The sequence below is a fragment of the Arvicola amphibius genome, chromosome X (genome assembly GCF_903992535.2).
Source record: "Arvicola amphibius chromosome X, mArvAmp1.2, whole genome shotgun sequence".
Lineage (NCBI taxonomy): Eukaryota > Metazoa > Chordata > Mammalia > Rodentia > Cricetidae > Arvicola > Arvicola amphibius.
In genome coordinates, this window is record NC_052065.1 from 93941075 (window position 1) to 94013163 (window position 72089).

A 72089-nucleotide genomic window follows, 5' to 3' on the forward strand; every position below is an offset into this window, starting at 1 on the left:
CAGCTACCAGGTTCTTGGCCTTTCTGTTGGGAGAAAGCCATTGTTGAACAAGCCTGACCAATTGACTAGCCTATGAATTAAAATTGTGAAAAGACAGCAGTCTAAAAATAAGAAGAAGATGTCATGTATCAGAGCAGCTCTCTTGCAGGTCCTCTACTGGAGCCTGCCTCAGGTTGCTAGCAGATGGGTGAACTGGAATTGGATTGTCCTATTCTTTTGAGGATTGTGAGAGTGGATCTTCAAGGATCAGATTCCAAGAGGGCTCCACGTTTTTAGGAGCTTCCAGTCTTTGAGTCTCAGAAGCCTCTGCTGTGCATAAGTACTCTGCTGTCTGTGTGATGGACAGGGTTTACCTGTGTTCAGAAACTGTGGGGTGGCTCACGTCTATGCCAAAGTGTGTCTCCCAAGCGCATTTTAGAATGAAAGAAGAAATAGCGCTGAGATTTGGGTTGGATGATCAGTCTCTACACATTCATATCCTATCCTACAGGGCTGATGTATGATGGGGAAGGGACTGCAGAATCCTGCGGCTGTGCTGGGCCTAACATTCAGAGTTCTTATTCTCACCAGTCATGAATTGTATGTCAGACAGATGCCGCTAGATCTCAAACTGATTGCTGATCCCAAGTATGATATATCAGCATCCTCAACCATCCTTAGGTTATGAGGTATGCTTCCTGTCATGGGTGCTGGAATCTCCTCCCATTGTGCCGTTCACTGCAGTACCTGCCAATTGAACTCGAAATGTCTGTGTCTGATCTTCAGTGTCCGTCTAGAGAGACTCACTAGCAGTGTGTCCCTAGTCATGATTTTGTGATGTCTTTTTTCTTCTTTTATAAGACCAGAGTAAGTCTGTCTCAAACAGCAAGCCCTTCTCAAGATGTCAGCCATCTACAACGCTTCCATACAAAGAGGGCTGAAACGGATGTCTTCTCTCATGCGAGTGGAGTCACCCCAGTCTCCCCAACTTGACTTAAGGTGGGTGACAACTGTGCCCTGGCCTTTGGGTAGTGCTGCTTTCAGGCTCTTATCCAGGATCACTTAGCTTCCCTTTATGATGAGGCTTTGCCTTCCTCTTCCTGGTCAGGGGACAGCTGCTGGAACCTTAGCTACTTGCTCCTTTTGGCGGCATAGCCCCGTCTCTGTGCTTCTCACCTTCCTGTGACTTATTTTCTTATTTTTATACGATTATCCTAATCTCTCTTTGTGTTCCAGAGTCTGTCCTTTCTTACCTGGACTTTTCCTCATTCACTATGTGCCACCATAGGCAGATTCTAATTTGGCATCATCTTCTAGAATTTAATGTTTTCTTCTGACTCGATTGAAAGTGTGCATCTGTGAAAAAATACATGTTTTACTCTTTCCCCACTCATATTAGTGGTATGCAGGGCATTCCCACCAGAATGCTTTGGGAACGGCTAAGTGTAACTGACATTAGACAGATTAAATAAATACACAAAAGCTAATGAGCAACACTTAAAGTCTAGGAGAGAAGCACACTGTGTTGTGGGTAGAACTATACAGTGTCACACTCTGGAAGAAAGTGTACAAAAAAGGGCTGTGGAACAGTCTTGGTAGTATCAAGAGAAGGGAATGACCTTCACTTCATGGGGGAAGGATTGTTCTGCATGATACTGTGGATGACAGTCTGCTGCTCGGGAAATAAACAGGTAGTGTGCTTTGAGCCACTACCTACAAAGGAGAGCAACAGGGTACTTAGACTAGGGGATTTCTTCTCATGGGAACATAATAGGAAGGGTCACTTACTATTAGGCTAAAATCTGCTTAGTTTCCCCCAGATGTCAAAGTACACATATTTTTGTTTTAATTTTCTGGTTCAGATCACATTACCAGAAGAGATCTTGTATTAGTGATAATGCTTACCGTAATTACTTGGATCAGTCATGGTGAGGGTGTTGCTCCACTGTAATGCTTGCTACCTTTTGTCCTTTGTTAATAGCAAATACGGTGCAAGAAACAATTTACGTTTGAAAGAAATACTATTCTTGCCAGAACTTGAATCTCTTTTAGGAACTAGCCTGCTACAAATGTACCTAATCATGGCCTTCTGGTTTCTGTGGGCATATTACTATTGCCTGTTGGAATTTCTCTTTAGGAGAGGTTACTATCTGTATTTGATTAATTTATTTGTACCAGTGTGGTTTTAGGAATAAATGTGATACTATATGTTATAATCATCTTACAAGATATTTTGTTCCTTGAATTATTCTGGGATCTCCTTTTAGTTAGTCAGTTGCTTTCTCAATATAATGATGTACTGCTTTGTCCACTAGAAGTGTCTGACACTAGGAATGTCAGATTCATCTTGTGAATTTTTTTCCATCCTGGCCTTGATTTAGAACCTCTTGTCCAAGAATTTCTGAATCCACTTCTTAGTGAGTTGCATTTAGATAGTCTTTACTAATGGGCTTTTACTGTTGGTAAGTCCTTTCCAAGTGCAGAAGTAAGATATAGTATGCATGTAGCAATATTTATAGAATCACACATGCACACACACACACACACACACACACACACACACACATAACAGAATCTCACGATGCTGCTTCTGATTCCAATCCTTGCTAGCTTTTCCTCTAAATTTTTTCCTTCACCTGCCTTTTATATCAATGATATATTTACTTATTCTTTCCTAGTCAGTATACATATGCATTAGTTTCAGAATTACTAACTATACTTGATAGAAACATTTGTTTACTTGTATCTGTGTGCTGTTATTTCTGTCTTTACCTTGTTCAATAAAATTAAAGCTTTCTAGGCACAAATATTTTGTTATCCCTCCAGTATGGTTACAATATTTTTGTGACTATTTACAAAATCTATGTAAATTGTAATTTGTTTAATTTATTGTTTTTAGGGCATCCTCCTGTCCACATGATGGGTAATTTCAACTTTTTACCCTGTACTCTTGCTATCCATAATGTATTGACTTCAAGACATCCATTGTCAATTTTCATTCATGCTCTGTGAATACTCAAGTTTCTTATATGCCGTGTTGTATTTTCATAAGGGTCACATAAATTCTACCATATACTTAAAATTAATTCTAGATTGGTCATACCTAATGCAATGTAAATTCAAGTAATTTTTCCTATATTGTATAGGGAATAATGGCATAAAGAAATCCTATACATGTTCAGTACTGGCACATTTTAATGGATATTTTATTGCAGTGCTGTTCGAATCTGTACACACAGACCAAATATTTCACATTCAAAAATATGATTTTTGAGACTATAGAAAAGCTTTTCCAAAGTGTATTTTTATATAAATGTCACTCCTATTCTCATCTCTTCTGCCGTGTTTTTATTTCCCATCCTTTCCCCGTAAGTTTCTGGCCCAGTTCATCCTGTAGTATATTTTGTATGAAGAAAGTCATTTTTTTATTGCTTTCATACATGAAAGACAGCATGGTCTATATTTTTCTTTGTACTTGGTATGATTTTATAACTTTTAATCAGTTTGTTCTCTGACAATTTTGTACGTGCATGTAGTGCATTCTGGCTACTGTCACACCCCATCCTATCTGAATGCTTCTAGCATCCTTTAACCCTCCTCCTACAAGTCCTTCCCACCATTCATAGCTTTACTGTAAATTATCAATGGGCATTATTGCTCCATTTCTATACCAAAGTTTTGATCCTTAGTCCCTAAATTCTAGAGTTAGATATATAGTTTATTAACCAAATGTGTCAAATATGTGGAACCAATACATCATCCCATTTTGTTAACTACTTTCTGATTTAATTATGATTCATAGTTTGAGATGCTTTTATTTTTATGTGGTCAGATTGATTGTCATTCATTTTCAATTGCCCCGAAGTTTAAGTTATATAGTTACAAAGCCTCTTCCTTATGATCCTGTTAAAATTTTGTATGCTTTCTTCAAAACATTATATGGCTTCATAGTTATGACTTTATCTTTAACTATTCTGTATGTGGCATGTCTCTTGGATTATTTTTTCCCTAATGGTCTCATTTGCTCTAGCACCACACAGTACGTGTCCATTCTTGTTCTAGTGGTTCACCATACTACGTTTAAAATGCACTGTTTTCCCTTGGTATTGGATTCTGTTTCCAAGCTTTCTAAGCTATTCCCATGGGCTGTTTGTCTATTTTTGCATCACTACCATGATGCTGTAATTAGAGTTTTGTAGTATGCTCTCTTGTCTGGTACCGTAACTCCCTTCTCAGGTGTCTTTTTATTTTTCTTAACTGTCTTGCATAGTCTTTATTATGTGAACTTTATCATTAACTTGCAAAATGTTTGCAGATTTTTTAAAATTACAATAACTAGATATATTAGCTTAGGAGAAGTGATATCTTCTTAATTTTAAATTTGTCTGGAAGAAAATCAATTTATATTACTATTGCTTTGGAATCCTTAAAGTGGAACCTGTGAGCCATTCTTAAACCAGACATTAAGCTTACCCAAAACTTAGCTTTGAGCAAAATTCTTTGAATATTCATATATGCACCCAGGAACATGCAAACTTGTAAACTCTGCAAATTCTGGAACAAATTTTACTAGCATTTGTAACAGTTTGAAAGCACCCTTTGCTTCTGGAGTCTGGGAAAGTCTCTCCTTTTTTGTAAGATCGTTTTGACTTTTGCTGGACATAAAAGAATCACAGTTCTTTTGACTGATGGGATGGAATCAGCAGCCCCTCTTGTTCTTTTAAGCTACAAAAGGAAACTATTTTTTTAACCTGCGATATATTCTCAGGACTTCTTAGATATTATATATGCTGGAATTACAATTCTGAGAGGCTTCAAGTAAATGCAATTCTTTGCATTTGACTAGGATGATTTTTGTGTCACTCAGCAAGTTACTCTAGGTTGTACAGGTTGCTATGATGCAGCATCATAGGCTATGTAAGTGATAAACAGAAATGTTATTTACTGGTAATTTTAATGTTTGTTCTTGTATTTTCTCTTAAGTTTTCTTATTTGTTTGATATCACATTGCTTTATAATATATCTGTTTTAATTGTGCTGCTTGCTGTCCGCCAATTTTTTCTGTCTTTTAAACTATTTGTTTGTTTGTATGTTCCAATTTCATTGTTTCTTCTATTTTTCCATATTTTTAATTTCATTTCTTTCATTGTCCATATTTTCCAAAGTGCCTGGCAATAAATCTCTGATCCTCGTTTGATTTACTCTTCCCCAGAAGCCTTGTGTTTCAACGACTGCAGTGTTAAATCATAATAGTCCTTATTTGATGTCATGTATTATTTGTTAACACACATACATTTTAATAGAACCAGCTCACATCTTTTTACCCCTACATATATCCCATGTTGATCATATCCAGCTATTCTTTTTTCACTTTCAGTACTCAAATTGCCGACCTTCCCTGACCCTCAGAGTCACTATTCTGTTTCCAGATTCCCAGATTTTTAAGTTCTCTGTGTTAGAGACAGCAAGAGGATTTAAATCAGAGATTTTTTTTAGTCTACTCCCTAAAAATGTGTGCCTTCCTTGACCTTAAAGACATAGTATTCTTAATTTCGGCTTGTTCCGGGTATAATCTTTCTGCCTGTTGTTTCAGAATAACTTGAAGCCGCAAATCATCAGCTTTTATGTGTATCTTTTGAAATTTTGATCTCTCTTCACCTGCCAGAAAGTCTGGTTATGGTGATGTCCTGGGGTTTCATTCTCTTTTACTTACAACTATTTTTATGACTTAGTATTTTCCATTTCCAGAAAAATGAAGACACTACCTTTGTGTATATTTACATTTCTCCTTCTTGTTGATTTTGTATTCTTTGCAGAGGAAATATTAGCAGGTAGGTAGCTACCTAATGTTGACTTCTAACATACTGCTAATTTCAAAGGTCATTTTATTATATGTATATTACATATTCATATACATAATTATATAACCAGATCAATATCTAACCTGTGCCTATAATAAAGATCTCTAGAAATCATTATCTGACTCACCATATATTTAGTCTATAAATGTTTTCCTAAATTTCTGGCAGTGGGTCAGCACTGCTAAGTGTTTCTCGCCTTATACAGGTTCATGAAGATGGACCACAAGGACCCAGCCAGACTGTTAGACCTTGCTATGCAGAGTCTGCTCAGTACTGAGACTGTAATAATCCAATCCCTTGAGGAGATTCCAAGGGAACTCTTTATTCCATTGTTCACTGCTGCCCTCTTGGGTGGGCATAAGAAGACACTGACAGCAATGGTGAAGGTTTGGCCCTTTTTCTGTCTCCACATCGGAACATTAAGAGGACATGAAATACACGGTGAACTCTTAAAAGCCATGGTGGATGGTCTTCATGTGCTTCCTGCTGTAAACTCTGCTTCCCGGTAAGACTCTTATGATAGTGACATGGAGAGACAGCCAGAGGTTATTCTTCACCCTGTGACAGGAGAGGAAAAAGATACAGCAAAGATAGTTAGTGGTAAATTCTGTCGATGGATGGGAGGTGTTTGGTCCAACTGTTGAGATCTTATTATTTTTAATTTTTCCTTTTTTAAAAATATTTTTCTCATATATCTTGATTATGATTTTGCTTACCTCTGTTCCTCCTAGTTTCTTTCCTTTCCCATATAAACCCAGTACCTTTTGTCTCTCATTCAAAACAAACAGGCTTCTAAGGAATAAAAATAAAATAAAATGAGATAGAACAGAAACTAACACATCAGAATAGGACAAAACTAATAAAGAGAAGGAAAAGTGCCCGAGAAAAGGCACGGGAACATATATAGAGGTAGAAACCCACTGAATTGCAGCCAGGAATCCCATAAACCCATGACACTAGAACCCACAATAAAACGCAAAAGACCTATAGGGTAAGAAGAGAGAAAAATTAAATATATAAATAAAATTAAAACATAAGATATTTTTTTAAACAGCTCAGACATAACATTTGACATAATGAACCTCCAAAAATGCCACTGAGTTGGTTTTCTGTTGGCCATCTGCTGCTGGTCGTGCAGTCTTCCATTAAGAGTCTCTTTTTCCCCCGGTGAGAGTCCATTAGAAGAAACTATATTTTCATTTGCAGGTGGTTATCAGTTGGAGATAGGTTCTGGGTTAGGGATGAGGGCATATGTCCACGTCTTTCAGCTCTAGGACCCATCTGGTTCAGGCCCATACAGGCCCTGTTCATGCTGCCTCAGTCTCTGTGACTTCATATGTGTGTGTGTCATCTTGATTTAGAGGGCCTTGTTTTCTTGGCGTCCTTCACCCCCTCCAGATGTTACACTCTTTCCACCTTCTCAGTTGAGGTTATTTAAAAGAATCTGATATCTTCTAGAGGGTTTTAATTTTGTAAGAGATGTGACTGAGGATGCTATTGGTTGGTGCACATGATGAGCATATTACTTAGAAGACAGAAGCACTGAAAAGGGTGAGCATTGATGGAGACTCTAGGACAGAGGTAATGCTGGAAAGTGCTGCGTTTAGTTGCTGTATGGAGTTGAGCACCAGACGAGTTTTATCTTCACTTGTTATCATTAGTTCTGTTAGACTGTATTAAAATATGCCACCTCTCTTACGTGCTATCTCCTCCTTTCCCTACAGAAGCTCCAAACTGAAGATCATAGATTTGAGGCATGATGCTGACTGCAGGACCACATGTTTTCAAACCAGGGCAACATTTCCTTTCTGTTTTCAGTCTTGTTTTTACTCTCAGATCCCTGCCCCGAAGAGAGAAGGCCAACATAACACTGTAAATGTAGTGCCTGAGGTTGAGTTGTCCAGCTACCCCACTGAATTACTAGTGGACCTTTCCCTGGATGGCTCCTTGAGAGCAAGGGAGTGTTTGTCTTTGCTTCTGAGTAAAGTTGAAGAGAGTTCCGGGTCCTTGCACCTCTGCTGTCGAGATTTGCAGATCTATAAACTGTCTGAGTATAAAAATACCCTGAAACTTGTGGATCTGTTGTGTGTTGAACACCTGGCAGTTGATCAGGCTTCTCTTGGTGATATTACAACCCTTTTGTCTCACATGGTCCACCTGGACAGTCTTAGCCTGTCTAAGATCACCCTTAAATCTTTGAATGGGAAAACATTCAAAAGTTTCCTTACCCAACTTGAGCGGATGAAGAACCTTCAGGAGCTCAGCTTGTCTTTCTTCTGCCTCACAAATCGCCTACACAAATTGCTCAGGTGAGAGTCTGAGGGGAGGTACCTGGTTTCCTTGACATTCTGTTGTTAAGACAAGAAAGAAACTAGACTATGGCATTCCTAAGCCTCGATGGAATCTCTTTTTCCCTTCTCCTCAGCAGTAACACTACAGGAACTTTGAGACTGTTCACTAGAGCACTTCATTTATAGTGAAGAAAAAGTCAGGATTACAAAAATAAACTGTAGCTATTCATTTATTCAGACAACTATACTCATACAATATAGGACCTCACATATCCTAATGAAAAGAAAAGGTCTTTCTCTAGGTATCTAGAGATGAAGTACAAGCATTGAGGTAGAAGGAGGTAAAGATTTCATGCTGTAGTGTTGACATATGTACTCATCAAAAATCCCCATAGTTTAATTGTCAGGTCATTTTTGCTCCTGTGTTGTGCTGAAGGATCAGGCCCAGAATCTAGTGATTGTCATTTAGGAACATTCAGTTGGCTGTTATCCCTGACTCATTCCATCAAATAGTAGAATTAGATCTGTGTGGATTATAATTTCCAACTAGGTTAAATTTTTCCACTCATTATTTCTCAGAACCAAGCATAATAATATCTTGTACATGTTCTGTAGATGGAAAATCTGTGTCTAAGAGTGGAAAAGTCTTTCCTAGAGCCACAAGCCTATTAAGTTACTTAAAGTCCACATGGTTTGCTGCTGCAGCACTATATGTACAAAGAAGTTTGTTCTAGGTTCTTAGATATATTACCACCACCAGTTCCTCATTCTTCAGCATTAATTTTCTGTTTTCTCCCTACAGAGTCCTACCACCTGGTTTGGATTTCTTGAATCTGCCTTTCTGTGAGCTTTCTTACAAAGACTTCAGATTTCTTTCCCAGTGTCCTCAGGCAACCCAACTCAAGCTGCTGAATCTCAGTAACAATCCAATATCTTGGGAAGATTGTGAGCCTTTCCAAACCCTTATGGAAAATGTTTCTGGTACCTTGCAGTATCTAGAGATAAATCATTGTCTTATAACAGATTCTACCATAACTTCTCTTATCCCAGCTCTAAGCCACTGTTCCCACCTCCGTGTGCTTAGTTTTGCTTCTAACCCCATTACAATGTCTATGCTCGTGAGGATCCTGCAAAACTTAATACCGCTTATGGAGCTGAAATACGTGGTTTACCCCATCCCTGTGCATTGCTATGAGCGGTGGTATTTTCGGGGCAGTTTAGATCGACAGAAGCTTGCTGATGTGCATGCACAATTGAAGATGATGCTACAGGCAGCACAGCGGACTGACATGACCTTGATCACTTTATCAGAGTGAATTTCACAGTTCAACCAATTTTCAGTAATGATACTTGCCATTCAAGCACCCAGTGTTCTTTCCTGAGGGCCATAGGCTCCATATGTCAGATTTATATATTGTAGGAAATGTAGTCAGGAAATAGAGAGAGGAACTGTCCTTATGAAGAATACCTCTGACAAGAAAATGGAAGAGTTTAAAGTTCCCGAGGCTGAGTTGTCCATTATTCTTCTTACCAGTATGATATAGATCAGGAAGTCATGATAAATCGTACCTCTGTCCTCAATGAAATTTACTTCTAGCTACTGGACACCAGTCATGACACTCTAACCTTTCCTGGATATGTTTCTGTAGGCCAGGTAGTTATTGAAACCAACACATTTATCCTCTAAGTTGTATTGAGCATCTCAATTTAAGGCTGTCTTCAGTCTCTTATAGGAAACCATCTGGATTTAACAGTGAGAGAAAGAATGTGTAAGCATTACAAATTGAGTGACTCAGTTTTTCTTTATTTCATACTCCTTTTCCAAGGATTGGTTTGGGATAGTATTGTAGTCAGCCAAAATGAACAGACAGACACGACAAGGTTCCTGCCTGTAGCCACTCAGAGGCTCAGTGTTTCTGTAGCTTATCTGTTTCTCCACAGACTGTTAGTGCATAGAAGAAAGGTGTTTTACCTCCTTGGGCCCCGTTTTATTTCCCTTGTTCTTGTTACATGTTCTGTTCAGTCTCTTCTCAGCAGAATTCATGGGTTCAATTTTACCATCTTGGAGGCTTTCTCTCACATCTGTTTGATGTTTGCCTTCTGTCGTTGTGTAAAATGCCTGACATAGTAGACTAGTAAGGAAGGGAAGCTTGCTTTCCTCCTTTAGACTTTTCACCATGCTTGTTTAATTGCACTGCTTTGGAACTTCAGCAAGGCAGAGCACGGTGACAGAGGGAGATCCTTCCAATGCGTGAGGCCAGGAAACAGAGAGAGCAAGAGCCCTAGTCCCTATACGGCCTGCAGGAGTGGGAGGGACTATGTTTCAGAGTGGGACTGCTTGTTTTTCCTGGTCACCCAGCTAGCTTAGCCCTGAAATAACCACACAGAAACTGTATTTATTAAAGCACTGCTTGGCTCATTAGCTCTAGTTTCTTATTGGCTAACTCTTACATCTAAATTTAACCCATTTCTATTAATCTGTGTATTGCCACGTGGCAGTGGTTTACCAGGTAAAATTCTATCTGAAGTCCGTCTCAGGTGGGGGAATCATGGCTTCTCCCCTACTCTGCCTTTCTTCCTCCCAGAATTCAGTTTTCTTCCCTGCCTACTTAGGTCCTGCCCTATCAACTAGGCCAAGGCAGTTTTTTTTATTCATTAACCAATGAAAGCAACACACAAACAGAAGGAACTCCCATACCAGGACTACACTGATCTGCCTCCTTGAACTAGCCTGCTTTAAGATTCTACCACTTTCCCTGGAGCCATTCTTGAACTAGCTAACAAATTCAAAATTTCAACCACATGCCATTAGCCATGAGCTTGAGACCACCTTTTATCATGTTAGCTCAGGAAGACATTTAGGACACATGGCATAATTCTTACTGTTATTCCTTTGGATACTTTACTTACACCTAATCATTTTGTCTTATTGCACCATGTGCATTTCCTTCATTGTATACATGATTCTGTTTGAATTTCTTGTTGCTCCTTTTCCACTATAGTTGCTTCATTTGTTGTACTTTCTTTTAGCCAAATCCGTATATTAATTCCAAATATTTGATCATTCCACAATGTGATTGATAAAAATACCACATTGCACATCCAAAAAAAATGGTAAGAAACAAAGGGCACAAAGTCAATAATTAATAATTGTAATGTTGGTATATTGAAATGGTAACTAACATACTGAATTTCTTTGAAAGTAGCTCAGTTGCAGTCACATGTTGATACGGTAACATTTCTGTCACTCAACAACGTAGTAACTAAAGAACTGAAATTGAATAATTATATGTGCTTAGTGTTTTCTTGTTGCAATGAAATGGACTGCATTTTAAAGGTGTAATAAGAAAGAAAAGTGAGCATAGTGTATTTTCATACTGTTTCTATTTTTAGAAGTTAGCATACTGGATTTCGGAGCAACTCAGTAAAAGCACTGTTAAAATTAATTGGATTTTAAGTCATCGGGATGGTACAGTAAGTACAGTCATTGAAGTTGACCACTTGATTGCCACGGTGGAAAAAGTGAATGGATTTCTAAGGGTTGTCCTCTGTCTTTCACATGCATTCCATGGAATTGATACCTCTATACTCACACACATCACACACACACACACACACACACACACACACACACACTGCACACAGATACAGGTAATAGTAATAAATCAACCTTAAATCAAATTTGGTTCATTTTATCTGTTGAAATAACAAACAAGGACCACCAGTAAAAAAAATTAACTTAGAAAGTATTTAAAGCCATTTCTATTAATTCTGGTTTTGGTGAAAAAGAATTACCTTTACTTCTCAGGAAGAAAAATTATAATAACATAATTCATATATACAGTTTCTCTTTAACACATTATTTCATACTTTGAAGAAAAATGAAAATTTAATGACTTAGTTATACCTTTCATGTTACTTATATAGACTGTAAAAACTATTAAAATGTCAATATAATAAGAAATTGTTTTGTATTTCTTTCTTGTTAACATTACATTATTTTGGCACTTTATATTAGATAAAATGTCATTAAAACTTAAGTTTACCTTTTTCTTCTATGTCCTTTGGGTTTTCTCCTCATCCCAATGTTGCATTTAGTACATTCTCTGCATATGAAAAGACTTGTCACAAACACTCACCAATGTATGACCTAGTGGCAGAGGCGTGGTGTATTAGTGACAGACAACCTCAAGACAAAAGTGAGGAAAAGAAAGGGACAGAAAGAGACAAATGTTACAAGCGTCTGCCAATCTTGAGTCCAACCAGACAGAGCCAGTTAAATTTGAACGTCTGTGGTGATCATGTGTATTGAAGATTTTCTTCTATTTTTCTATTTTTAAGGTGCTAGTCTTTAGGTCTAAGACTGTCTTCAGAGTCATTCTTCCATTTTCTTTAAGAATAGTAGACATTAAAAGTGGAATTTTTCTATCAAATCATCTGGTATCAATTGATTTTTGTAGGTGATTTATGAAGTTAGAATCCTGATAAAATTATATGCTTATGGGAAGTGGGGATGATGATTGAAAAAAATAGCTGAAGAATTTGAAAGAGTAAGAAGGGATATTTGAGAGGGTTGGAGGGAGGAAAAGGCAGGGGGGATTGTAATTATAATTGTTGTGGGGTGTCCACCAGAGAGCACTGCTCAAACACAAATTTAAGCCAATAGAAACTATTTATTAGCTAGCCTATGACTACACTAGGCATTCAGGATCCCAGTGTAGCCCACATCCTTTCTCAAGGTGAACATTTAAGCAGAAAAATCCAGTCTTGGGTTGGCTTACCCAAGTTAACAAGAACAGTTAGCCAAAAGCAGAGCTATAGAAGCCAAAAGGCAAGGTTTGTACTTTTAGAGATGTTCTCAGAACTATGGATCTTGCTGGATTAGGTCTTTCTTCTAGTGTTGGCAGATGGTGCTGTGACCTGCTGAGTTTCACAGCTTGAATATACTTCCACCATGGAGTCAGTTGTGCTAAGGACTGGGGGCATGCTACATTCTGGGGCCCTGTTATGTTCCCCACTGCTCTTAGTGAATGAGTCAAGTCATGGACTCACCCTGCTATAAAGAGGTAGTTAGACCCAAGGATCATTAATTTTACTGAACTGATACATAAGTGGCCATATAGTTTAAGATGGAGGGCCCACAATTCATCCAATAGAATGAGAATTAAAGGCCCAGTCGGTGCTGATAACAGAGTAGTTAACCAGGGGGACCAAAAGAGCAGAGATTATGTCTTCATAATTATGTCTTCATCTCTTTCTTTTTGGGATTTTCTCCAACCATGGCAAGGATTTCTCCAATTACTCCTAATCAAATAACATAGAAACAACATGTTTCTTCTCCCAAAGTCATACATAGTTTCCCTTTGCAGGAGTATTTCTGTAAGGGAATCTAACTGTTTTTTTTAATTCAGAAATGGAAACTTTTAATACCTCCAGGTCCTAACCAACCTGTCTTTTAGCTTGGAAAGTATCAGAAGAGGCATGTTTAGTCAAACCATTAGTACATGCATACATCAAGTAGTCTCAGGGGCTCAGTACTAGCATTGTTATCCAGATGCAGTATTAACCCATAAGGCAGACTAGCAGGCATCAGGATAAGGGAAGTGCGCAGTTTAAGTCCTCTAATGCTTTCTTGGGGTACCCCAGTCCCAGTGAGTTTTGTCTGTCAATGGCTGACAGTCTGGTTAGTTCCTATCTCTATGTAGTACAGGGAACAGGTGTTTAAGCATAACCAGCAATTAAGGCCTATTTCTGGCTGGAAATGAGTAACTAAGTGAGAGACATTGTCAAGAGTAGAAAAGAGAGATGGGATCACTCAGCTAGTAGGACAGTGGGGGTGGTTTTCCTGGGCAGTGGCTCTGGGTGTGTTAACTGCTTTGCAGGGGCAAGTCGGCCTGGGCCTGGCATGGAAAGATCTTTGTCAGGACCCAAAGTTCTGGGGACCTCGAGGAGAAGTTTAAATGTATTCATAGGTCCCTTCCTGAGGCATAAAGTCGGGCCCCCTCAGATTATCCCTGTTTCCCAAAGACCCAGAATCGTTTTTAAAGGAATGTTTTAGGAATCTTCTGTTTCACAATGACATTTTTTGCGATGGAAACTCCCTTATTCCTGGCCACTAAGGGCTCCAGCTGTCCAGCATGAAGAGAATTATAACTCTGTATCCCTATCTCAAAAGACAAACTCCCACATATCTCCCCAATACAACGAGACCTTTGAAGTGGGTATCAGTGAGCAATGGTCAAGATGGAATATGGGTTGCTGGTCTGTGGCCACATTAGCTATCTCCTACCTGTATCTATCTTCTTCAGTTCCCAGGTCTACGTCTGTGGGTGGTGGGTTTGGATCACGACCCTATATTCATACCCATAGGACAAAACATAAGACTCAGGAAGAGTTAGAGAGGCAGGGAGTGGAAAGGCCTGTGGCCTGATGAAACCTTAATTTTAATGGGTCCATAGTCCAGGAGGCAGTCCATTTGACAGTGACATCCGTGGCTTCCACATTTTGACCTGGGTGTGGTGGATCCTTGGTGTAATACCAGCTACCTTCATAGCTATAGCAGTGGAGAGAACCACTATGTATAGATTTCAGTGCTTCTTTGGATACCTGCTTGACCCAGACTGTCTCACCAGAATCAAGGGGAAACAGGTCATGGATCTGAGTTTGCCTGAGTCTCTCTCTCAGGTAGTCCAGTGAATAGCCTTTCCTTTATGGAGGACTGGAGGGCCTGTAGTGACTTAAGGAAGGAGTGGTTAGAGAGTTCTAGTTCTGCCAACTGCTGATCTCTGAGCCTAGGAAGCAGTGTGGGAGGTCTTCCTAACATTATCTCATGGGAGCAAATCTCTCCTATATGGGCTGCAGTGGCCCAAATCAAAGCAAAGGAAGGAGGGCTATCCATCCTTTGCTGGACTCTAATGAGAGATTTGTTAGTTTATTTTGACACCCTGTTTATTCTTTTTACCTGACCATAAATCTGTAGTCAATATACACAATCAGTTTTTAGCTTTAGCTATTAACTGAGGTTTTGGCTATAATATCCAGACCAACCCCATGGCTAGGGGTAGGGCATATCAGGGGGCCAGTTCCTGGAAGAACTTTTTAAGCTACGATTTGAAAAGTTTCAGTCCAGGTGGGGAATGCTTCTATCCACTTGGAAAAAGTACATATAAGATTAGGAAGTACTTGTATCCTCCCCTGGAAGGCCAGATCTTGGTGAACTTAGTTTTCCCATTTCTTGGGTGTTGATCTCTCATTCAGACCCCTTTGTACATATGGGCTCTCTGTTTTGGATTTACTTGAACGCAAACCTGGCATCTGGCTAAGACATCCCACACTAGACTAATAAGTATAATATAATATACTTATATTATACTTATTACATTATGCTTAAGTATATATATTAAGTATATATTATACTTAAGTATAATATAATATATGTATATTATACTTATATATAATATAATATAGTATAAGTATATATAATATAATATATAAAATATAATGTATAATATGTAATATGTGAAATGTATGTAATATTTGATATATAATATTACATATATTATATGTCATGTATCCCATACATTATATGTTATATGTTATATATTATATATCATATTATATGTTGTCTGTTATAGATTATATGCTGTATATTATATATTATATGCTACATAACATGTAATATATAAGTATATATGTTGCATTAATATATAATGTAATATATAATATGTAATATGTGTAATATATTATATATTTTATATATTACATATATTATATTATGTATTATATATCATATTATATATTATATGATATGCCTTGGTCTGAACAACGCAGAAAGTTCTGTGGACCCCAGATGAGTATCCTGGTGAAGGTCAGTTCCCAGAGTCCTGCCCGCTGTTTCTGGGAGAATGATCTTTCCCTCGGGTGTCCTCCACAAACCTATGGATTCAAGCTGTGTAATTTTACAGTTTGCATCTCTATTTTCTCTGGGATATACTGTGGAATCTCCAGCAACACCAGGTCAGGGTATGTTCTCAGAGGACCAATAGGCCCCACTGGTCTTAGGGCCATTTGTGAGGAAGCCAGGACAGTGGTCAAGTTTTAGCTTGCCTCTGGATAGCCATCATTTTGATGTCCTCAGAGTGGAGCAGGGGAGGTAGCAATTTGTAGGGGAAGCCAGATGAACTTTGGAAGGGCCAATATTTTTGTTTTGTTTTTAATGCCCTGTTCCCCAGTGGTCAGAGGCCCCCTTTCTCTATCAATCACACCGTGGACATCTACTGTGGAAAAAGCACAGTGACTCTCCATGTAACGTTGGTGAACTTTCCTTTTCCCCATCTGAGATCAATCACTCGTGATCACCTGGGCCAGATCTGCTTTCTGAGCTGAGGAACCTGGCTTAGGCCCAAAGCATAGAGCTAAAGTAACTACTGCAGCTCCCAGGTACCTGACTTCACTTTCATCCCATGATGGCTGTGGATGAGCACCTGCAGGTCATCACCAGGCAAGAAGATAACAGGATGGAAAGCAGCGGGTTTCTAAAGACAGACTTGAGGGTGGTCAAAGAGTAGGGCCTAGTACTGGGTGACACAGACATTAGAGAAACATCTAGCATTTTGGTGTTATTTTGAGGATCTCAGCTGCACCATGAGCTGCTAGGAGTATAAGATCCTGGTCCAGAGTCTACTTGTTTTGTTTTGTTTTTCCATTAAACTAGCAGTAGCCACCACAGATCTTAAGTAGGTGGGCCATCCTGTGGCTGTAGGGCTCAATCGTTTGGAAAGGTATAACACAGGTCTTTCTATAGCCCCAAAGTTTGGGCCAAAACCCCTTTTGTAGAGTCTTTTCTTTTGTGGACAAACAGATGAAAAGGTTTTGAGGCATCTGAATGTTTCTAGGGCTAGAGCCAAATGAGAACAATTTGAAAAGCCTCAAATGTCTTTTGTTTAGTCTCAGTCAAGATTAGGGACTCAGTGTACCTTTAAGCTGGTATATAGAGGCCTTGCTATTTCCACAAATTCTGGAATCCAGATGCAGCAATACCTAGATGAACCTAGAAACCCTTGAACCTATCTCTTAATCTTCGGAGTTGGAATCTGAGGAATGGCAGCAATCCCACTCTGAGCCAGGCTTCTTTTGCCTCCCCTCAGCTGGTAACCAAGATAGGTAGCCTCTGATATGCAAAAGCGGGCTTTCTCAACTGTTGTTCTGTATCCCAAGGTCTGCAACTCTTTAAGCAGCCCCTCAGTGGCTCTTTTATAATCTATTTTCCTGGGAAACCTCTCATGGAATGGCAGGAGGTCATCTTTTATTGTCTCATCAAACAGGGTTGGAGAACTTTTAAATCTTTGAGGCAACCTGGTTAGGTAAGTTGCCCACTGTAACCTCCCCCTGGGTTCATCCATTTAAAAATGAAGATGGGTTGCCACACTTCTGCAAATGGGAGGCTGAAGAATGCATCTTTCACGTCCAAGATACCTATTTCTCTGGAGGAATTAGTTTCATGAGCATGAAAGGTCCCAGATTTCATTACAAGCAGGAAAAGTGTATTCCAGTGTGACTGGAGGGCACCATGATTCCTGTTTCTCTAAGCCATGGACTGCAATTTTTCCCTGGTTAATTGAGTATTATTTAATCTGAATGGGAGTAGCTGAACTAGTTAGTTGAGTAAGCAATCTGAGAGATAATTCAAGTATATCTTTGGTTCAAGGCAGTACTCTCAGCTAGGTGATATTCTCGCAGAGGGTAAGATACAATATTCTGTGAGGTGTCTAAGCATGTCTTGATGGAGACGGGTCTTCTATCAATCTGTTGATTTCATTGGTTAGTTAATAAAGAAAATTGCTTGGCCTAATCTTGGTATCTAGGTTAGAACATAGATAGGTGGAGTAGACAGAACAGGAAAAAGGAAGTGAGGTAGATGGCTCAGACAATTGCCCCGCCTCGCCTCTCTGAGCAGACCACCGTGCCTCTCCTCAGGGAAACAGATGCAATGAAGCTAATACATAGAAAAACACGCAGTGAGACACACAGTAAAGACAATGTAAAACAGAGAGGATAAATCTGATGCCTGGATCAGCAGCTACATCTGACTTCTCCAATGTATCCAAACAGAAGGAAACTTAACCAGACTTATCTCCAGAGGTGACAGACCAGGTGATTTTATAATGTGTTTCCCTTTTGGGTGTCATATCAAACTCCTCTGAATCATGAGGCAGCAATTGATTAAAGGGAGTTCTGGGGGCTGGAACATGCCAGGTTGTATAACACCTAGGAGTCCTTTAACTGCCACAGTCTTCCCTGCTGTGAGGGGCTCTGAGACCCCCTGTGTCTCAAGCTCTGCTCTCTAGGCATCTCAGTGGAACCTCCAAAAATGTTGTGGTGTAGCCACCAGAGAAGACTGCTCATAAATGGGTTTAAGCTAATAAAAAGTCTTTATTAGCTTGCTAGAGACTGCACTGGGTATTTAGGATCCCAGTGTAGTCCGAAGATTTACTCAGGGGAGCTTTAAAGCACAAAAACCATGTTCTGGATCGACACACTTCAATTAACAAGAACAGTAATCAGAAGTGGAAGTACAGAAGCAAGAAACAATTACATTTAGAGACTTTACCCTAACTATGGACTCTGATGGATTAGGTCTTTGTTTTAATTTTCTCTGGTGGTGCTGTCTATGTGCTGAGTTTTAGAGTCTGAATGGTATTTCCATCATGGAGTCAGTTGTGCTAAGGTCTGGGAGCCTACTAAGGTCTGGGGGGCTGTTGCAGAACCAACTGAAAGTTTAATAACACTTTTTTGGCTACTCACCAGAACCTGAAAGCACTAAAGTGAAATGAAAGGGGAACCCTACCTGGCACGCACCCTATCTTCTCCCCATGCCTCAGTTACAACGGCAGAGATCTGCAAAAGTCAGCACTCACGACTTCCTCATCCATTCTTGGGACTCTGTGGGTGGAGTTTTGTATACCAGTGGAGAAACTTTTGAAACTGAAGGGTGCAATTATTTAACAAATAGCATTTACTTGACGCCAACAATATTCCAGGCATGAAACATAACAATGCCATTAGCAATATCTCAATGTTTTGACAACTAGTCATTGCTCCATTTTCTTTTTTTCTGACAAATGAAAACATAGATTAAAAATGAGGTTTGTTGACCCTCAGTCCTTCTTCAGTCACCTCTTTTTGTGTCCTCAGCATCCTATACTGAACGTGCTGTATATCCGTTTACCAGATTACTTCTCAAACACCAGCTTTGCACAGGTATCCTTCTGTCTCTTCTTCTGTGAAGTGCCTTCTTCACATCCTTTAGCCATGTTTGTTTTAAGTTACTGTCTTTTTAGATTTGTTCTCCAGGGTTTTTTGAAACATATTTGTGTGTATTAATTATTGACCAGCAATACATTCTGTAAAATGCTTCTCTGATTCTGTTGCTGATATTCTGTTGATGATGAATTCATATGTTGTTGGTTTGCATTAAGTATAAGTGAAGAAATCTTGTCTGAGGAAAACGAGTTTTTGTGTGCAAATATTAGAAAGTGTCCTGTTTGTCAAGTTTCCAAATGTTTGCTATGTTTATTGTGATGGTTAGTATTAGTTCTCTAAAATCACTTGGGATTTTAATTTATCTTCTGAATGTGCATCTGCATGATTGTCCTGTTGGTGCCAATTGAATGGGGGGGGGGGAGAAACTCACCCACTATAGGTTGAAAGACCCCCGAAGAGGATCTTCCCTCAGGAGGAGACCCCGGGACCCAAGGATCAAGCCGAGACCATGGATGCAAACTGCAAGAGGTTTATTAGGTAGTCACGGGTACCTGCGGGCAGCAAAGTCACTTGGGATACTTGCGCGCCACTAGGCAAGGTGACTCCCCTTTTTATAGGGTAGGAGAAACAAAAGCACGCGAACAGAAGCAGATGCCTGGTTACAGGGTTGTCATTGGTGGATTCAAATAGGGTGGTGGGTTCACCTTGGAGACATGCAGGGGACTCAGATAATAGCTAACTTGGCCCTATCTAGGGTGTGGAACGGGTCCCAGGGACTTTATATTCCCCATTGGGGCCAGATGTCTGACCACAGATATCTTTTTGGTGCCTAAGGGCCCTAACCTTTTCATCTGCCCTGTTTGTGCAAGCCCTGCAAAATGGCGTTACTGCTGCTAGCTTATTGTCTTTGGGTAGAGGTTTCAGGGGTCTTTCATTCCCCCATTTTCTTTTATCATTGAGTTAAATCTTTTACTCATAGTTGTTATGAAATCTCAGTTTCTTGTTGCTGTAACCTTTGGTATTGATGGGTCAGTACTAGGGCCTGAATAACAGACAGCATGTCTTTTATAAACTGGACCAAGCGGTTTAAGATGCAAGGCCCAAACAGGAGTATCAGAAGGAGAATAATTAAGGGACCCATCAGAGAAGACACTAGAGTTGTAAACCAGGGAGACTTGTTAAACCATCCTTCAAACCATCCTTGTTGTAATACAAACAGCTTTTGCCTCTGACTCAATCTCTCTCTAAGTTTTGCCATGTTGTCCCTTACTAATCCAGTATGGTCTGCATAGAAACAGCATTCTTCCTTTAAGGCTGCACATAACCCTCCTTCTTTTAGGAACAGCATGTCCAGTCCCCTTCTGTTTTGTAGAACTACCTCAGAGAGGGAGGTTAGTGATTTTTCAAGGGCGCTGACCGATTCCTCTAGTGTCTTAATGTCTATCTGCATGGCTGCTTGTAGTTGGCGAAACTGACTGGTATCTATGAGGGCTTTGGTCCCAGTGGCTATTCCGGCTGTGATCCCTCCCATGGTGACGCCCCCCAGGAGTAGGGCCAGGGTTAGGGAGATGGGCTCTCTCCTGAATCGAGGTCTCCCTTCAAAGTGGCTGTAGACATATTCAGGATCATGATATGTAACCTTGGGCCATAATTCTATTAAAACACAGTAATCAGAGATTATATTTAGTACTGTGGCTGAAACACAGGGAGTTAATCCAGTGTTACATGCCCAATAAGTCCCATTGGGGGCAGATAGGTAATAGGATCCACTGGGTACCTCTCGAATGGAATTACACAGTCTGGTGGGTTTTGGGAACAGCTCCTATACAAAGCCCCTTCCCAGATACCTCTGACAGAGTCATCTTATGTTGAGGGATGGAAGAGCAGCTAGGGGATACGGAGGTCTGATTAGAGTAGTTACCTAGAACGGCCACTCCTTCATAGTAAGGGGGTCCCGAAACCAGGCATAGCCAACAATCCTGAGTTTTGTTAGGATCGGTGAGGTTGAGAGCCAAGTAGGCTCCTTGTACTAGATTAAGTAGTCTGTCTCCCGTACCCGGGCGGTGGGTAGGCGAGGTGGTGATCGGAGTGGGGCTAATATTTGGGGGGGCCGAGGAGGAGTTGAGGGGCGCTGCTGGGGGTAGAGAGGCTGCTCCTGGCTGAGAAGGCGTCTTTTGGTCTGTTAAGACTGTATTGGGTCCTACTGGCTGAGGTCAAGTCACACTAGTGACTTGTCTGGTTATTGAGAATAAGGTAATGGGATCATATCCCTGGGGGCGGTATAGGCGTAGCCCCCATGACTTGGGTCCATCCCATGCAGCTTTCTTCCCTGCTGGGGTAAAGCTCAAAATCAAGGGATTACATCGGCCCCCACTGGTTGAGCCCTGGACATTGGAGGTAGTCAGGGAGTCATAGCAAGGGCCACAGTCTTTTCCTCCACAGGTCCAAGGTCCTCCCCCTGAGTATCCAGGAGTAATTCCTCGTCTAAGGGTGATCAGATCCCAGGAGGAGGAGGGCTTCCAGTAAGCATCCCCCGTTGTCTCGCATCCCCATTGAACACAATATCCGTCCCCTGGCCCCCTACAATTTTTTTCTTTGCCTTGACCGGGGCAGACATAGAATCCCTTGATCCGGGTCCCAATTCGTCCCCCTGTGTGATGACAACCATAGCCAGGAAAAGGTTCCTGGTCCGAGGGGTCCCAGGTTGAGCCGACTTGGTCACAGAAGTCAAAGTAGAGGTTTGGAAAGGCGTCTGTCAATGTGCCTATCATGGAAGTGGAATCTCATGATTCCTATCATGAGATTAGTAATCCTCCAGGTCACATTGTAAACCTGATGAGGGCTATTCTGTCCCAGGGCGACTGCCCCTATTCCCAGTAAGACCCCCATAAGGAGGATTAAGAGTCTCCCCGAACAAGTCTTATCTTTAAGGGGTTTTGGGTGTGCTGGATCTTCTATGATGAGGTCGCAGTTGGCTCGGCCTCCTCGGTGGTGTGGGCTGCCTTGACGTGGGAGGCGTGGATCCAGGCTGTGATGCCGTCAACTTTCAGTGCCGTTGGGGTTGTCAGGAGGACGGTGTAAGGGCCTTTCCACCGAGGTTCCAAATTCCTGGACTGGTGTTGGCGGACCCACACGGTATCTCCTATTTGAAAAGGGTGTGGCACCACCGGCTTGTCCAGTTGTTCCCAGTAGGCTGCAGCGAGTGGTTTCCAGACCTCTGTACGATCTGTAATGCCTGCAAATGAGCTTCCAGAGAGGGGCTGTTAGCGAAACCAGCAATGTTTGAATCAAAGAAGTTTATAAACGGGGGCGGTGCCCCATACAGTATCTCAAAGGGAGTCAATCCATGGGGACCTGGGGTATTGCGGGCCCTGTATAAGGCCAGCGGCAGGAGGAGCACCCAGTCTTTAGAGCCAGTTGCAAGCTCCAATTTGGATAAAGTTTCCTTAATTGTCCTGTTCATACGCTCTACCTGCCCTGAACTTTGGGGTCTGTATGCACAATGTGATTTCCATTTAATCCCCAAAAGCTTAGCCACCAACTGACTTACCTGGGAAACGAAGGCGGGCCCGTTGTCGGTACCCAGGACCTGAGGCGTTCCATACCTGGGAAAGATTTCTTCCAGGAGTTTCTTTGTCACCACCGTTGCTGTTTCATGTTTGGTGGGGAGAGCTTCTACCCATCCTGAGAAGGTGTCCATGAACACCAGGAGGTATTTATAGCCATAGAGGCCGGGCTTAACTTCAGTGAAGTCAGTTTCCCAGTGCACACCGGGACGATGTCTCCGTACCTGGATCCCTGGTCCGAGCTTGGACTTGCCTGCATTTACTTGAGCACAGGCTTTACATTTATCAGTCACCTCTTGTAGGGCCTCATCTCGGTTCAGTAGGTAGGAGCCAATCTCCTGTCGCTCCAAGAGAGTTCTCATCTTTTTTTTTTTTTTTTTTTTGGTTTTTTTTCGAGACAGGGTTTCTCTGCAGCTTTTTTAGAGCCTGTCCTGGAACTAGCTCTTGTAGACCAGGCTGGCCTCGAACTCACAGAGATCCGCCTGCCTCTGCTTCCTTCTCATCTTTTTGGTTCCTAGATGGGTCAATTTATGTAGGTGTTCTAACAGTTCATGGGTGAGCCTCATGGGCATAACAGCCTTTCCTTAAAAAATCCAGTGTTGTTCTTTGGGGTCATAGGTGGCCCCCATTTTCTTTAGGAGATCAATGTCCTCCTGACTATAGGGCCATGTGCACCGGGGTAGTTGTGTGTCTCCCTTGTCAGTCAGGGGAAAAGCTCGGGAGATGTTGGTGGTTTTTAGGGCAACTTCCCTGGCGGCTGTATCTGCCAATCGATTTCCCTTTGCCTCTGGGCTATGGCCCTTTTGGTGGCCAGGACAGTGCATGATGCTTAATTTGAGAGGCAAAAATAAGGCTCTAAGCAGCCCCAATATCTCAGTCTTGTTTTTAATTTCTTTTCCCTCTGAGATCAGCAACCCTCGCCGTCGGTAAATTTCCCCATGTATGTGAGCAGTGGCAAAGGCGTATCGACTGTCCGTATAGACATTAAGCTTCTTACCTTCTGCCATCTGGAGCGCCTGGGTCAATGCGATGAGTTCTTCTCTCTGGGCTGAGGTACCCGCTGGTAGGGCTTCAGCCCAAATTACCTCTGTTTCCGTAGTTACTGCTGCCCCCGCTCTCCTCTCCCCGTTTTCCAGGAAGCTGCTACCATCGGTGTACCAGGTGTAGTCAGCGTCCTGGAGAGGGCGATCCGTCAGATCCTGTCTGGTCCCGTGCATTTCCGCAAGGATCTGGAGGCAATCATGTTGCTCTGCCTCTTCAGGCAAGGGGAGCAGGGTAGCGGGGTTGAGAGCAACCACAGGTCCGAATTGCACTCGGTCGGCGTCCAGGAGCATGGCTTGGTAGTGATTCATGCGTACATTAGAAAGCCAGCGATCTGGAGGCTGTTTGACTAAGGCCTCCACTGCATGGGGTGCCAGGATGGTCAATGGCTGACCCAGAGTCAATTTACCCACATCCTTGGTAAGGACGGCAATGGCTGCTACCATTCGCAGACAGGGCGGCCATCCAGATGCGACAGGGTCGAGTTTCTTGGATAGGTAGGCTACAGGGTGCCTCCAGGGGCCTAGTTTCTGAGTTAGGACCCCTTTCACATAGCCCTGTCTCTCATCTATGGGAGGCCTAATGCTGGGGAGGTCAGCAGGGCCTGTTTAATGTTCTCAAAAGCCACCTGTTGTTCTCCCTCCCATTTGAACATTGTCCCCTGTTTGGTGAGAGGATACAGAGGTGCAGCCATTTCTGCGAACCCTGGAATCCAAAGGCGGCAAAATCCCGCTGTCCCCAGGAATTCCCTCAATTGGCAAGGTGTCTGAGGGACATGGATGTGGGTGATAGTCTCTTTGTGCACCTCAGTCAGCCATCGTTGTCCGTCCCTCAGTTGGTATCCCAGAAAGATGACTTGCTGCTGGCATATTTGGGCCTTTTTAGCTGAAGCCCGATATCCTAACTGCCCCAATGTCCGTAGGAGGGCTCTCGTGCCCTCCTGACATTCCTTCTCGGAATCGGCTACCAGGAGGAGGTCATCAACATATTGGAGGAGGATCAGAGCGGGGTATTGAACCCTAAAATCTGCCAAGTCCCGGTGTAAAGCCTCATCAAAGAGGGTAGGACTATTTTTGAATCCCTGGGGGAGTCTGGTCCAGGTTGACTGACCCGAAAGTCCAAGATCTGGGTCCTTCCATTCAAAGGCAAAAAGGTGCTGACTTTTAGGGTGTAAGCGCAAGCAGAAGAAGACATCCTTTAAGTCTAACACTGTGTACCAGATGTGGGATGGCAGCAGAGTACTCAACAGATTATAAGGGTTAGGGACCGTAGGGTGTATGTCTTCCACCCTATTGTTACCCTCCCTCAGGTCCTATACGGGCCGATAATCCCCAGTTCCTGGCTTTTTCACGGGCAGGAGTGGGGTGTTCCATGGCGACCGGCAGGGAGTAAGAATGCCCTGGTCCAATAGTCTTTTTATGTGGTGTCTTATACCCTGATATGCCTCATGAGACATGGGATACTGTTTAATTGAGACAGACGGGGGTAGCTGTAGCCTTTAGCTGAATGACGATTGGGGACTGTTGCAAGGCTAGCCCCATCCCCCCCCCCCCCCCCCCCCGTCTCGGCCCATGCCAGTGGAAAGTCATTGAGCCAAGGGGTCATGTCAATTGTCTGGTGCCCTGGGGGCTCATAAAGTCTATATTCATCCTCCAGCTGGAGAGTTAAGATTTGAAGAGGACCGCCACTTGGGCCTGTTACCTTGGCCTCTTTTTCCTCAAAATGAATTTGGGCTTTTAGTTTGGTGAGGAGGTCCCTACCCAATAGGGGATAGGGACAGTCCGGAACATGCAGAAAGGCGTGCGTCACCTTACCGGTAGCCAGCTGAACCTTCCGGTCGGTCGTCCATCGGTATCTTTTGCCACCGGTGGCCCCTTGGACCCAAGCGGATCGCTTGCTGAGCAGCCCCGGTGTCTGGGTCAAGACTGAGTGCTGGGCTCCGGTGTCCACTAGGAAAGTGACTGGTTGCCCCCCCGAAGATAAGAGTTACCCTGGGCTCGGGGGGGGGGGGCTCCTGGCCCTGAATTACCTAATCCTCCAATGTCAAGAGAGAGGTCTGAGTTCTAGGTTTCCGGGGTCCCTTGGGCTTCTTGGGGCAATCTCTGACCCAATGTCCTCGTTCCTTGCAGTAGGCACATTGGTCTTTGTCCACCTTGGCCCCCTTTTGGTCTCCCAGCCTACCTCCCTCTCTATTTTGTCCCTGAACTACGGTGGCAAGCAGCCTACTTAGTTCCTTATTTTTCTTTTTGTCCCTTTCCTCCTGGGCCTCTTTTATTCTCTGCCATAGTCTCTCTTCCTTTTCTTCTGGAGTCTCTCTTTTATTAAAAGTCCTTTCTGCCTCCTTTAATAAATTCTGTAAAGTATATCCCTGTAGACCCTCTAGTCTCTGTAACTTGCTTCTAATGTCTGGACTGGACTGCCAAATGAAGGACATTGATACGCTAGTGGCTTGTCCAGGGTCCTCGGGGTCATAGGGAGTATACATTCTGTATGCTTCCTTAAGTCTCTCTAGAAATGCTGAGGGTGTCTCCTCATTTCCTTGTATTACCTGCTTTACCTGAGCCAAATTGGTGGGACAGTGTGCTGACCCCCGGAGACCGGCTATGAGCAACTGGCGGTAAAGACGTAGATGTCCCCCACCTGCAGGGGTGGTGAAGTCCCATTCTGGGCGTGTTAAGGGGAAGGCCGCATGGATTTCATTTGGTAGCTGGGTCAGGCGTCCGTTGTCACCCGGGACGTTTTTCCGTGCTTCCAGAAAAACTCTCTGTTTCTCCTCTGAGGTCAACAGAGCCTGTAAGAGCTGCTGACAATCATCCCAAGTGGGCTGGTGCGTGACTAAAATAGACTCAATTAGATTAGTTAGCGCCATCGGATCTTTGGAAAAGGGAGGGTTGTGCTGTTTCCAATTGTAAAGATCAGAGGCTGAAAATGGTCAGTACTGTTGTTGGCCATTTGGACCCCCTCTCAGGGGAAGGGCATGAGAGGTAGAATCTGGGGGCAGTTCACGTCTGCCCCTCAGTCGTCCGCCCATAGGTGAGGGAGCCGGAGATTCCTGAGGGGGCAATCCGCCTGCCGCCACCGCCACTGCTTCTGGCCCCTCTGGGGTTTCCGGAGCTACATAGGGAGGGGGATCTTCTGACAGGAGGTCGATGAGGAGAGAATCAGGGTTCGAGGGAAGAACAGGAGGTGCTGCAGAGGGTTTTGAAGGTTTCTCTTTCCTAAGGAGGGTTGGGTATAGGGAGGAAGAGGCGGAGTTGGGGAGGGGGGAGGGAGAAGGGGAGTGAGCAGCTGTTTTCTTGGAGGAGGGCGTGCCGTGGGGGCAAGAGGAGTAAGGGGTGGTTGGGGTTTGCTGGAAATGACAAATGGCTTGACCCAGGACGGGGGATCGTATGCCAGGCTTTCCCAAGTGACAATGTAGGCAACTTGGTCTGGGTGTCCGTGGGGTTCTGGATTGAACACTCGTGCTTTTACCTGTGAAATAATTTCAAGATTAAAGGTGCCATCTCGTGGCCATCCCACTTCGAAAGTGGGCCATTCGGATGAGCAAAAAGCCACCCATTTCTTCTTTCGAACTTCGACCAATTGGTTGTCGGCTCGGTCCCGGACATCAGCCCAGTGATCTAGAGTGAGACTCCAGGGGGTCATTAATGATTGTCCCATAATTTCAAAAGAGAGGTAGGTTAGAATTAGACACAAAAATCCAACAATTAGACACAGACCAAACAGACACGCCGCACGGCTTCTGCGTAAAGCCGAAAGCAAAATTTCAGATGGAGACTCCGAGGGTCCGGATCCCTCTTCTCCAACCAGGACCACGTATCCTTCTGATACGGGCTGAGCCCCGAAAAATCGGGCTCCAGACACCCTTGTAACATCTTCCAGGGCTGCGGGGGGAGAAGTCCGAGCTCGTCAGCTCCTTCCCCGGCCCGCCAGATACTGATAGATCCGATCGAATCTTACTGAGTAACAGAATGACAAAAGACTCAGACTGACAGAGACACAGACAGGGCGCTGGCCAGCTTACCTCCCGATGGTGGGTCAGTGGTCCCTGGGTGGGGGTCTCTAATCCCGGACGAGCCCCCACATGAAAGACCCCCGAAGAGGACCTTCCCTCAGAAGGAGACCCTGGGACCCAAGGATCAAGCCGAGACCACGGATGCAAACTGCAAGAGGTTTATTAGGTAGTCACAGGTACCTGCGGGCGGCAAAGTCACTCAGGAGACTTGTGCGCTGCTAGGCAAGGTGACCCCCCTTATATAGGGTAGGAGAAGCAAAAGCGTGTGAACAGAAGCAGATGCCTGGTTACAGGGTTGTCACTGGTGGATTCAAATAGGGTGGTGGGTTCACCTTGGAGACATGCAGGGGACTCAGATAATAGCTAACTTGGCCCTATCTAGGGTGTGGAACTGGTCCCAGGGACTTTCTATTCCCCTTTTGGGGCCAGATGTCTGACCACAGATATCTTTTTGGTGCCTAAGGGCCCTAACCTTTTCATCTGCCCTGTTTGTGCAAGCCCTGCAAAATGGCGTTACTGCTGCTAGCTTATTGTCTTTGGGTAGAGGTTTTAGGGGTCTTTCAAGGTGACACCATTCTCTGGACAAAGGATAAAGGATTCAAGATTGTATAAATGGAAAAAAATGAGCAGTGGCATGCATTCATTTCTCTCTTCTGACTGCAGATGTAACATGACCTTCCAGCAGCATCATGCTCCTTCTGCCTTGATTTCCCTGCCACAGTGTGCTATAGCCTTGAACTGTGAGCAAGCAAACAAACAATAACAACAAAACAAACAAAAATTCCTTTCTCTCTTTTCTCTATTAAGTTGTTTTATTCATAGTATTTTATCAAACAGAAAAAAATAATATATATAAATACAGATGAATGGACCTACCTTAAAAAACATCTTAATGAATGTTTAAACTAAAGATTTTTATCTAACTATTCCATGGATCAAATAACCCACCCTCAAGAGGCCTCCCGTATGCTCCCTTCTAATCACTATACTGAACGGTGATAGCCTCCTTCCTCCTGACTTGCCCTTGACTCCTTTCCCCTTCTCCATCTGTACTTCCTCTCCTCTCTTCTCCCTCCCCATTCGCCTAACCCTATTCTCTCTCTCTGCTTCATGTCCACCCATCCTCCTTCCCACTCTTCCTCTTCCTCTCTCTTTTACCAAAATGCTAGAAATGAAACCCAGGCTATCAGACACTTTAGGTAAGCACTCTGAACTTCACCACCCCCTGTTAGGGACCACTATAAATAATGGCATTATGTACATATTTAATATGTCTTTCAGTTGTCAACTGAAATCTCCAGGGGAAAAGTTCACCCGTGATAAAGATTTTAAAAGGATGGCTCACTGATTGGAAGTTCTCTGATCTTGAATGCTGGCATGTGGCATATGCAGAGCTGAATTATCTTCGGGTATCTTTATACCTTAAAGATACCCATTTATCTTCTGCCTCTGGGTTTAACCTAACATCCTTATAATTATTGGGATAAATACTTTTTCTACTGTATAAACAGACTCACAGCTTTCACCAACCCAACACCTAATAATGATGTCACCGCATAGGCTCTAAGGAAGGCCTGTAACAGAGCCTCTTCACTTTTCTGAAGCCACCTACGGGACTTCCCACTAATGCATTTTGAAAATACCTTGATCTTTGTTTAGTTACCTTTAAAAAATCGTAGACCTGTTACCAGGTTGAAACATGCCTTTTCTAATTACCTGAATCTGTGTTCCCAGGCCATATTTGCTAATACTTCACTCTAGAATAAAATATCTTATACCCTGTGAGGTTAGATCTCTGTTTTTGTGAAATAGAAAACTAGAGTGGATTGAGAAGCAAATCTATAAAAGAGAAGAGGACACTTGGCCTTTGTGTTTCTGCTTCTGGAAACATGGTGGCTACTGGAAATTCTCCCTCGTGCTCTTTTACTAAACTAAAAAACTGAACCTACTCACGCCAGAAAATGTCAGAAACGACTCGAAATCAACTGTAATTGCTGGAAGAAACCCATGAATGGGGTTCTGGCTTCAAAGGCTCCCGTCACAAGTCTTTGCTGGCTGGAATAGTTTTAATTCTCCACTCAGTCTCTAGTGTCTGCTCTGAACATAACAATTCCTGTTCTTGTTTTTCCATAACATTGACCAGGAAACCATATTGTACTCTAAGATAGAGTTAGCCCTGTTTTGTAAATTGTTCTTTTTAAAAAAGTGTCTTCATACATTTTTATTAATCAATATATCTTGATCATATCTTCTCCCTCCCCCAACTCCTCCATAATTCTTTTACCTTCCTATCTACCCAAGTCCATGTTCTTTCTCTCTCTCTCTCTCTCTCTCTCTCTCTCTCTCTCTCTCTCTCTCTCTCTCTCTCTCTCTCTCTCTCTCCTTTCTCTTCCTTTCTGTCTCTTGACTTTTCTGAGAATTTTATATATTCTGAAGTGTATGTGTGTATGAGTGTGTATTATGTGTGTATGTATGATTTATCTGTATGAATATAAGTGCAGGTGTATACATGCACAGCACACCTATGGAACTCAGAGTCTCCTTTTAAAAAAATCTTATTTATTTGTTATTTGGGGATTTGGCTTTTGTGGGCCATGAATACTATGGCTCACATGTGGAGGTCAAAAGACATTTGAAAGTTAGTTCACTTTTTCCATTGTGAATTCCAGGGATAAAATTAAATTCATCAGGCTTACATGGGAAGTGCTTTTAACTGCTGAGCCATCTCACTGGCTCCAGGTCTCTTTTTTTGTTGTTCACCTCTGTGTATGCTAGGCTAACTGGCCAGAAAGCTCCTGGGATCTCCTGTCTTCACCTTCCATTCCAACATAGGACCATAGCTTTTGCCCTGTGGGCTACAACACCCAGCTTTATTTGGGTTCTGGGGTTTCAAATGAATGTCTTCAGGCTTGCAGAGCAAGCACTTTTCCCACTGAGCCACCTCCCTAGCTCCCTACTGTGTAGTTTTCTTTTTCAAGGATGCCAAGCAGTACAGCATTATGGACTGGTATTTGGGTAGCCTGTCTGGTTCTTTGGCAGTCCTTTTGCTCAAGACAATCAGGGCAGCAAGAAAGAGTCCAATAGCTGCCAGTTCCGAAGTCAAGATACCATATCCCTCAAGACTTTTGCTTAAGTTAAGGAAAATGAATATCAGTTGGAATGCTTACAGTAACAATCTAAATAGCTTGTCATTAACAGTCAGGGATTCTGACAGATTCAACAATGCTTAAATAAATGGTATACTCCCCTTTCTTTTTGCCTCACTTCTAGATCTGATCAAAATCTTCACAAGGCAGAAACACAGAGAAAAAAATAAGGGTGCTTATGTAAATGTTAAGAATTCTTAAACATCTGCCAAGTTTAAAACTAATTCCTTACAATATTTAGATGCTAGAGGTATTCTTAATGTTAGTGTGGGTGAAAAGAGCAATTGGGGAAAACTAAAACCAATCTAATTCTCCATGAAACATTCTTAGAGAAAGTCAATCAAGTTAATGGGAAATATTTTCAAATTAAAAGCCTATCCTTCAAACATGTATAATGAGCAATACATTTTAAATAATTGTAAAGAACATGTAAGTAACCCAAGCATGTGACACATGTCTGTACTTCTTCCACTCAGAAGACTGAATCATGACAATTATGAGTCTGAGGCCAACCCGGGCAATGAAATGAATACATAGCTAGTGTGTTGGCCACACAGGGACCCTATCTCTACAGGTGGTTATGCATGTCTGTGTCTGTATCTGTGTGTGTGTGTGTGTGTGTGTGTGTGTGTGTGTGTGTATGTATGTGAGTCTGTATGTGTGTGTGTGTGTGTGTGTGTGTGTGTGTGTGTGTGAAAATGTCATGATTAAACCCAAAATGTATGTGCTACTTTTAAAAAAATGATAATGGCATAACAGGAGAATAGAATTTGGAACATAGAGGATTTAGAGATTAAGAATAATAAACTTTACTTGGTAAAGTTTAGTGATCTGAAACTAACTGGACAGATGGAGGCATCCAGTGAGAGCAGCCAAAATTCCAATCTCCACTGACTTACCAAAGAAGGACCATCAGCCCCCAGGCATCACAATCCCTGACTTCAAACACTACTACAAAGCCACAGTACTGAAAACAGCCTGGTATAGGCATAAGAGCAGACAGGAGGACCAATGGAAGCAAATAGAGGACCCGGATATCAATCCAAACATCTTTGAACACCTAATCTTTGACAAAGAAGCAAAAATATCAAATGAAAAAAAGAAAGCATGTTGAACAAGTAGTGTGGGCATAACTGGATTTCAACATGTAGAAAAATAAAAATATACCCATATCTATCACCATGCACAAAACTCAAATCCAAATGCCTCCTAAAGATCCTTCTGTAGGGCATGTTCTTGACTACTGATTGATGGGGGAGGCCCCAGCCCATTGTGAATGGTACCATCCCTAGGCTGGTGGTCCTGGGGTATATAAGAAAGCAGGCTAAGCAAGTCCTGATGAGCAAGCCAGTAAGAAACACTCCTACATGCATCCTGCTTCAGTTCCTGCTTCCAGGTTTCTGCCCTGTTTTCAGTTCTTCCCCTGACTTCCTTCAGGGATGGAGTATATGTGGAAGTTTAAGTCAAATAAACCCATTCCTTCCCAACCTGCTTTTCGTCACAGTGTTTCACCATAGCAATAAAAACCCTATCTAAGACAGGAAGAAACTACTTCCAAACTCATTTAGCATGATTGCTAGGAGAATTTAGGGACTTTCTGTTGTTTGATTGTTTGCTGTTTTGTTTCTTTATGGCTGTTGACAAGAAACATCAGTTCCTCACTATACGGGGTTCTCTATGGCAGAGGGAAATCACATTTCAGAAGGTAGAAATTTTAAATAGCAAAACCTATCTCCCAAATTATCGTAACAGAGTTAATAAGCTCACAAGTTAAGGCTTTCTCAGATAACCCCTACAACCAAAATATTTCTTCTTTTCTGTGCCCCACTAAAACCATCCATCTTCTGTGTTGAGCACTTGATGGGTGCAGGGAATTACTTACTGGGACAATATGCTATTGTGTTTACTTGTCAGATATGCAGAAGATCATGTTATTCGAGGTTTTGGGCAATGTGGCAGGTGTAGCGGAGATAGCATAGCCAGAATTGCCCAACAAAGAGAAAGGGAAATCAGGCATGTTTGGGAGTATATCACAGAGCCAAGCCTAGAAAGGTGAGGCCCTTCCTAGAAGCTCTGCAACCATGGAAACTGGTGTTATTTAGTCACATTTTCTTAAATACACTATTTAGTGATGATGTTAGTTAAAAGGCTGTGGCGAGGGAGACACTCTGGAAGCCCAAGATCTGACTCCCAATCCTATGAGATAAGGCTGAATTGGTTTGAAAATTTGGAGAAATGGAGTGGCCCTCAGTACAGTCACAGTTACTAAGAAGGTAAATTGAAAACAGAAGAAGTACAGAAATACATGAAGCAATATAAACACAATGTAACAAAAATTTGATTACTTTCTGATTAAATATTTAATAGAAGGTTTATTCCAACAATTACTTAAGCCACCAAGATGAGAAATGTTCTTTCCATTTCCCCAGACCAGATGTTGCCTAGTGATCCAAATGAGATTTGTGATTATCTTTCAATTAAAATGTGTTTGCCTTGCTCTTTATAAAATCTTGCTGGAGCAGGCATTTAGAGTCATTCAAATTGTCTTTGCTTTAAAAGAAAACATGAACACAATTTGCTGCCTAATTAATACAGCTTTGAAGGACTTTGCACAGAAATTCACACTAGAAAATATTTTCTGGATCAAAGTCACCGCTGAAGCACCAGTGCCAGTCCGCACCTCAAGTGTTTTCTTCAGCTTTGCTTGGTTCCTAATTGATCTGGCTTTGCCTTCCCTAACATAATAAGCTCTGGGGCACTGTTGACTTACTAAAAGGAGAGACTCCTGTGCTGTTATCTAGACAACCAATCTAATACAGCCACTATTTTCTCTCAGGGCTTTAACAACCCCTCCATTGTGTGTGTGTGAGGTGGGGGCATGCAAGTGTGTGCCATCTGAACAGAGTTTTAAGGACAAGTGCAGCTGAAAGAAATCCTGAACTATAGTTTAATGATCTGTCTCTTGCTTCAGATTTAGAACATGCATACTTCATGATAGTTTTCAAAACCTCAGAAAGAAATGTGAGCAAATTTAATATGTTTTGCCACCAGCAGGGGCCAGATATACACGGAGAAACTGCAAGCATATCCAATCCGTCCCAGGATAAGTATGAATATTGTCCACAAAGTTAGAGATGACATCATGTACAATGTTTATACATGTATATATACTAATGTATGTATATATCATATGTGTTTAATAATACATATTAACATGTGTACATTTGTATATTACCATACCAATATACACACTCATAAATATATATTATTGATTTATACAATACAAAGGTATAAATGTATACACGTTTGTATGTACACATATATAAATATACACACAGAGATAAAGTTAAGGAATTTAAAAAAGCAGCTTTCCTTTTGCAAGTGTGATAAAAATACTAATTTTTACTAATGTTGGGCTTCTTTTTATATTTTGTATTTTCTGGTTTGGATTATAACAAAGAGTTTGAATTTTATTGGGCATTTTTATACTAGTACCTCAGGTAGGAAGGAACTACTTTACTTCATAGAGAAGTAAGAAGAATAAGGACAACGATTCATCGCTCTCCTATGTTTACTGTGCACCAGACACTGTGCAATGTGACAAATTTCTCATCTCATTTAGCCCTCAGACAATATTTTTAGAAGGTCCCCACTATTTTTCTTTTACCATTTAACCAATAAAAATACTCAGTCATAGCGGTTAGGTAGTGTGCCAAAGGAGATTGTAAGCGAGAGAAGAGACACCCCAAATAAGCATTATTTGTACAGAGTCTGGAGTTAAATGGGCTACCACATCACATTATAAAATTTCCCCATCCTACAAAATCTCTACTGCACTCAAGAATCAGAAAGATACAGGTGGTGGTGGTGCACACCTTTAGTCTCAGCACTTGGGAGAGAGGCGGGCAGATGTCTGTGACTTTGAGGCCAGCCTGGTCTACAGAGTGAGTGCTAGGACAGCCAAGAAACCCTGTCTTGAAAAAACAACAACAACAAAACAAACAACAGAAAACAAAAGTGAAGAATCAGAAAGATGGCCTGGACTGTGCATGACTAGGCTTTAGATTACAATCAGACTGGTCCTATGCACGATTCTTGTTTGTAACTCCAGCTTGCAATTAAATGGGACAAAAAAAATCCAAATGAAGTAATAAAGCAGGACTTAAACTCTGGGTGGTTGATGATAGTGTATATTGGGAGTGTGTCTCTTTCCAGAAGTGGAAAAGTATACGGGGGGGGGGGTGGTGGCTTAAACTGTCTATATTAGTTAGGGTTCTCTAGAGGAGAACTGAGAGAATGTATATAGTACTGACTTACAGGCTATGGTTTAGCTAGTCCAACAAGTGCTGTCTTCTGACACAAGTTCCAAGAGTCTAATAGTTGAGCCCACGAGGATAAATGTCTCAGCTGGTCTTTAGTATACATCGACATACCAAGTAATTATGCTCCAGTATCAGTGAAGGAAAGGCTCAGCAGCAGGATAGATAGGCTTGCTCATGAGTGTGAGGGCCAGCAAGCAAAAGGCAAAAGTTTCCTTCCTCCACGACCCTTATATATAGGCTGCCACCACATGGTGTGGCCCAGATTTAGGGTGGGTCTTCCTACCGCAAATATTCTGATTTAGAAAAATCCCTCACAGGTGTGTGCAGCTGCTTGGTTTTTTAGTTCATTCCAGATGTAAACAAGTTGAAATACAAGAATAGCTGTCACACTGTCATTTAGATTCTGATCAAGAGTTCAGAAATACAGTGCCTCAGCCATCAGGGAGATTCAGTCTTTAGTACTGGAAACAGAAGTACTGACACCTTAGCAGAGCAGAAGACTCCATCCAGTGTGAGACACCAGGAGCTTATGTACACCAAAACAAACAGACAAACAAAAAACAAACCCATATCTTGTGGCCTGTTTCAATGCTGGATTGAAATATCAGAGGGACAAAGACTGGGACAGATGTCTTTCTTGACTACTAATGACAAAGGCTTACAAGAATAAAGGAAGTGACAATAAAACTCTGTTATTAGTGTGACTGAAGATTGAAAGTGATTGTAATAACCCATAGTACCCAGGAGTTCTATACTGAAAAAAGCAACTATCAACAACCCCCTTCCCTCAATCTTTAAGTCTTTTAAGTCACAATCATACATATTTTTGATTGTTTTTGTTTTTGCATTTAACCCTAAACTCCCAAAGTAGAATTTATCTTGCTAGAGGGTACTTTATTGATTTACTTATTTTTGGTTTTTCAAGACTTTTTTTAAGCCCTTGCTGACCTGGAACTATCTTTGTAGACCAGGCTGCCTCAAACTCACAGAGATCTATCTGCCTCTGCCAGGCATAGGTCCAAACTAGTTCCTCTGGATGTGGGTGATAGTTGTACATCTGGGGCAGACTGGAAGGGAGGGGTCACTGGCAGTGGCATCAGGATTTATCCCTACTGCTTGTACTGAATCTTTGAAACCCATTTTCTTCGGATGGATACCTTGCTCAGCCTAGATATAGTAGGGAGTGCCTTGGTCCTTTCTCAAAGCAATGTGCTTTACTCTCTCTGAGGTATGGATGAGGGTAGGGTGGGAGGAAGGTGGAGAGAATCGGAGGAAGGGAAGGAGAGGGAACTGTTATTGATATGTAAAATAAAAAAGATAATTTGTTTACTTTTTAAAAACTTACTTAAGTTACAAAAATAATAAAATGTGTGAAGAGAGGAGAATGAAAAAGTTCTTACTAATCCTTTTTGTTGAACTTTGAATTTTCATTTTTAATATTTTTAATCATATGAGTATACACATGTCTGTTGGGGAGTAGATATATGTGCATGAATGTAGTTGCCTATGGAGGCCAGAAGAGGCTGCTTGACTCCCTGCAGTTGGAGTTACAGACAGTTGCGAGCCACTTAACATGGATGCTCAGAATCAAACCGCAGCCCCCTGATAGAGGAATGTGCCTTTCATGACTAATGTCTCCCGCCACTATTTTTTGATATTTTAATTTCAGGCATTTCTTATTTGTTTGTTGTAGGAAATATGATGATTATTACCCTTCCCTATATTGTATATATCTTTTCATAGAGTTAAAGATTACTTCTTTTTTCACTAGTTTAGTGCTGGTGTGTGTATATGTGTGTGTGTGCCTGTGCATCTGTGCACGTGCCTATCATTAGTAGGCTGACCTAAAAGGAGCCTGTGCTGGCTAGTTTTATGTTGACTTGACACAAGCTAGAGTCATCTGAGAAGAGGGAGCCTCAATTGAAAAAAAAAAATCCTCTAATATCAGGCTGGAGGCAATCCTGTAGGGCATTTTCTTAATTAGTAAATGATGTGGGAGGGCCCAGCCTATTATGGGTGGTGCCACCCTGGGCGAGTGGTTCTGGATTTTGTAAGCAAGAGGATTGGGCAAGTCGTGAGGAGCAAGCCACTAAACAGCACTTCTCCAGGGATTCTGCTTCAGTTCCTGCCTCCAGGTCCCTGCCCTGCTTGAGTTCTTGCCTTACCTGCTCTCAATGATGAACTAAGATATGGAAATGTAAGTGAAATGAACCCTTTCTTCCTCAAGTTGCTTTTGCCATGACATTTCATCAAAGCCATAGTAACCCTAACTAAAACAGACTGTAAGTGCTTCCCAATATGGACCATCTCCCAGGTAATTTGAAGGTTTCATCGTTCCGTCCCTCCCAAAGTCATCTTCCCAGAGCCCTCCAGTCTCTGTCTCTACCCCACAACACAGCTGTTTTCCTGACATCACCTTTCACCCACTTCCTGGGAGTTTTCTTTTTTCTAGCTGTGGCGATGCAATACTTTGAAACTACTGAGTACATTCTGTGAGTGGAACTTCTGCTGGACCCCATGACCAGAGTTAATAATATACCTGGAGGTCACAGAAGACTTAAGACTGCTAACCTACTGTGTACTCAGACTGTTTGCTCAGCCTGCCTTTAAGAGAAGAATGTTGCAACCGACCTTACTTGCCTCGGATTTCCCATGTAATCAACTTTTATAACTTAAGCTGATGCAGACCTAGTCTTAAACAATGTTCTTTTCCATGCCTCTGCCCCAGAACAATGCATGACAACAAAGGCAATTACAGAGGTTGAGAACAACCTTCTAAAATCTATCGGAGATCAGAAGCATCCATTTCAGGATATTGGCTGATAAACAATGCTGTTTGAAGCACTGCTTGTTCAGTGGGTCAGTTGGAGCCAGTTGGAGCCAGTAGCTTAATCCCTTGTTAAAAAAAAAAAAACAAAACTCTGTTAAAGATTTCTGTAAAGTTTCCCATTCCTTCCCTATGTGATGTTCTTTGCGCTGCTCAGTAAATACAGAACAAAGCCAAATGTAAGGAACAGACACACACAGTCACAGGCAGACAAGCATACATGACCCACAGAAGATACAGTCACACACAAACACAGGGACAGACGGATTCACAAGTACAGATCCGCAGAGGACAGAAGACACAGGAAGCCAGGGATAAATCTTCCTAGACAGACAACAGAAGATGCAAAAAGTAGGGAATTCTAATCTGAATAGACAGAGGACAGAGATACAGGAAGTGGGAATTCAAATCTGAACTTGCTCTTGGTGAAATGAGCACAAGGGGGAGTGCTTTCATTTCTTTTCTTACTGCGACACTGATGCATCATTGGTAACTTGGAGCTAATCACTAATGTTCGTAATCCATGAATCCAGCCTCTCATGTTAGAAGCTCTGTTTCCTAGGTCCTCTAACCACTCCTTTGTCTAATGGAGCAAAGACTCCACTGACTTCTCTGCTATTCTAGTTTTGTGATAATGTGCCTCCACATGTCACATAGTCAATGTACTGTGTAATGAGTGGACTCCAAGTGGAAGCATTGTTTTGTGAGAAAACTCTTTTTTATCTCATTGATTATTCCCATGTGTTTTATCATATTCTACTTTTGGAAATTCATAGGTCATTTTGGCTCTCTAATTGTCATATTTTGATCTCTTTTCCTCCCTTTTGTACTGTATTCTGAGAACTTGATATAAATGTATCCTCTACTGAATTTAAATAAAGCAAAACAAACAAACAAAATAACAAATCCTTCTTCTCTTGTAGTTTGAATTTTGCAGAACAAGTTCTTGTTTTTAGAATGATCATTTTTGTTTCCAGGATCAGCATATATTTCATGGAAAGAGTACACCTATGTTTCTCGCTATGAACATTGATCTCTAAGTTATTCATGTCTAATTTCTGTTTCTTCTAAGTTCCTTGTTTCTGTGTTTTTATCTCTTTTGCTAAAGGCTTTTGTCCAATGCTTCACTATTCTTAATAATTTATTTCTATTTCAAAGTGAAAACTCTGTGTGTGTGTGTGTGTGTGTGTGTGTGTGTGTGTGTGTGTGTGTTGGAGCAGTTATTGACTGGTGGGTCTTACTTAGCCATTTCTTTGGAAGACCCTAAAATTTAGTATCTATATGTTTTTTCCCTAAGCCAATCAAGTTCCCCTGATGGGAATCTTCCAATTCTTTGTCCTAGGGATACATGTCTACCTACTAGCATTAAAGCTGATAGGCAAGGTGACTGTCACAGGATGTATTTAATCACACTAGTCATCAGCTAGTCAGCATCATAATATTCATCATTATCATTCTCAACATTCATTGAGGAGTTACTTCACCAAACACGAAAATGCATGTATAAGTATGTTCTTTACATCATTTTTTAACATGGGAAAATTTTAAAACACTCTCATGTCCAAAATGAAACATTAATTATAAAGCCCCTGGTATATTGTTACTCTAAAACAGTACATAGGTATCATTAACAGTCTAACGGCTCTGGTTACTGGAGTTGGACACCTCCCCAAGAGTTACATGACTTTCCATTTCAACTGAACTGATCTTACCTTCACCTCCACTCCAACCACACACCAAAGTTGGATTAAAACAGAATAGAGGATGCCCATTGAGAACTGTAATGTTGGGGAACATAGAAGATCTCTATCCCCACCTCCTTTCTCTTTGCCAAAGGAAGGCCATGCTGCTCTAGCAACTGACTAACAACTCAACTGAAGTACTTCTGTTGTAAAAGCATGTCCACTGTGGCCAGTTTGAAACCTCCATTGTGACATTATGCTAATGTATTTTCTGACATGTTCTCAAGTAGCTTCCATGAGTTGTGGTAAGTTTACTTCAGTGTGCCACTGGAAAAGAGACCCTAGAATAGGACAGGAGTGAGACATGCAGCTCAGCCACCCTGTTGGAGCAGTGCAGTGATAAGCACATGCTCAGCCACTAGTTCTGTGCTGCAGAATGGCCATTTACCCTTTGGGGGTGGAGAACTCTAGAAAGGAGGGAATGATGGGATTGTCAGCTAAAGAAGAAGCAAATGATTCTTGAGTTTCTTTTTATTTTTTAATGATTTATTTACTGTGCATATAGTATTCTGCCTGAATGCATGCCTACACGCCAGAAGAGATCACAGATCTCATTACAGATGGTTGTGAGCCACCATGTGGTTGCTGGGAATTGAACTCAGGACCTTTAGGAAAGCAGGCAGTATTCTTAACCAATGAGTCTTCTCTCCAGCCAGCTCCTTGAGATTCTTACCTAAAAGATATAGAAAGCAGAGTCCTGGTGGAGATAGGGACCTTTGGTTTTCCACTCCTACCCCACCTAGTGTACAGAAAAGGCACAGAGTTGAAGACAAAGAATCACAGCCATCAGAGGAATAAGCAGCAGGGAAATACAAGGGACAGGCTACATTTTGAGGTTTTATTCTCCACTGTATCCCTCTGTAGCCAGCTCCATTTCAAATTTGATAAGAGGTGGAAACTACTCCACTGGTTTTGCTCTTTTGTCCTTCGATTTCAAGGCCACAATGCTAAAGACCATCAAGTGAATAATACAAAGAACACAGAGAGAGAATAAGGAGGAGGACAGTTTTGAATCAAACAGGAAATTAAAGTTGGAAATCAGAGCTAAGCCTTAGGAACCAGAACAGGGAGTTAGAGGGAATGGCCCACAACTTGAATTCCAGGTTGTGAGAGACTGAGTCTGGAGGACTGCTGCAAATTTGAGGCCAGCTTCTTATTCAACATTAGAGTCTCTGAACCGAAATACATAACAACAGCAGCCAAAATGGACTTGTTGGAACATCTCGAATACTACAGTATTATGGATCGGAGATAGCATCAATGAGCTTGCAGCCCAATAGGAAAAAGAAATACATCAGGCCTTTTGAACAGATGAAAATGAAAATCATAATGTATAGTTGTCTTGGAATGACAAGTGTATAGCTATTTAGAAATTTTCTCATTTAATTCATATCACTCTGAACATGCCTGATCCCAGAACGTAAGCAAGATCAGGCCTGATCAGGACTGAGATGGTTGACTCTTTTTCATTATGCATTTTGGAGGTATGAATTTTGGATTAAAGAGATTAATATATAAATATCCACGTTATTGAAGCAGAAAAAGGTGATATAAGCAACAGACATGAAGACATAAAGTTTGAAGAAATGAATTTTCTGGTACATGCATAGCTTATGGTAATACAAGGTGTGAAAGCAAGCTGGCTTCAAGAATTCTCAGGGGACCATTCATGAGGATGCCTTCCTGGAAAGAGAAATGTCAGGGTCGGAAGGAGGCAGCAGCTTTAATGGCTTTACCTCACGAACTCTCTCAGCCTACTTGTTCCTTCGAATGTGCAGAGAGAACATTTGGAGAAACATAGTACAGAGTCTTAAAGTGAGACATGGAAAAAGAATTGAAGTAATACAACAAAGGACCCATGTCTTCTTGATCTTCCTGAGTAACTAGAAAGTTACTTGGTCTGAAAAGAGGAACAATGATTTTCCATGATGTATCAACAAGCCAGAAACAGCTTGGCCTCCTGGAATTCTTAATATAAATCCCATTTTTTCTCAACACTGATATACAGGCATTGCTGGAAACAGCTTATTTAGCTTCAGTCACTGAAACAAATATTACCTTTGACAATGGACCTAAATATCAAGGTAAATTTTCTGTTTTTCTTTGAGGTCACAGCTGTTTTTATTTGCTTAAACTGTGACTTAGAAATACTCTTTCCTCAGACCTTGCCAAATGAAGCATGATACAGCAATGTACATTTAAAAACAGTTTTCTGAAAAGAACCATTAACTAGGTAACTCAATTACAGCACTGTTATTGATCATAAACATAATGAACTGTACTGAAGGGGAAAAGCAGACACCCCCACATGTGAGCTCTCTGCCTGTTACAAAGGTTTAGAGAGAATACTTTGGAGAGCAACAAGCAAAACCGTCTTAAGACCCTAAGTGCTCCTCAAGCGTGGCTTCCATGTCCTGCACACTGTTGGTAAGAGTGTGACAGGGAAGCCAGTCAGGAAAAACATTTTTTAAAAAATCAACTAAGGCAGATTACAAATGTTTTTATTTCACAAAAGAATTAAAAACATCACCTCCATGTGTTGAAAAAACAAGGTCAACTTCAAGGGGCCAATGCCTTCTAGCAAACAGTTAGAAATGGCCTTTAACAGTCATTTGCAACACTGACTTTTTTATAACGAAGATTTGAAGAACTGACTTAAAGTCATAGAAGCAGGTGGTTAAATACAAAATGTGTAAATGTTAACCCTTCATAAATATAAGACATTGACAAAAGCAGAGAATACTGTGCACAGAAATAAAGTTTTTGCAGGAAGAAAAAAAAACATTGCTTAAGGTAACAGAGCTAAGCATTTTCCTACCTTGGATGGATTCTGATAATCATGTCCCTAAAGACTGAGGATCTCCTGGAACCCTTCCTTATCAATTGTACGATCACATGTCCCAACACTAACGTGTGAGCCTCCTCCCTCTCCCCAACGCCACCTCCATTATCATAGTGGTGCAACTAACATGTTATTTTCAGGGAAAAGGTTCCAATTTCCCAAAACAGCTCTATTCAGTGTTACTGCAAATAGCCTGCCATTTTTTAACTTGTTCAACTTGGTTTCAGTACTAATAAATCTCAACATTGTAAACCTCAAAAAATAAAAATAAAACACTGAAAACCTTCACACTAGTAAGCAGATTTAAAAAATTGAAATATTCAAGGAAATTCAAGATTTAGTACTTCCCCTTAGGCATTGAACAATGTAATCTTCCAACATTATTACTGCATGAAGTTCAAAGTAGGCCTTAAAGAAAAAAAATCTTTCTGTAATAAAGAAAAAGTGCAAAGATACAAATTGAAATGTAAAGTCTTTTGCAAGACTAGGTGTTTGGACACTGGTGAGGAAAAAGATTTTCATTCTTCATTGTACACCTGACACCTATACGAACAGCCTTATCTTTAAGGTCTGCAACACTAGTAATATATAATAGTCATGGACTTGGTAAAATGAAAAAGCAACTCCCACTAAAAGTACTTGTATTCATCCTACAGAACCCAGGATATAGAAGTGCTATTCGAAAGGGTCCACATGCACGTGGTGTCTGAAATATTCTTTCTATCCTGAAAGAGAAACTAGAGAAAAGACACGATTCTCTCAGAAAGCAATGACTCGATTCAGGTTGTGACTTTATATTTAAGCACTGTTCAAATACATGGAGATAAATCAAGCAATTTCCCCTTGCCCATCACTATTCCAGCAATACAGCTTGGAGAGTTCTGTTCTCATTACACGACTCTTTCTCTGTTCCCAGAAGATAAGACAGACCTGCGACAAATGGGACAGGTGATATTCTCCCATAACCAGCGGTAGATGCAGTTGACATGGTACTCATGGGAGCAAGGTAGCTTACGAATTTTGTCGCCTTCTGTATATTCTGTAATGCAAATACTACATGTCGTCAATGCATCGTTTTCACCGAAACTTCTCATTGCTAAGTTATCAATCCATTCTTTGGTGAGTCCACTAGGTAGGAGGTCGTCACGAAAGGGGTAAAGTCGGGTTGCTTCAGTACCTCCTCCTTCAAACATCGCTGAGAGAGTTTCTGAACTGTAACCATCGGAAGGTCTTCCACTCCATGGAAGCTCACCCAAACTTGTCGATCTCTGCCTTAGCCTGGTTTGAATCGGAACAGTTGTAGTTTCCCTTGATCCAGGATCAAAGATTGTAAGAGTGGAAAACCCGTCTCTACTCACATAGGTTCTCCCAGCTGCACGACCCAAAAGTGTAAAGGTGCGTATAAAACCTCCATCTTCTCTTTCAGAAGTGACCGTGTTGTTTGGGGTCTGAGACCTTGACCGAGTTCTGCTAGCTATGCTCTCTCTCTGCGGGTATTCTCCCAGCAGACCCCTTCTGACTTGAAGGTCTCTGGTTGGAGGTCTTTGACCAGATCCTGCCGCTTCACCATTGGTATCCGTGTCTGAATAACTTGTCCCTTGAGCTGCAGAATTTCTTGACCCAGAGGCCGCAAAAAGACCTCTACCTAGCAACTCAGGTCCAGTTATGTGCTGTCTCAAAGTCCCATGGCGAGGAGCTCTAGAACTTCCCTCGATCTCGTTTACCAAAGGGTGCTCAAAAGTCTCAGATGACATGCTATGATGAGATCTTCGTGGAATTGCATTTGCTGGGTGCAGAGAAGACCTACTTCTTTCAGCTCTGGCTCTGGTTCTTCTCTGGTGTTCCGGTTTCCGGCTTCTTGCCCTCCTCCGACCTCTGGTGGATGGCACTTCTGTTAATGCTACAGCAGAACTGCATTCTGAACTAGGTATTCTGGCAGATGATATGTCAGATGCTGAATTTTCCATTTGCCTTTGGCTACTTCTGTCCATGTTTTCTACATTAAGACGAGTAGCAGATGGTTCATTTTCATTCTCTGGGGTTTGGCTTCCATTATTACGGTTGACATTTGTCTCTAAACTGAATCTGAAATCACCACTGTTTGGGTTAGTCTGCCTCACTGCCCTCCAGGACTGATTTCCTCTCTGACCACTTCTTGTTGTATTGCCAGTCTGGCTGACAGAGTTAGACCAATCTATTATGGACTCACCATTGGACAGGTCATCTGAAGAGACTCCACGTCTATTTTCTTCTGAGCTCTGTGGCGGCGGCAGTGGCGGTGGCCCCTCTTTAATTTGCTGTAGTCCTCTGAGAAGCTCCTCCTCAGTACTTTGACCTGGGGTGCTTAGCAAATTGCTGTCTCTCATAAGTCGATAGTCTTCTCCGCTCAGATTATTTACAAATCGATAGAAAGCTTCTTCCCGATCCAGTGTATCCATTTGCCTTCTGCGCTGTGCTGCAGATTGGTCATTTCCTTGATCGCTAGAATCTGAGTTTTCCATCTTGATGAAAAAGTGGAGGATTATCTGTCTGTTATGACATAGTACTGAAATCCAATAACCTGGACTTTCAGTTTTCTTCACTAGGCTTTGGTGGTCCAGCCAGGAGAGGACTGGCTGGGCTCTGTCGCCTCTGCTGCCCTGAGGCCGCCTGAGCGAGGCCTAGTGCCTGCCTCCTGCTCTCTAGCCTGCCTCGGAATGCCTGGGAGAGACCCCGGCTGTAGCCCAGCACCCGCCCATTCTGACACGTAGCTCATTATCTTCCCCATTGTTACCTAGCAGTGACAGAAATCCACTCAAGGTAACTTTTCTTAAAGTCACCCCAAATTACCTATTGAATATATTTCAGGTCCCCTTTCTCAGCTACTCCACATGACTCAAGAAGTCCTACTTAGAAAGCAGATGATTCCGTTTGACTGTGTCAGCAGCCCTAGATTTGAATTTGAATCCTAGATCTATCTCTAGTAGTTATGTGGACTTAAGCAAGTCACTTAGCTTATCTGAACATATTTTGCAGATGGCAAGACAGATACTACATTTTTGGTATACATTTGTAAGCAATAGAGAGAGATACTGTGTATTAACACAAAATACTCAGATAATGTCTTTAATATGTTATATGAGTGGAAGAAAGGTGCAGCATGACGTGGTGCATCAATACTTAAAGCAATTTAGAGCACTCACCAAATCATTCCCAGGAGAGAAGATGATTTGCCCTGGCCTCAAGAATCAGCAGGACTTTTGTGTTCTTTTGCTTTGGTTCGGTGCTTTTGTTTTGTTGCCTTTGTTTTTTTGAGAACAGGTCTTATGTAACCCAGGATTGCCTCAAACTTGCTGTGTAACCAAAACTGGCCTTGAATTTTTGATTCTCCTAAATGCTAGGAATCCAGGCATGCACCACCATGTTTGACTTGATGGACTTATTTCGAGTCTTAGGTCTTTCACTTGCAAGCAAGATGGTCCTGGACAACCAGTCTACTTCTTGGCGTCTCATGCCTTTCTTATATAAAAGGGTCCAAGAAAGAATCCTAATACTGAGCTTACCGAGTTGGTAAACATATTTAATGAGGTGATGTATGTATGTACAGCAATAAATACTTTGTTTCAAACTTGCTACATATCCAATAAAAACCAATCTATGTCAGCTAGTGAGATGGTTTCCTAGTGAAGCACTTGCTGTACAATCCTGACAGCCTGAGTTGGGATCCTGAAACCCATGGAAAAGAGGAAAGAGAAAGCCAATTCCACAAGGCTGGCTTCTGCCTTCTACATGCCCACTGTGGCATGTATAGCTACACATGAATATCATACACAAATATTAATAATCCTTTTTGATATTTATTAAACTCTACACTTTTCTCTGCTTCCCTGCCTGCCTTTCCCCTCCCACCTTCACCCCTCCCACAAGGTCACCATGCTCCCAGTTTACTCAGGAGATCTTGTCTTTTTATACTTCCCATGTAGATTAGATCTATGTAAGTCTCTCTTAGTGTCCTCATTGTTGTCTATGGTCTCTGGGACTGTGGTTTGTAAGCTGGTTTTCTTTGCTTTATGTTTAAAACCCACCTATGCATGAGTACATGTGATAATTGTCTTCCTGGGTCTGGGTTACCTCATTAAAATCATGTTTTCTAGCTCAATCCATTTTCCTACAAAATCCAAGATGTCATTAATTTTTTTCTGCTGTGTAGTACTCCACTGTGTAAATGTATGAAATTTTTCTTATCCATTCTTCGGTCGAGGGACATTTAGGCTGTTTCTAGGTTCTGGCTATGAAAAAGACATATCTGCTATGAACATAGTTAAGCACATGTCCTTGTGGCACAATTGAGCATCCTTTGGATATATACCCCAAAGTGGTATTACTGGGTCTTGAGGAAGGTTGTTTCCTAATTTTCTGAGAAATTACCACACTGATATTGAAAGGGGTTGTATCAGTTTGCATTTTCACCAGCAATGCAGAAGTGTTCCCTTTTCCCCACAACCTCTCCAGCATAAGTTGTCATCAGTGTTTTTGATCTTGGCCAGTCTTACAGGTATAAGATGGCATCTCAGAGTTGTTTTTATTTGCAATGTTCTCTTGTTACTCCTGTAAATACCAGTGTGCTACATGGCATGTCACATATGCATCAATTCCGTCATGTATATATCCATATATTCGCATAGTGGTATCCTTTGTGATCAATGTGTATGACATTTGGATTATATGTCAGTGTGGAAGGTGAGTTATGGAATTGACGTGATTTCATTCCTTTTGGTGGAAGGTGACTGCACAGAGAAAGGCCTGAGGAGGGTGAGATGAGGGAGTGTGTGGAGACAGTGGAGATGTTTCAGAAGACAGGGGAGGGATGGAAGTGGTATGAAAGAGGGATGAAGCCATGCTGCAGTGATCAGCAGGAGAGCTGCCCCTTGCAGCCTTGTCTGGGAGAGGGCAGATAGTACCTGTATGCGCTGTGCATTTGCCTTATGGAGACATCCACTCTAACACCTCTGGTTTTGTCTGACCATATGGAGACACAGTGGTTCCGTTTACTGACATCAGGTATTCCACGTGTTTTTGACACAGGATAGTTTGAATACCCAAACTAGTTATTGTAAAACTTAGCAATTTGATAACGTGTCAGTTGATGAATAATTTTCATATGTAAACTTTTCAAAGTACAACTGTAGAACAATTTTCAAAAGAATAAGAATGTTTACATTTGTCAAATGAAAAGCGAACCCAACGTTTCATGTATTTTGAAAATGGTTGTTCTACAGCATGTACTGCTCTTGGCAGTTTTACAGATGAAGCAAGTGAGTAGGTTTTAGGCAGAGTCAAACTGAAATCAGTCTCTAGGTGCTGCAGCTACCGCTTGTCCCTATTCTTCCTCCAGAAGAAGACTGCCTTTAGAAATGTGTATTTTTGACAGGTGCTGGTGGTGCACACATTTAATCCTAGCACTCGTGAGACAGGGGCAGTTGGATGTCTGAGTTAAGGCCAGCCTGTAATACCTAGACAGCCAGGACTACACAGAGACCACAAATGCTTGTTTTGAAACACACCAAGCCCCGCCGCCAATTGCACACTTCATTAGGCTGACATATACACAGGGACTTCTGACTGCTATTTAAAGCAGGTATTATCACTAAAGACCCCCCAAATTAGCACGTGAGCAGTGTGATGCTCTCATTTCACAGAGTGGGAAGCAGGGCTCTGTTTTCTCCTCACAGAAATGCCCAGCCTGTGTTTGGAAAATGGGTCCAGGACATCCTGGCTCAGGGAACCATAGTTGCTGGGGCTAGGAAGGTCCCACATCTCTCTGACACTAAAACAGTGGTTCTGAACCTGTGACTTGTGACCCCTTCAGCAAACGTCTATCCCCCAAACTATTTCCATAGCGATTCTTAACTGTAACAACATTACAGCGATGGAGTAGCAACAGAAATAATTTTCTGGTTGGGATCACCACAACATGAGGAACTGTAATAAGAGTCACGTCAGAGCATTAGGAAGGCTGAGAACCACTGGTCTACAGACATCCAAACACAGAATCCAGCTTCTCACATATGTCTGGGATCCCTTCATCATTGTCCCCATACTCCTAGGGAGGTGCAGCCCCACATCAGAATACTCACACTCACATCTCTGTGCAAAGTGAAGCCCGTTCTTCTTTCCCCATCATTTCTATCTCCACACACTGTGCTATATTTCCAAATTTTCTTTTTTAATATCTTCATCACTCAGCTGAAGGATGTGTCTGATCTTTTGACCAACCTTTCTCCTGTTTTGTGATTCTTCTGCAGGGTCTGGGTCATTGCTCTGCACACACAACCACAGTCAGTACAACAGCAGCTTCCAGTCCCTTGTTGCTGACCTTTGAGGAAGCTGGGGATCTAAGGTAGGTTTGCTGGCAGAGACTTGCTCTCAGGAACATGATGTCCTTGCCAGAGGCTGGACTCGAGGATGCTGCTGCAGCACTTAGATCTGCCCAGCATCTGATGATCCCTGTTCCAAGCTCTTCACAAATGTGGTGGCAGCACATTTGGGGATTTTTAAAAGTGGTCCCTCGACACTGCTATTGCTCCCCTGGTTGTGCAGGACATTCCCAGCTATATTCTTGATTTCTCTGGTAGCTGAAAAAAATAGAATGTTATACCATGAAAAGAAATCATTGATGAATTTAAAAAGCCACAGTATGGGGACTGGTTACGTAGCTTACGTGGTAGAATGATTGCCTAGGATGGAAATTGCACTGGGTTCTTTGACACTCTGGGCATGTTCGCCCTCACCTGTAACACCAGCACTCAAGACGTAGAGGGAGGAGGAAAAAGACGCGAGAGTCATTACTGTTTATGAGAGTATGGCTCCCAGCACCCATGACAGAGAGCTCACAATCGCCTTTATCTCCAGGTTCATCAGGAGTCAATGCCTCTGCCAATCATGTGCATACCGACAGACAGACAGACAGACAGACAGACAGACAGACAGACAGACAGAAACACAGGCATACATAATTAAATGTAAAACTAAAATCTAAACAAGAAAAAAGAAGCATCAGATCCAGGTTATTGAACCATGGGGAAAACACAGTGGAATTTAAAATATATGAACATTAAAACAGCTAACGGACTTTAACAGTCTACAGTCTTGCCGGAGAGATGGTTCAGTGGTTAAGAGTGCATTCTATTCTTGCTGAGGATCAAGGTCTGTTTCCAGCATCCATTTCCGACATCCATGATGGACTAAACTCAGCTCCAGGAAGCAGTGACCTCTCCTGACCTTTGTAGGCACCGGGATTCATGTGTACATAACACAGAAATATACACAACATAATAATTATTAAGTTATGTGCATTCTTTCCCTTAAAATTATTTACAAATTAAAATAATTGTTGTGAAACATTAAAGAAAAATGATCAAGTGCCAGGCAGTAATGAGAAGAGTTTTCATCAGTGTTATGTGGCAAATGCGTGCACTTCCAGCTATTTGAACACTGGGGTTACAGGATCATTAGTGCTAAGAAGTTTTAGAATAGCCTGAATAGCATAGAGAGGCCCTGCCTCAAAATGAAAACCAAACAAAAACCAGAAATATCTCAGAAATGCTAAATTTCTTAGAATGGGAATCTTAGAGTACATGGTTTTTCAAGAGATGTGGGTCATTATAAAATAAATTTTTACCAGGAAAATAATCATAAAATTACTTAGTTCTTGGGAATTCAACAACACACATGTAGAAAATGGAATGAAAATGTTACTGGCCAAGAAGAAAACTAGCATTAAGAATGTGCTTACATTAAACTGAATACTTGAGCTGGGGCGGTGTGGTAAACTTGGGAGGCCAACATTCTGAAGGCTGAGGAAGGAAGGTGAAGAGTCCCAGGCTGGGCTGGGCTGCTCTGTGAGAATTGGAGTAAATACACAATGTAGAAAGCAGGATTATTAACGTTCCATTCACTGTGGGAATGTTTCAGCTTAGTTCTAGCATGGGAAGTCATCCTCTTTCCATTGGATGCCCGGCACAGCCCTGTGCGCCCCTGCACAGACACATTAAAGATTACCATCCCCTAAATGGGGAAGTGACTTCTTCACCACCACATAGAGCAAGAGTCACAGAAAATGGCTGCTGGGACTCTACTTACAGAGCTCATTCTCAGGAGATTTCCCTGCAGACCGACCTGTGCCTTAGGAGTAAGAATCAGACCAGCCACAGACACCAATTTCCTTATGGTACTACATGTGCTTTGGTGTGGTGTTTGAAATTTTGTCTCCAGGAAGGAAAGTACTTTAAAGTGTAAACTGAGAAAATACTTGTGCTCCAGCTGGTAAAAGCAGGGCTGGGGAGACAGCTAAATCAGTAAAGTGCTGGCCTTGCGGGCATGAGGCCCTGAGTTCCATCCCCAGAGTGCATTAATAAGAAAATGAAGCTAACTACAGCAGGAAAGGTAACAGGTGTGGCGGGACATGCTTGTGTGTGGAGGTGGAAGTGAGCCCATCCCTGGAGTGTGCTGACCAGCCAACCCTAGCCTGTCTTGAGTGTTCCAGGACAGTGAGAATCCTTGTCTAAGAAAAACTTCAAGGGGGAGGGCACCTGAGATACAATGCCCGAGGCTGTCTTCTGTCCCCTGACCACATGCACGTATGCACACACACACACACACACACACACACGCACACACGCACACACACACAAAATTGCACATGCACTCACAGGCACGCACACACATAAGCATGAACCCACACTAGCACATTTGATAAAGGATTATATCCTCCCATACTTCAGAAGTAGTCATTGTGTTAAGTTTCTGGAGCAATAAAGTAAACAGACAAATGTAATCAACTCTGATGCTCTGTGAATATGTGTGTGTGTGTGTGTGTGTGTGTGTGTGTGTGTGTGTTTACACACAGAGCTCCACCGTCTTTATTTAATGAGGCAGCTTTATGTTAATCTTAGACTCAGATTGGTCTCCAATCTCAGGTTTACATTTGATGTAACTAAGATGTCAGGTTTTATGTGCCAGGAAAATGTACCGAGGTGAAAAAACATTGCCTTATCTCCAGAGGTAAAGTCCCCTCCCACCTATCCCAAGACTCTCACAGGTGTAGTTCCAACTACTGCCACGAGGTGGCAGCAAAACTACATGCCTACATTTATTTTCTTTAAAAGGGCTGATACTCTATGGAAGAGCAATGCAATTTAGTTCGTTTGAAAACTTGGCACATATACTAGAGCTGTTCCATTTATGGAGTGCCACAAATCTAGTGCTCCACAACTCATTTCATCCTCCCTGAGTGTAAAGTGGGCAGTGCACACTGGATACAGAGTGGTGCTCTGTAGAGAACATGTATGTGGTGATCACATTGAATCCCCTGACACTGGGATGGATGGATTTCCTGGAGTTTCCATCCCCTCTCCAGAAGGCTATGGTACAGCCCCCAGATCACGTTCTGACAGACAAGTTGTGTCCAGGTCAGTCACTGGCATTGTGTTGCACGATGCTTGCTGGGGAATTCCAAGAACAACCTGGAGTTTGTGGTATGTTTGCCATGCTTCCATGCATATGGTCTGCATATGGCTCAGATGTAATATGTATTCACCCTTACAATGTGGAACAAGCTTCGGGGTCCCCTTTCCATTTCAGAAAGATCTTCAAAGTATTTTCTATACCTCCCCATCATTTTAGAGCCACTATCTTGATATTGATAGAGAAATTATCCCCTGAGCCCTACAAGAAGGGATAATGCAGAAGAAAAGAAGCAGGAACCCCAAGTCCCTTGATAGGCACAGGACATTGTCTTAGCTACTGTTCTATTGCTTTGAAGAGGTGCTATGACGAAGGGAATTTACAGAACAAAGCATTAAATTGGGAGCTTGCTTACAGTGTCAGAGGGTTAGTCCATTACCATCACTGTGGGCAGAATGGCAGCAGGCAGCCTGGCAGGGCACTGTAGGAATAACTGAAAGTTTACATCCTGATCACATGCAGGAGGCAGAGGGCTTTAGAAACATCAGAACTCACCCCCAGTGACAAACCTCGTCCAATAGGGCCACACATCCTAATCTTTCCTAAACAATCCACCAGCTAGGATCGAAACATTAACCATATAGCTTATGGAGACCATCCTCATTCAAACTACCACCGTCCTATAAGGGATTTCCTCTGCCCCATCAGAAGCTGCAGAGGGAGCATCAGCTGCAGAGGGAGAAGAGGGACTGGTTGAATACTCATACGTGCATAGACTAGAATCTGTTACACGATCTCAGTCATTAATAGAAGAGATTACTGTGTGACATTTGGGATGAGCAGGAGGCCAGTCAAGTTACTGATCTAAAATAATGTGCTCTTCAGAAGACAGAAGTCCCCTTTTGGCCCTCTTCATGGATACACCTGGGTATACTGAAACTTTAAAGACCTTGAGCACACAGGAATTTAGGAAACGCCATCTGACGTGGCCACTGTTCTATCACTGTGAAGAGACACCATCAGCAAGGCCACTCTTATCAAAGAAAGCATTCACATGCCTTGCTTATAGTTTCTGAGGTTGGTCTCTTATCATCACGGCAGGATACATGGGACATGTAGGCAGACATGGTGTTGGAGAAGTAGCTGAGGGTTCTACTTCCTTATCCATAGAAGAGAGAGTGACACTGGGTCTGTCATAGGATTTTGAAATTAAAGCCCACCCACAGTGGCACACTTCCCCCAGTGATGTCTCATCTACTCCAACAAGGACACCACTCCACCTAGCCTTCTCAGAGAGTGCCACTCCCTGGAGACTAAGCATTCAAATACATGAGCCTATGGGGTCATTCTTATACAATGCTCCACACCACCTCCAGACTCCAAGACATTTGAGCTCTGTGTTTGCCAGGCACATATCCCTGGGATGGTCTATGTTGTAACTTAGATTAGCCAAAGAAAGCTTCCCTTTTATCCCACATTAATGCTCCCCCATTTTTCTGCAAAGAGGATTGTGAAATTTCTCAATTTTTCAGCATAACATGACCTTCCTCTCCCCACATTGTGCTCTAGTGAGGGGTAGCATAAACACAACTTGTCCAGTAAGGTTTCCTTTCCAGTTCTACAGTGGCTTCCAAGATACAGTCTGAGCCATTATACCAGGATACCAGATGTGCACATGGCCAGAGTTTGTGAAACTTATCAACTTCTCAGACATGCATGAACAGGTGCTCTCTTCGGGTACATAGCTGACTTTGGGCAAATGGAAACCTTGTGCAACTTACTAAAACAGGAAAGTCAGATATTTTAATTGTCACGCTGCTTGAAGAAGCAGGCCCACTGGTGAAAGGAAGTGTCCTTGGGTCATTCCTTCTGAGTGGGCACTAATACACACGGGGAATTTCCTTTTGTAAGAAGCCACTATAGAATGAGATGGTGGAGCCTGCAGACAGGAGTTGTACTACCAGTCCGTGTCACATGATAAATTCCTAACACAGTGAAGTAAGTTAACTATGTAGGCCACCCTTGGGGAGCTGGAGAGATTGGTGGTTTATAGTGAGAAAAACAATCTGTTAAAATTGGAGACAGGTGGCCGGCTGGTGGTTGAGCATGCCTTTAATCCCAGCACTTGGGAGGCAGAGGCAGAAAGATCTCAGTGAGTTAGAGGCCAACCTGGTCTACCAGAGCTAGTTCCAGGACAGGCTCCAAAGCTACAGAGAGATCCTGTCTCAACTCCCCCCGAAAAACGGAGGCAGGTAATATCTGATGATTTACGTTAGAATGGCAGGACCGCAAGCCATCTAGCCAGTTGGTCTATAGCCATGAGAATTGGGCAGCTGATGGGGATTCAAGGATTCCTGTATCATGGCAACAGAGAAATCAGTACACTCTGGTTTGTGGCATCTTCTGGCCATAATAGGAAAGTTTCTGTGAAATTACATTTCCAGTGATTATCTCTGAAATGAGCTGATGGATTTTTACAGAATTGCAGTCCTTCACATACTATATGGTACACAGAAGTACCTAACCTTAACCCTGACCCTGATCCTTGGGGAGCTAAAGAGATAGATGATTCATTGATTAAGAGTGATACTTGCTTCCCCAGAGGACCTGAAAATCCCAGCACCCATCACAGGAAGCTCACAACCATGTGCAACTCCATCCTCTGGGATCCAGCACTGCTGGGCACTGACATTCACACACATAGCCCTCCTCCCCAGAATTACAATGAATCTAAAGACAAAAACAACCAATGAAAAATAGGAAAAGTTTTCCCTGTCCTGTTATATTTTGAGGAAAATTTTTATTTCTGTTTATTAAAAAAATGTCATTTCAAAAAAAATTTAAACGATGCCATTTCATGGTGAGAAAAATACTCTCTTAAAAATGGAGTAAGGAGACATCTCATGATCCATGTGGGAACAGCAGGACTATTTCCTACCACACACCCCAATCCAGAGCCTCTGCATGTACAAACTCACAGTGTCTTGCAGAAAGCAAAGACCTGCATTTTGAGATCTGCATTTTGTTTACAGCCATCTTAAGCTCACATGTTAAGAAAAACATTTACCTCTATCCCCTCTGCAGGGTCTAGGAAATCAGCCTAGCATCTTACCTCCTAGCAGAGACCTGCAGGCACCAGGCTCCGGAACCTATTAGCATTTTCCTTTGTTAGTCAACAATCACAGACCCTCGGTATTTACTTCTCACCTAGGGAAGTCTCCAGACCTGAATTTCAGCAGACCTGAGTTTCCTGACACCCTTCCCTCCCCCCCACCTTTCCCTTCCCCTCTTTGCCAGTTTGCTATATAACAGCTTCTGAGGAAATAAACGAGACCACTTGATCAGAAATCCTGTCTTGCCGACATTTCTCGTGGCTCATTTCCTTGCATTCCTCTCCACTAGCTTTATCAGGGACCCCTGTTCGAATCATGCAGGCCAGGATAGATGGTGCCCAAGTGTCTCCCTTAAGATCTTACAATGCCAGTGGGGATTTTTCCACTGTAAACATAGTGAGGCCTGCTACCACTTAGCTCAGGGAAGTCCATGAATTCCAGAGCTTTCTGACATTCTTCAGAGGGCTGGACTCCAAGCCCGCCTGTCACCTGGTGTGGAAGGAATCCTGAAGGCTCCTGCCATGTTTTCCCCTGCTTTCTCTTAATCTCATCTGCTGCTTCCTCTTGTGGAGGTGTGTGGCAAGAGAGGCTGCTCATCTCAGACACTGGGAGGACCAGACTCTTCCCATTAGAGGGGCCACGTGGCCACTTACCCCCACCCTGCAAGAGCAGGGATGGAAGGCTCATTGTGAAACACCACCTCAGGGTCAGGGTTCCCAAAGGAAAGGCTCTAGGGAAACTGCGGACATGGTCACCTCTGCCCTGAGCAGTGTGGACAGTGGGAGAAGAGGGACTGCTTCCTTAAGCAGTAGGAAAATTCATAGTTTTAACAACAATTTATTGTATATATTTATTGTGCTGGTATGTAGGGTGTTCAAGATCAGAGGACAATTTGAAGGAGTTGGTTCTTTTCTTCCAACAAGTAGGTTCCAGGCCTCAAACTTGCTGGGCTTGGCTGCAAGCACCTTTGCCTGGTGAGCCATCATATGTGTTATTCTTTTGGTCCCCGCCCCTTTCCACGCCCACTCCCAGCAACCTCTGGTCTCTTGGAGTAATCCTCAATCTCTTCCCTCTCTCTCTTCTCACTGCCCCCCTTTTGCGTGTGCACATGCGCCTCTCTCTCTCTCTCTCTCTCTCTCTCTCTCTCTCTCTCTCTCTCTCCCTCTCTCTCCCTCTCTCCTTTAATAAAGCTTTATGTCTATTTTCTGTGTCTGCCGTTAACCCGCCGCTGCACCGCCTGTTCACCCACAGCCCTGGTCACACGTGTTCCACAGGTCTCCGCGCAGCTACGCGCAGATGCCCAGCTACTAAGTCTTTAAGAACAAAATAAGAACAAAAATATGGGCCAAGAATTCCACAGTCTTGGTCCTTCTATTTGAATGTTGCAAACCCTGCCATAAAAGAATGCATGTATTTTGCAATTTGGCGAAAATATGCAAGTCACAAAATTTTAGTACATGTTAGTCAATGTTCTTCTAGTGTTAGAAAGTGGAATTACTTTTTATTTTCTCTAATTTCCGTATGTATTCCATAGTTTACATTGAGGCTTCAGTATATGTCTTGGGGTAATTCTGGACTTTATACTCTAGAAGAGAAAGCAGAATGGCTGAGTTCTCTTTATGCTACACCCATTTAAATGGAAAATGTGACAGAGAAAAATTCCATACATTGCTGGAGGAGAAATTCCATGTACTCCCTATGTAGAAAAACTAGGCAACATTTACCAAAAGTCAGATGTGAAGCTTCCACAGCTACGGCAGTCTCAGGTACTAAGAAGAGAGTCGTAGGCATGATGTACGCAGAAGAAAACATGCACAAGAATGGTCACACAGCATAGCTACACGAGTCCAAGTGGTCCCAGATGACCTGACCCCAGAAACCTCAGAAATCCTTTCTGGAATGAAAAGTAGCAGTCTCTATATTATTCTATGGATTCTTTGGCAGCTATGTACATGCTAACACTCTGTTTTACTGCATAATTCTCTAACCATCCCCAGATTTAGGACCTTAAGGGCACTGATCTCCCTGAGTGCTCTGAGTCATGCCCCAGCCTTAACTATAGGCAAACTCCATAGTTGCTGTGGAATCCTGCAACTCACATTTTGATCACCAGATGGCGCTTGTCTCTATTTTCTAAAGGCTAGGTTTTCACAGAAAAAAGGAATATTTTTTATAAAAAAAAATACTCCTCAAAATAGGTAACAAAGTAATAAGTGCCAACGGACCTTGATTCTTTTTATGTATCGTGAATTATAGAAGATTGAGTGAAGGTACACACATACTCAAACACACACACACACACACACACACACATTTCCTTCAGCCATGTCATCAATTTATTTCTGTGAATTAGTAGTTTATTGTGAGCCAGACATCATCATCCTAACCCCACATCTACATGTCTCACACGATTCCTTTTTCCCTCTTTTGATGTGCTCAAGTGGATTACCATGGAAACGATTCAAAGACACTGCCTTAAACATGTCTGGTCCACAAAGAAAAAAATACTGCCTTGGGAAACCAAGGAAAATTTGGCCCATCCTATCCATAGTGCTAGCTATCAGGCCCCACCCTGCTCCTGGCTGTATCTCCCTTTCAGAGGGGAGGGAGGATAAACCTTGTGTGCTGTGTGTCTTGGAAGTTGTCCTGGGAGCTGAGTAGATTTTTTTCTGATTCTGCTTTCCTTTTGATAGTGCAGTTAACATGTTTCCATACTTAACTAAAGCAATTTGTTTAAGGGGGACATTGAGGTGACACCAAGCATGTGACTCCCCTTTCCCACACTGTGAGACTAGAGCCAGAGCCATGGGGACACAGAGAGAAAGAAGAACCACGTCTTAAAGACAAAGACAGGTAGAGGGTCTAGTCTGAGCATGTCCCTCTCCCGATTTCAGGAAGTGCTCACTGCAGGTTTCTCACATAGGAGTCACCTCCTCTCAGCTCTCCCCGTGCTTAGTCTGTGAGCAAATAGACACCCTTCTCCATTGCTGGAGAGAATGCAATGTTCTCCAAGCCTATGGAGAGGATCTGATGCTAGTGAAAAACACAAGCGTGCATTCTGGGGACCAGGGATCTTTCTTCTAAGGATCCATCCCAAAGAACACAGAAGGGGACACAAAGACTCTCTCAGAGCAACAATGTAGAACTCCAAGAGCAGAACTATGAAAAAGATCTGTGGGGAAGGAGAGAGTGGCGGCAGGATCTCAGGTGTATCTAAGACTGCTTTCCTCTGCTTCCTGACAGTTTACCCATCTAACATGATACTCCAGGAACCCTGCTTACCTTCTCAGTACAGAAACACGGTGCCCACAAAAGAGGCCAGTATGTGAATATCTGGATAAACATTACATATCTAAAGGAATTGATTTGCCTATTTGATATGCCATATAAGACACTGATATTTAAGGCAGTAACAAGAGAACATGGTATGGAATTAAGCAGTCTGTGACTCTATATGCTAGAAGAAAGAATATCAAACCCACTAGCAATACTTTTTAACATGGACAGCCATCAGAAAGAAGTGGCTATGCCACACCCTACTTCCCAGGGTTTGATCCGGTTTTGATCTACCGTTTTAATAAGCACTATCTGCTATTGTGCTGCAGTAATGCATGGCCCATTCGGGGAAATGGTCTGATGGGAATGGCTTACATTTCAGTCCTGGTCATTTAAAGTCACCCATGCAGGGTTCAGTCATCTGGGGAGTCTATGAATGCCATTGTTCCTCAGTGTGCTGCTATTGCTGCTACCTGCTGCGACAGGATGTGTTCCTACAAGTATCACAGATCTGCTGCTGGTCACACGGATGGGAAGAGAAGAGGAAATGACTCACCTGGTGAGTCCCACATGATCTTGTCACTCTTGCTCTGGTAACATGCTGACCAGACCACACCACACTTGGTTCTTCTCTGTGAGCTGATTCTGCATGGAGAGTTCGCAGTTTTCTCCCTGTTCTACTAGGAGGCAGAGTAAGAGAAGAGAAAGCTCATGGAGAGGAGAGGAAGGCAGATGAGAACGCTCATGCACTCTACTGTACTGAATATAGGGATGGAGTAGCCTGTCTGCATCCAGTCAAGTCAAAGCTGTGCAGTGACATCTTCCTCTTCTATGTTCATCTCACAGGTCCTTCCTATACACCCCCCCACACACACACACTAGTTGCACTGATGACTCACATATTGGAAACAAGGGCATATGTCAGCTTCTTGTCAACCTTCTGCGTGTTCTCTCTGCAGTCCTGTTGTTCTTCTCATAGAAGAGACCTGACATTGACAACCTTGAAAAGGAACAAACTCGGAGGATGAACATCTGTCTTCCAAACTCCTTATAACCTAGAGGAATGAAGACAGTGTGCCTGATTGGTAATGATACAAAGACAGAAAAGAATATGAAGGGGACAGAAGAGTCACACATGTGTGAGGGGACGCCTTTAGCAAAGACACAAAGACACTTCAGTGAAACACGCATATGTTCTTCACCAAGTTTTTTGGGGACTCTGGGTGGTGGGAGGGAGGTACAGCCCAGCACTGTGACCTGAGGATCACCTTGTCCCTTTGATGACCTTGACCCTGGTAAAGCTGGATCTATCAACAGGCTGCAGAAAAGAATTCCAGGAAAAGTCAGGATGAAGCAAAGGTTGTGAGCTTATTAATCTTTTGGACAGAAGCTCACATAGAATAGGGATGGCTCATGCATGAAGGCCTGAGTGTGGACTAGAGAGAGACTTGAGATTAGGTGTCATTGCAAAATGTGTGTGAGGAGGGCAGGGGGGAGGGACAGTGGGAGAGGGCAAAATAGGAAGATTTTTATGGCTCTCAAAGTTATATTGCTTTAAAATTACATATAAGAATACTTTGAGTCTTTAAATGCATTCTGTTTTTCCCTTTAGAAAAAATATACAATAGGTTATTAAAAAGTCAAAAATGAAAATAAAAATGCTTTTGAAATGTTCTAATCCCTTTTAAAATTTCTTTTAGTAAATTAAATTGTAAGGTGAATATGTGATTCTACAAACATTCTGTTCCTAAGTAGTCATAATTAATTGATTTTTTAATGTTTTTCCACAGGGAAGTCTGTGCACCACATGAGTGCTACCTACTGCCCACGGAGGGCACCAGAGTTTGAGATCTCTTGGAACTGGAGTTACAGACAGTTGTGAACCATCCGGTAGGTGCTGGGTATCAACCCTGGATCCTCTGGAAGACATCCAGTGATATTAAAGAATGAGCCATCTCTTCAGACCCTAGTTTATTTGTTGTTCTTTTTAAACTTTCATTGATCTGTCTTTAGTAATACTTGCATTATATCTGCAGGTAATTACTGCTCTATCGGTTGGGTGGAGGCTTCTTGAATGTCAGTTAGAAAAATGTAAAAATGATCACAGGATGAGGGGCTGTGTATTCCCCTGTCATATCCCCTTCAATGCCCTGTCTTTCTGTCTTCTTATGGGAGAAGTGGACATCCTCATGGACAGATATAAATATAGACAAGCGTATATCGCAGGATACAAAAGTCAATCAAAATGAACAAATGATCTACATAGTGCTAGAGAGACATCTCCAAGGTTGTGAGTGCCTTTGGCTATTGCAGAGGACCTGACCACTTGGCAGCACCCTTATGGTGGCCCAGAGTTGCCTGTAACTCCAGATCCAGGCAAACTGACAGTCTTTTCTGGTCTCAGTGGGCATGTGCATTCAAATGTGCATATGGCACACACAGACACACAGGCAGACACTCAGTAAATAGTGAAAAGAAAATTGATCCAAAATACAACCTAAACATGCATCTTGTAGCAGAAAACATTTGAATGTTCAGGATCATGGATTAGGAACAAACTTCTTAGCTATAACAAACCCTCTTTCATGAAATGAAGAACTGGATTGTTAGGATTTCCATAAAGTGAAAAATGTACACAGTGATATAAAAAATATTTTCCCTGCCTGGAAAAAAATGAATGTAGGAAATTGTGTATCAGATGATAGTCTTTTTGTTTCTAGAATATAGAAAGTCTCAAAAAGAACCACTAAGAAAATAGACAATTCAGGAACTAAAACTTGGCCAGGAGGGTGAGTAATGCTTCACTAAGAGAAATATACTGCATCAACATACTTAATACTTAGGGAAGAGAAACAGGTGACTCTGAAGAGACTCTCGACACATCTACAAAATATTCAGAATTAAGACTTGTCATACGAGCCTTTTGTCCCTGTGGCATCCCTGGGCTACCAGCAATCCCTGATCTGGTGCAGTGGAGTTCCATCTGGACAGGTGAGTGTGTGCGACCCTGGGGCAACCTGCCCTGGAAGAGAACACAGCCCCCCTCACCCAGCTCCCGGAGCAGAGGTGTCTTTGGTACTCACTTCCTTGCCTTTCCCAAGCCTTCCCTAGTGTATTCAAGTGTCCTGCTCCTGTACTAAGGCCATCCACCCAAAGGGGTGAGAGGCTGCCCTCCAGGCAGGTCTGAGGATTCCTGCAAGGGGGTGCAGGCTCATTCAGATTGTGCTGCAAGGAATAGCTCCTGCTCCAGCACTGAGGAGATCCAACCAGATTCAGTCACAGCAAAGATAGGTCTAAGACACCAAGTCCCTCCTGGCTCCATTTGAAGGAACAGATGGGCAAACGTCAATGACAGAACTCCTCCAAAACCTGAAAGGCAACATGACATCACCAGAATCCAGACATCCCGAAACAAGAATTGAACACCCAACTCCAGAAGAAATAGAAGAAATCGACCTTAAACAGTACTTTATGAAAATAATAGAGGACCTTAAACAGGAGGTAAAAAACTGCCATAAAGAAATGGAGATGACAAACAAAAAAGTAGACAAAATAAATAAATCTCTCAAAGATACCCAAGAAAAACAAGAAAAAGCAATCAACAGTGCAAGACCTGAAAAATGAAATGGAGGTAATAAAGAAAACACAATCTGAGGGAAGACTGGAAATGGAAATTCTGAGTAAATGAACAGAATCTACTGAGACAAGTATTTCCAACCGAATACAAGAGATGGAAAAAAGAACTCAGACTCTGAAGATACTATAGAGAAAATAAACTCACAGATTAAAGAACAAAACAAATCCAACAAATTCTTAACACAAAACATCCAGGAAATCTGGGACACCATGAAAAGACCAAACTTAAGAATAATTGGGGTAGCAGAAGGAGAAGAATTACAACTCAAAGGCCCAGAAAATGTACTCAACAAAATTATAGAAGAAAGGAGAAGTGTATTCCAGTGTGACCAGAGGGCACCAGGATTCTTGTTTCTCTAAGCCACGGACTGCAATTTTTTTCCCTGGTTAATTGAGTATTATTTAATCTGAATGGAAGTAGCTGAACTAGTTAGTTGAGTAATCAATCTGAGAGATAATTCAAGTATATCTTTGGTTCAAGGCAGTACTCTCAGCTAGGCGATATTCTCGCAGAGGGTAACACAATATTCTGTGAGGTGTCTAAGCATGATGTCTCGTCATCAGAAAAGGTGACAGTGAAAAAGATATCAATCCAGTCAGTTCTCTGTTGTTAAACACCTTGTGAACCTTCTTCATCAACTGGGACCTACCTTTACATTCTCTAACTTTTATAATTTTTCTAATATTTGGGGCCAGTGGGGTGACAAAGGAAATTATTTTAACAGTTGGCCTTAATTCATCTAAAAAGGACCTAGCTAAAATCGTTTGAATTCTCCTTGATCAAGGGAAAATCTATTCTGTCCAGGTTGCATTGCCCATCAGCTACCCCCTTATCTGGGTCCAGTGATATTTTTTCTACTTTTTTTCAGAAAGATAGGTTTTGAGTTTTCCAGTTATACACATTAGTAGTGGAAAAGCAGGCACAAATCATGAAAGAGGAAGGAGTGGAATTTGCTCTTTTTCTTTTTTTTCCAGTTTATTTATTTTTTATTAAAAATTGCCATCTCCTCCCCTCCTCCTCCCCCTTCCCTCCCCTCCCCTCCACCCACACCCCCACTCCCTCCCTCTTGAGGCCAAATAGCCATCAGGGTTCTCTACACTATGTTGAGACCAAGGTCCTCCCAACTCCCCCCAGGTCCAGGAAGGTGAGCAACCAAACTGACAAGGCTCACACAGAGCCCGTCCATGTCGTAGAGACCAAGCCCATCGCCATTGTCCTTGGCTCCTCGGTCAGCCTCCACCATCAGCCACCTTCAGAGAGTCCGATTTGGTCGCATGTTCCATCAGTCCCATTCCAAGTGGACTTGGTGGTCTCCCATTAGTTCTGTCCTGCCGACTCAGTGGGTGAACGCGTCCCTCATGGTTCTGACTTTCTCATGATCTCTCTCCATGCGCTCCTCATCAGAACTTTGGGGGCTCAGTCCGGTGCTCCAATGTGGGACTCTGTCTCTATCTCCATCCATCGCCAGGTGAAGGTTAGGGCTCACAGTGAGCCCGTCCATGCTGTAGAGTTCACATTCATTGCCGTTGTCCTTGGTTTCTCAGTCCTCCTCCACCGTCAGCCACATTCAGAGAGTCCGGTTTGGTCCCCTGTTCCATCAGTTCCATTCCAACTGGACTTGGTGGTCTCCCGTTAGATCTGTCCCACCGTCTCAATGGGTAAACGCACTCCTCACGGTCCTGACTTCCTTGCTCATGATCTCCCTCCTTTTGTTCCTCATCGGGACCTTGGGAGCTCAGTCCGATGCTCCTATGTGGGGCTCTGTCATTTTCTCCATCCAATGCCAGGTGAAGGTTCTATGGTGATATGCAAGATATTCATGAGTATGGCAATAGGATCTGGCCATTTCTGGCACCCTCTCCTCAGCTGCCCAAGGACCTAGCTGGGGGCGTCTTCCTGGACACCTGGGAACCCCTCTAGAGTCAAGCCTCTGCCAACCCTAGAATGGCTCCCTTAAGTAAGATATATAATTCCTTGTTCCCATATCCACCCTTCCTATATCCCAACCATCCTATTCCCCCAAGCTCTTCCCATCCTCCACTTCACACTTTTCTCACCCCATCCCCCCTCCCCCCATCCCACTCCACCCCAATATTACCATTTTTTGTCCGGCAATCTTATCTACTTCCAGTATCCAGGAGGATAACTATATGTTTTTCTTTGGGTTCACCTTCTTATATAGCTTCTCTAGGATTTTTACGAATTATAGGCTCGATGTCCTTTATGGCTAGAACCCAATTATGAGTGAGTACATTCCATGTTCATCTTTTTGGGCCTGGGTTACCTCACTCAGGATGGTGTTTTCTATTTCCCTCCATTTGCATGCAAAATTCAAGATGTCATTGTTTTTTACCGCTGAGTAGTATTCTAGCATGTATATATTCCACACTTTTTTCAACCATTCTTCCACTGAAGGGCATCTAGGTTGTTTCCAGGTTCTGGCTATTACAAATAATGCTGCTATAAACATAGTTGAACAAATGCTTTTGTAATATGATTGGGCATCTCTTGGGTAAATTCCCAATAGTGGGATTGCTGGGTCCTGGGGTAGGTGGATCCCAAATTTCCTGAGAAACCTCCACACTGCTTTCCAAAGCGGTTGCACAAGTTTGCATTCCCACCAGCAATGGATGAGTGTACCCCTTACTCCACATCCTCTCCAGCAAAGGCTATCATTGGTGTTTTTGATTTTAGCCATATTGACAGGTGTAAGATGGTATCTTAACGTTGTTTTGATTTGCATTTCCCTGATTGCTAAGGAGGTTGAGCATGCCCTTAAGTGTCTTTTGGGCATTCAAACTTCTTCTGTTGAGATTTCTCTGTTCAGTTTAGTGCCCCATTTTTTAATTGGGTTCATTAGCATTTTAAAGTCTAGTCTCTTGAGTTCCTTATATATATTGGAGATCAGACCTTTGTCTGTTGTGGGGTTGGTGAAGATCTTTTCCCAGTCAGTAGGCTGCCTTTTTGTCTTAGTGACAGTGTCCTTTGCTTTACAGAAGCTGCTCAGCTTCAGGAGGTCCCATTTATTCAATGTTGCCCTTAATGTCTGTGCTGCTGGGGCTATACGTAGGAAGCGGTTTCCTGTGCCCAAATGTTGTAGAGTACTTCCCACTTTCTCCTCTAACAGGTTCAGTGTGTTCAGATTGATATTGAGGTCTTTAATCCATTTGGACTTGAGTTTTGTGCATGGTGATAGACACGGATCTACTTTCATTCTTCTACAGGTTGACATCCAGTTATGCCAGCACCATTTGTTGAAGATGCTTTCTTTCTTCCATTGTGTGCTTTTAGCTCCTTTATCAAAAAATCAGGTGTTCATAGGTTTGTGGGTTAAGATCTGGGTCTTCTATTCGATTCCATTGGTCTATTTTTATGCCAATACCAAGCTGTTTTCAATACTGTAGCTCTGTAATAGAGTTTGAAGTCAGGGATGGTAATGCCTCCAGAAGTTCCTTTATTGTATAAGATTGTTTTGGCTATCCTGGGTTTCTTGTTCTTCCATATAAAGTTGATTATTTTCCTCTCAAGATCTGTGAAGAATTTTGATGGGATCTTTAAGGGGATTGCATTAAATCTATAGATTGCCTTTGGTAGTATTGCCATTTTTACTATGTTGATCCTCCCAATCCAAGAGCAAGGGAGATCCTTCCATTTTCTGGTATCCTCTTCAATTTCTTTCTTCAAAGACTTAAAGTTCTTGTCAAATAGGTCTTTCACTTCCTTGGTTAGAGTTACCCCAAGATATTTTATGCTATTTGTGGCTATCGTGAAAGGTGAAGCTTCTCTGATTTCTTTCTCTGCTTCCTTATCCTTTGTATATAGGAGGGCGACTGATTTTTTTGGAGTTGATCTTGTAACCTGCCATGATACTAAAGGAGTTTATCAGCTGTAGGAGTTCTTTGGTGGAGTTTTTCGGGTCGCTTATGTACACTATCATATCATCTGCAAATAATGAAAGTTTAACTTCTTCCTTTCCAATTCGAATCCCCTCGATCCCCTTGTTTTGTCTTATTGCTATTGCTAGAACTTCAAGTACTATATTGAAGACATAAGGAGAGAGTGGACGGCCTTCTCGCGTTCCTGAATTTAGTGGGATGGCCTTGAGTTTCTCTCCATTTAATTTGATGTTAGCTGTCGGCTTGCTGTAAATAGCCTTTATTATATTTAGGAATGACCCCTGTATCCCTAATCTCTCCAAGACCTTTATCATAAAGGGGTGCTGAATTTTGTCAAATGCTTTTTCTGCATCTAATGAGATGATCATATGGTTTTTATCCTTCAGTTTATTTATATGATGGATTACATTGATAGATTTTCGTATGTTGAACCAACCCTGCATCTCTGGGATGAAGCCTACTTGATCATAGTGGATAATCTTTCTAATGTGTTCTTGGATTCTGTTTGCCAGTATTTTATTGAGAATTTTTGCATCGATGTTCATGAGTGAGTGATGGAGGAGAGTTATCTGTCTATGTTTCTTTCATTGGTTAATTAATAAAGAAAACTGCCTTGGCCCTTTAAGAGAACAGAAAATTAGGTAGGCGGAGTAGACAGAACAGAATGCTGGGTAGCAGGAGGGGGGAGACGCTTCAGTCGCCATAGTGAGTCTCCATGCTTCTCCTCTCCGAGATGGATGCAGGTTAAGATCTCTCCTGGTAAGCCACACCTCGTGGTGCTACCCAGATTACTAAATATGGGTTAAAGAAAGATGTGAGAATTAGCCAATAAGAGGCTGAAACTATGGGCCAGGCAGTGTTTTAAAAGAATACAGTTTCCGTGTAATTATTTCGGGTATAAAGTTAGCCAGCAGCCGGGTGGCAGGACGCAGCCCCGCCACTTCCTTCTACAGATTGGCGCTCCAACGTGGTGACTAAATCCACTCAGGTTTTTAACCTGAGAGGGCTTTAAATAAAGGAGAGAGAGTTTAACACAGCTTTCTGCTGTTTGCCTGGACGTGCCATAGAGAGATTTTCTGTTTCTGCAATAGCGGCAGAGAAAAGCTGAGTCATTTTAAAACGCAGCTTCCTGGTGCTGTGCTGCCAGTGCAAATTCTGGCTATAAACCATTTCAGTGGCTTTTATGGACTGGATGTTTGTGGGCCCGCTTGGGATCAGGAAAAAAAGTACTCTGAGACCATGCTAATGGCTCACTGCTCCCTGCCTGCACCTGGGCAGATGGCGGAATCAGGCTTAGGCGAGCGGGACAGCATTTGCGGATTCCTGCCGCCATAGAGAGAGAGGTGTTTTCAGACTGCGCGGTGCTCTGCGCGTCAGATTCGGCTGTGACTTGGATTAAAAGAGTTTCTGTGCTGCACGCTCAGTATCAAAATTAAACTGCTGAGTGCAGCTCCAATGTGGACTGCTGTGACCTGTAACTGTGTGCAGCTCAGGGACACCAAATGACTGAGGCAAGTAGCAGCTCTGGCTCTGCTCCGCCATGCTGAATTGTGCTGAGCTCAGACAGGTCTATCGCAATTACCATAATAACAGCACAGTTAAGGTTTAGACTTGGCTGTAAACAGGCAATACCGTATTATTTTAAGAAGTGGTTAACCTTTTAAGAAATGCTCCTGGATAGTAAAAAATTACAGATTCACAATAGAAAAGATTCAGACATAGAAGGCCTTTAAATGGCTCACGTAGGCTTAAAAGAGAGAAAAAGAAAATATAGAGAATAAAGTTAATGCCTTAAAAAAAAGGTTAAAGTCTTTAAAGAGACAGAGTACAGATAGTTATAGATTAAAAGAAGTAAAGTGATAGAGTAAAAATAAGCCACGTAAAAATGGAAAATTCACAGAGAGTCTGGATTATGTATTTTGTTGTGTTTTCTTTGATTTTTTTGACTGTAAAGGAGCTAAGTACAGAGAAACATTTCATTATATGGGCTGCCAGGCTAGACCAGAATGGACATCTTAACGGTATGACTTCAGGATTTGGATCTAAGAACATGATGCTTTGGAAAAGAGTTTCTTCTTTTGTTTTCACAGAGGACGAGACTCTGTGGATTGCTTCTATCCCAATATGGTATGATAGACCACGCCCTCCTGAAAGGTTGCTGTGAACATCTTCAAAAAATTACTTCACTCAACTGCCAACTGAGAGGAACCTAGCACACAGGTTATACCATGAAAGACCTAAATAACAACGCCCCCCACTCAGCAGGAAGCAGTTTGGAGAGAAATAACTGCGCCCACATTCCCAAATATTGTTTATAATGTTCTTTTACATTTAAAGGGGGATATGATATAGATATGAATAATTTGCATTGGTATGGATTTTAAGGTCAATTTGTTATATGTATATGTATTTCTGATTTTGATTAAGCTATTGTGATTGTAGTTCATTTTAAAGAATGTAATGTATAATTAGGAAATATAGGTTGTTAATGGATAATCATCGATTAATAGTCAAGCTTGTAGTCATGTTAGTCATTTTCTAGATGTGCATAGATATATTTCAGATAGGCATTCTTCATATCTTTCAAAGACTGCAGAATATGGCATTTAATGTTTTAATAACTTAGGGTTTTTCATGACAATGAGACACGTCTGCTCCTGGCAGCACCAATCTACTTCAAGAGGAAGATGGGCATCGAAGAGGCTACTTATGGAGTTTGTTAGCCATTTGGGCAAGAAACTGCTCTTGCCTGGACTGTTGCATAAACTGGACACAAGGAACCCACAGAAAGAGGACTGCTAAACTTGCCTAAAGGTGAGATGGTCTCTCAGGGTTCCTGATTCGTGAAAGAGTCTGCGAGACGTTCTGCAGGACACAGCAGAAAGTGACTGAACTGTCTTTGGAATTTTTCTGCTTCATGAAAAAGTCTGCTGGACACTATAGGCCTGAAGGCTGAAGATGGATGCCCCAACGGTACAGAGGAACTTTGGGTGACTGTCTAGGCAGCGAGTTGTCTCTGTCATTTCTAGAGTTTGAAAGTTACAAATGACTTGTTTACTTAGGTAATATTATATCCTTCTGGAGTCTTTGATGGAGTTGAAGAATAAATAGATAGTTATAGATTTCCTTAGTTATGATAAAAGATAAAATAGATTTAAATATTGTAACTGTAATACTTGCTTGATAACTGTTTTGTTATATGTAATTTTGCTATGTTAAAGTTGAAGCCTTTCTTTTTTGTTTAAACAGAAAAAGGGGAAATGATGGAGGAGAGTTATCTGTCTATGTTTCTTTCATTGGTTAATTAATAAAGAAAACTGCCTTGGCCCTTTAAGAGAACAGAAAATTAGGTAGGCGGAGTAGACAGAACAGAATGCTGGGTAGCAGGAGGGGGGAGACGCTTCAGTCGCCATAGTGAGTCTCCATGCTTCTCCTCTCCGAGATGGATGCAGGTTAAGATCTCTCCTGGTAAGCCACACCTCGTGGTGCTACCCAGATTACTAAATATGGGTTAAAGAAAGATGTGAGAATTAGCCAATAAGAGGCTGAAACTATGGGCCAGGCAGTGTTTTAAAAGAATACAGTTTCCGTGTAATTATTTTGGGTAAAGCTAGCCGGGTGGCGGGACACAGCCCCGCCGCTTCACACTACAAGTGAGATTGGCCTGTAATTCTCTTTCTTGGTTGAGTCTTTGTGTGGTTTAGGTATCAGGGTAATTGTAGCTTCATAAAAGGAATTTGGCAATGACTGTTCTGTTTCTATATTATGAAATACCTTAAGGAGTATAGGTATTAGGTCTTCTTGGAAGTTCTGGTAGAATTCTGCATTGAACCCATCAGGTCCTGGGCTCTTTTTGGTAGGGAGGTTTCTGATAACAGTTTCCAATTCTTCGCGACTAACAGGACTATTTAGAATATTTACCTGGTCCTGGTTTAACTTTGGTACATGGTACTTATCTAAAAAAGTGTCCATTTCTTTTACATTTTCCAATTTTGTGGCATACAGGCTTTTGTAGTAAGATCTAATGATTCTTTGGATTTCCTCTGTGTCTGTGGTTATGTCCCCTTTTTCATTTCTGATCTTATTAATTTGTGTGTTCTCTCTCTGCCGTTTGATTAGTGTGGCTAGGGGTTTGTCAATCTTGTTGATTTTCTCCAAGAACCAGCTTTTTGTTTCATTGATTCTTTGGACTGTTTTCTGTGTTTCTATTTTGTTGATTTCTGCCCTCAGTTTGATAATTTCCAGTCTTCTACTCCTCCCAGGTGAGTCTGCTTCTTTCTTTTCTAAAGCTTTCAGGTGTGCTGTTAAGTCTCCAATGTGTGCTTTCTCCGTTTTTTTTAAGTGGGCACTTAGTGCTATGAATTTTCCTCTTAGCACTGCTTTCATAGTGTCCCATAAGTTTGAGTATGTTGTGTCTTTATTTTCATTAAATTCAAGAAAGACTTTAATTTCTTTCTTTATTTCTTCCTTGACCCAGCTGTGGTTCAGTAGTTGACTGTTCGTTTTCCATGAGTTTGTAGGCTTTCTGGGGGTAGCATTGTTGTTGAATTCTAATTTTAATCCATGGTGATCCGATAAGATGCAGGTGGTTACTAATATGTTTTTGTAACTGTGGAAGTTTGCTTTGTTATCGAGTATGTGGTCAATTTTCGAAAAGGTTCCATGAGCCGCAGAGAAGAAGGTATATTCTTTCCTGTTTGGGTGGAACGTTCTATAGATGTCTGTTAAGTCCATTTGGTTCATTACTTCTATTAAGTCTCTTAATTCTCTGTTAGGTTTCTGTCGAATTGACCTGTCCATTGGTGAAAGAGGAGTGTTGAAGTCTCCCACTATCAGTGTGTTTGGTTTGATGGCTGTCTTGAGTTCTAGTAATGTTTCTTTTATATAAGTGGGTGCTTTTGTATTAGGGGCATAGATATTCAGGATTGAGACTTCATTCTGATAGATTTTTCCTGTAATGAGTATAAAGTGTCCCTTTCCATCTCTTCTGATTGATTTTAGTTTGAAGTCAACTTTGTTAGAAATTAGTATGGCCACACCAGCTTGTTTCTTAGGTCCATTGGCTTGATAAACCTTTTCCCAACCCTTTACTCTGAGTAGATGTCTGTCTTTGTGGTTGAGGTGTGTTTCTTGTAAACAGCAGAATGTTGGATCCTGTTTTCGTATCCAATCTCTTAGCCTGTGCCTTTTTATAGGTGAATTGAGTCCATTGATATTAAGTGATATTAATGACCAGTGGATGTTAACTCCGGTTGTCATTTTTTATTTGGTAGTAGAGATTGTGTGTTTCCTTTCTTTGCGATGTGCTGGTGAAGGGTCGCTAGATGTCTGAGTTATTTTGGGCAATGATGGACTCCTTTGTTTGCGAATTTCCTTCTATTACTTTCTGTTAGGCTGGATTTGTGGCTATGTATTGTTTAAATTTGTTTTTATCCTGGAATATTTTGTTTTCTCCATTTATAGTGAATGAAAGCTTGGCTAGGTATAGTAATCTGGGCTTGCATCCATGGTCTCTTAGTTTCTGCAAAACATCTATCCAGGACCTTCTGGCTTTCATGGTTTCCATAGAGAAGTCAGGTGTTAGTCTGATAGGTTTACCTTTATATGTTACTTGACCTTTTTCCTTTGCAGCTCTTAATATTCTTTCTTTATTCTGTATGTTTTGTGTTTTGATTATAATATGGCGAGGGGATGGTTTTTTTTGATCCAGTCTATTTGGTGTTCTGTAAGCTTCTTGAACCTTAATAGGAATATCTTTTTTTAGGTTTGGGAAGTTTTCTTCTATAATTTTATTAAATATATTTTCTGAACCATTGAGCTGTATTTCTT

General features: G+C 42.1%; 3 protein-coding genes across 3 annotated transcripts; 1 reads left to right on the forward strand and 2 right to left on the reverse strand.

Moving 5' to 3' along the window:
• The first annotated feature begins 6049 nt into the window (after positions 1-6049).
• LOC119805492 (melanoma antigen preferentially expressed in tumors-like) lies at positions 6050-9447 on the forward strand. The gene is made up of 3 exons (XM_038317454.1): positions 6050-6345; positions 7565-8149; positions 8934-9447. The coding sequence occupies exons 1-3, from the start codon at positions 6050-6052 to the stop codon at positions 9445-9447; spliced, it is 1395 nt and encodes a 464-aa protein (XP_038173382.1).
• A 12900-nt stretch (positions 9448-22347) lies between these two features.
• LOC119804393 lies at positions 22348-27660 on the reverse strand. Its single transcript, XM_038315821.1, is given in 8 exon segments — positions 22348-22619; positions 22622-23294; positions 23442-24571; positions 24574-25477; positions 25479-25547; positions 25549-25983; positions 25985-27321; positions 27357-27660. Coding segments are annotated over 8 exon segments (5124 nt in total).
• Positions 27661-28655: 995 nt separating this feature from the next.
• Positions 28656-45395, reverse strand: LOC119804394 (E3 ubiquitin-protein ligase RLIM-like). The gene is made up of 2 exons (XM_038315822.2): positions 44072-45395; positions 28656-28753 (listed from the first exon to the last, which is right to left on the reverse strand). The coding sequence occupies exons 1-2, from the start codon at positions 45393-45395 to the stop codon at positions 28656-28658; spliced, it is 1422 nt and encodes a 473-aa protein (XP_038171750.2).
• Positions 45396-72089: the final 26694 nt, after the last annotated feature.

Coding starts and splice junctions, on each gene's coding strand:
- LOC119805492 (XM_038317454.1), top strand. CDS start 6,050: ATGAAGATGGACCACAAGGACCCAGCCAGACTGTTAGACCTTGCTATG. Junction 6,346..7,564: donor GCTGTAAACTCTGCTTCCCG/GTAAGACTCTTA, acceptor CTTTCCCTACAG/AAGCTCCAAACTGAAGATCA. Junction 8,150..8,933: donor CGCCTACACAAATTGCTCAG/GTGAGAGTCTGA, acceptor TTCTCCCTACAG/AGTCCTACCACCTGGTTTGG.
- LOC119804394 (XM_038315822.2), bottom strand. CDS start 45,395: ATGGAAAACTCAGATTCTAGCGATCAAGGAAATGACCAATCTGCAGCA. Junction 28,754..44,071: donor AGCGATGTTTGAAGGAGGAG/GTACTGAAGCAA, acceptor GCTTGCTCACAG/TTCAAGGCTATAGCACACTG.